Genomic DNA, 72,089 nt, shown 5'->3' on the forward strand with positions numbered 1-72,089 from the left:
CTCCCTAAGCAAACAGGACGAACCATGTCTACCTCATGAGTTGTTAAAGACTTAATGACATGATGCATGGCAGGTGCTTAGTCCACAGCTAATAATTACAGTCTATAAGTTCCTTGACACAGTGATATTATTCATTCAAGATGCTATGTTAGAGCAGGAACTTTGCAAGATAGTGGAACACTGTCTCTTCTAAGATTCTTACATGTGCAAATTCTCTTTTAAAGAAATATAAGGCCAATAAGCATATGAAAAGATACTCTATCTCACCAAACATCAGTAACAAATAAAAACCACAATGAGATACCACTTCACACTTCTAGGGTGGCCTTAAAAGGAAGGAAATTCTGACACATGCCTTGAAGACATTATGCTAAGAGAAATGATCCAGTCACAAAAAGACAAATATTGTGTAATTTCACTTATACAAAGTACCTTGAGTAGTCAAATTCATAGAGTAAGCAAAATAGTGGCTACCAGGGACTGGGAATGGTGTGGAATGGGGTGTTATTGTTCAATGGGTACAGGTTTCAGTTTGGGGTGATGAAAAAGATCTGGAGGGGGTGGTAGTGGTGGTTGCACAATTATGTAAATGTGCTTAATGCCACTGAATAGTACACTTCAAAATGGTTGAGATGGTAAGTTTTATATGTATTTCAACATAATAAAAAAAATTCTAAAGAAATGTAGAACATTGCCATAAAACACACTTAGGTTTCTTTGGGTGTGATTTTTCCGGGTGAAGGAGGCCCAGAGTCCTGGCTCCTGGAGCTGAGGGGAACAATCTGCCTGACTGCTGCAATATTTTGCACTGAAACCCTAGAAACAGACCTGGTCTGGCCCTTTAATGCTGGTCTCAGAGGGAGGCCTTTGCAGCAGGGGCCATGAACATGCACATCATGAAGTCAGGCAGACCCTTTCTGTGGAAATCAGCATTTATTTGAAGGTTTTAGTGCTCGATTTAGCCTCACCCAGAGGTGACCTTCTACACAGGGCTGAAAGAAAAATGATTTCTTTGATCATACATTGACCCCAAACTGACCTCCTATGCTTTTCAATTCATTTTAAATCATGCTGTTCCGGCCAAAGTGATTCTAACTCTTAACAAAGAATATTTCACATTTTATCAACAATTCTGGGCCAATTTCAGATCTGTTCACTTGAATAGCAAGAATAAAATCTGTGAATTCTTTCTGAGTCCTTCAGATCTTAGGCAGCAGGAAGGAAAAGTGAGGGAAATATTCATAAAAGGCATGAATCTTTGCAGACGGATGAGAAATGGAAACTCTTCCTTGCTTGGATGTGAACGGATGCCCATTTGGGCCATATTTAAGGCGGAGAAGGATGGAGTAACAACCAGGGCAGGAACCCAGGTTCTCTTTTCCTCAGGTCAGGATCAGCATCTTCCTAGGAAAGAGGACCTCACTGTCTCCTGCATCATTTATGATGCTTTTTGGCTGCAAGTAACAGCAAGCTCACTCAAGCTGGCTTAAACAATAAGGAAAATGCATCTTTCACTTGACAAGAGGTGGGGCAACTACAGGATTGGTAAACCAGCAGCTCAGTGTCATAAGCAAAGACCAGTGCTTCGTCCATCTCTCTACCTCCTCCATGGTCACGACATGGCTGCCACAGCTTTAGACATCACACACACACCAGGCAGAACCCAGGGCCCAGCCCCCAGCCAGCTGCCCTCTCATAACTCATTGTCTCATCAAGTTGAATTATACTACATATCAATGCCTAAATCAGGGGTCATCTAACTTTTTCTGTAAAGGGCCGGGCTGGTGAATACTTTTTGGCTTTGAGGACATATTTTAGGTTGCAACTACTCAACTCTGCCACTGGAATGTGGAAGCAGCCATAGGTAATTCATCAACAAATGAGAATGGCTATATTTCAATAAAACTTTAGAATAACAGGTGGCAGGCTGGCTGTCCATGCTCTGGATCAGCCATCCTCACAATTAACTGTAGGACACAACTGACTGTGGAACACGTCACAGGCTATTTATTAATTTATAATAACAATGCTTATAAATGGCTTATCCTAGTCTCTGCTGGCATCTAAAAGAGGCTATTCAAGAGGTTCTAATTCATAACATTGGACATAAGATCATCCCATAGGCAGACAGATGAACAGAGCACAGCAAAACTAGGCCACTAAAATAAAATGATAATGAAATGTCAAAATTCTTATGTCACTGGGTATCCATGAAGGTGTTGGCTACACTCCCCCTGGGGCAGCAGCTTGGGAACCAAGTGGATGTGGGTTTGAGACCAGGCTCACATAACACAGCAGGAGAAGGCTGAGGTTAGGGCAGTGGACTTTTTAAAGATGCCCTGTGTCCCTTCACAGGGAGATCCATATGTGGCACAGAGGTGCCCATGAAAGGTGCCCCCTCACATGTTGCCTCTTCAACCACATTCTTCTTGGTGGGCACCCTCCACTGGTAGCAGAATTGCTGCCTCACTGCCTTAGCCAGGGCCTTAACACTCACCAGATTGGGTGCTCTACCTGCAGCCAGCTGTGCCCAACTCACCTCTGGTCCTGCAGACATCTGCCTGGGCCTGGCAGGAAGAATACAGGAGAATGATTTGTTAGAGGCCAACCCCACAGGCCCAACTCTTGAGATGCTGGATGATGGTTTGCTGCAAATACCAGCCCCTCTTTATTAAGCCCTCAACATGCAAATACATCTGCAGGTTCATCATGTTGCCATGCACTCATACCATTCATTCCTGAGTGCCCCTATGTTCCAGGCACTGCCTTCCTCCATGCTTGGAGGGACAGGGAGGAGGGCGTGGTCAAGACTTAGAAGGAAGTGGGGTGGAAGACCTGAAATGGAAGCTTTGGCAGTCATCACCGCCCAGCTGCATTTAGAGCTCAGCCTGGGTGCTGGGAGCTGGGTCACTGAGGCTTTGCATCCAAAGGAATGAGAAACAGCCTGGCTGAGGATGTGCCCTGGGCAAACATTGCCCAAGAGCCTTGGGGATTTTCTTTCTTTTTTTTTCAAATATTACCATGAATTAGCAGCACTTATTCCTGGGCTACTAGGAATATAGCCAACTTTGAGGTTGTAAAGAAAGCCTTTTATCTGAGAAACTCTGTGGAAGTTTATTTCTTAGTGAATGGAGAAAACAACGAGGGTATGTGAGAGGAAATAGTAAAGACATTGGAGTATCTTCAGTAAAATAATTGCAAGGAAACATTTCAGGGTAGTTTAATTTCCTACTGCATTTTAATGACCAATATAGAAGATGTAAAAATGTCATATTTAGAGAAAGTCCAACATTTTGTTTTCCCTGTTATTCTAATAGATCAAATGGAACATGCAATATGATTTTTTTTTAAAAAAGTTTGCCAAACACTATAATCAGTCTTTCACATCACACTGTGTAGATACTGCTTGTCACTCACTCAAAGTAGATGTGAATAGCAGTTTAACAAGAAGAAAACTCTGCTCTTTTCCTTTAGAAAACAAACTTATCCTTAGGTATGTTCCCTGTTTACTTTGACCGGGTTTTAACTGAAAGTTACAATGTGTCAATTCTTGGGTATTGATGGAGATCCACAAGGGACCTTTCAGATTTTAGGAGGTGAGAGGCAATTTTTTAATCCATTAGCTTTGTCTGCCTCGGTTCAACACTCAGAGCCAACTCCAAGCCTGCTAAGTAAGGTCAGGAATGGGCTGGGTGAGAGAAAGAAAAAACCTCTGCCTCAGCTCAGCCTGTGCATCAAGGTGGGAGGGACGGTGGACCAGGGCTGACAGCTGAGATGACAGCCCCTCCTCGTGCAGGCTCATCTAACTTATTCCATGCATCCTCCTTGTCCTCTAAAATCAGTTGATGTGACTTCCACAGGGGCCTTTGTAATTGGACTTTTGTTTTCTGCTGCTAATAACATTGCAAATGCAGAAGCTGTCTTCTCAGCAAGGACTTCAGGCTTGTCAAACTCAACCACCTGAAAATCAGAAAAGAAAAGCTGAAATTGTCAGAAAATATGCACCCACCATACATCCCAGACCACTGAAGCCCCTGAGGAGATGAGGTCATCTTTCTGCACCTTCCCATTTTCCATGACTAGGACGAGGTTCCAATTGAGGACTGTTCTGAGGCCATGGGCAATGATCAACACCGTGCAGCCTTTGAAGGCAGCTTTGATGGTTCGCTGTACAAGGGTGTCAGTCTTAGAGTCCATAGAGGCAGTGGCTTCATCAAGGAGAATGATCTATTAGGAAGGAACATTGTGAAAGTCACAGTAAGCCAAAGCTATACCTAGAGGGAAATTCATAGTCTTAACTCTACTTATTAAAAAGAGAGAGAGAAGGGCTGAAAAGTAATGAGCTGGGTGTCCACCACAAGAAGTTAAGAAAAAAGAAAAATTAAAGTCATGTTACACCACCTTCATCTTCTTCAGAGGAACTGGCTGGAGGACCAAGGTTGTACATTCTTTACTCCATTTTTAAGTGTTTTATTCTAACTCTACAAACTGGTAGGAAGAAACACACCACAGGCTTCATCTACTGTGCTAACACGAGTCAGCATAAGGTGTAATAACAGTACTTATATTAGTTTCTTATTGCTACTATAACAAATTAGCACAAATTTAGAAGCATAAAGCAACACAAACATATTATTCTGAAAGTCAGAATTTCAAAAATCAAGGTATTGTCAGGGCTGCATTCCTTTTGCAGGCTCTAGGGAAGAAACTGTTTCCTTGCCTTTCCCAGCTTCTAGAGGCTGTCTGCTCTCCTTGGCTTGTGGCCCCTTCCTGGCATAATTCTAACCTCTACTTCCATTCTCCCATCTCTTTCTCCTTTTTTGACCCTCCTTCCTCACTTGTATAAAGACCTCTGTGATTACACTGGGGCCACCCAGGTAATACCTTCCTACCACTGGGGCCACCCAGGATAATCTTCCTATCACAACATCCTTGATTTGATCCCATTTGCAAAGCCCCCTTTTCCTAGGTAAGGTAACACATACACAGGTTCCAGGTGTCAGGACATGGGCATCTTTGGGGAGAGGGCAGGCATTATTCTGCCCACCACAATGCTGGTTTGTAAGTCAGAGGTCTTGAGGTCAAATCTCACTCTGTTTGACCTTGACTGTTACTTAACTTCTCCAGGGCTCCATTTCCTCATCTGTAAAATGGGGTTGCACCTTATTCTAAGCATGAAATGCAAAGACAATAATATATAAACTGCTTAGCAGTGAATGCATGTTGGCTCCCTGTCCTGCCATTAGCACATTTAGAGAACATGCACGATGGATTACACTTGACCATGGTTCAGACAATGGGATCTCTAAAACAACAATCCCTTCCTTGAAATTAGTAAGCAAAAACAGCTAAGTTGCTGAGAAAAACGAGTATAAATTTTATAATCTCATGTCTTAGCATTCTAAAGGCCTTGGTTAGAATCCTGGATGATGTCTATCAGGACTCGGAATTGTTCAGGGACAAAGGGGAAAAGTTGAGAAGCAGATTTCTCAAACTCAAGCCACTTACAAGGAGAGAGAGAGAACACCTAAGCAAGACCTCCCAGGAGGAGGCCCAGGGGAGGTAGGTGCTATTGCTATAAATGGCTGTTATTTTTCAATTTTTACCCCTCACAACTTTGTCTTAAGAAAAGGTAATAGGTTTTTAAATGGCTCAATTGCTCTCTCTTTACTGAAAGACAAGTGCGTGGTTCTACCTATGGACTGAGTGGCGCTGTGGGAAATATACAAAATTTGACCAATCCATTTTCCACACTGTTTCCTTACTTTTGAATTACGGAGAAGCACTCAGGCCACACAAAGCAGCTGACATTCCCCCACTGAGAAGTTTTCTCCATTTTCTGTGACTTCTGCCTGTAATTTTTCCAGGAGTTTCATTATCTGTAAAACACAGAAAATGCCACATTTATGCTGATGATCTATAAAATTGTCCTGCATTGTCTATATTGATTGCCCCCTTTTCATCTATTCATCAGCTGGCTTTATTTTACTGTGGGAAAGAAAGCACAAAATAACAATCATTTCAGCGTGGCAAACAGGCACCAGGGAAAGACCAGGGAGGAGGCGAACATTAATAATTTACAATCACAGTATGATTCATAGAACCCTGTAGACACCTCACCAAAAGAGTACAAATGATGCACATATGGCTCCAGGGAAACACAAACAAATATAAGTGACTTCCAGCCTCCCTACTTCCGTGGACAAAATAGAGATGGGTGAGAGATTTTTCTGGTCATCAAGGAAAGAAAGACAGGCTCAGATGTAATAAGTAAAATCATAATAAGTAAAAGTGGCTTTGGGAAAGGCTCACCTTGGCACCTTGTCCTGGGAAAATAAATCCCCCCAGGGCTGCCGAAGTGGCCATGCTTGCCTGCTGACCCCAGCTGCAGCTCTTCCAGGACAGGGCCCCATCCGCAGATGGTTTGGTGCACTCTCACCACTCACGCCAGCCGTTCACCATTCCCAGAGCATGTCGTACCCCCACTCCTTCCCTTGTCTTATCTGCTGTGATAAGCAAATAAGGTTTTAGACAGAACAGCAGGGTGCTCCATCTGCTCTAAAGTCAGATGGACCTGGATTCAAGTCTCTATTCTGCCGCTCATTAGCCTGCATACGTTACTTACCTGAGTCTTAATTTATGCATCTCTAAACATCAGGGTTGGAGTACCAGCCTCAGAGGATGAGAGTCAGGACTAAGGGAAATAATGCACATAGGGTTCTTGATTGGATCACTGCAGAGGCCAAATAAATATTATCCGTTGTTACTTGTAATAAGAGTAAGTAAGGATTAGAGTCTACTGACCTATGGGGTGCAACAAATAAAACTGGCCAGATGCTAGCCCATTGCTTGTCAAATTTAAACCTGGCCCAGGTATCTGGGGCACTGGTACTGGGAAAGGCACTCATCCTGGACAGTCCCAGAGACCTACTGTGTCTCTCATGAATGTTCTCTCCAGAACCTGCCAGAGTATCTCATCGGGGTGATTCTCAAAGGGATCCAAGTTGTGCCTGCAATGAAGGAAAGGAGAGGGAGCTGGATTTCTGAGGATGAGAGGATGGGAGAGCATATTTTCTGCATCATGTGGAGGAAAGCAGGAGGTGGTGTGTGGTGAGCCCAAGGCTCCAAGAGTAATATTTAGCTCAGAAAAAAGGCACATGCCATACAAGCCGAGAGACCAAGGACCCTTAACTCTGTGATGGAGGAGACCACCAAGGTAGGAGGGATACGCGAAGCCCTGCCTGAGACAGCACCAAGCTAGGCACTAAGAAAGGCACATCTGGCCCACACGGCGGCTCTGTGCAGCAGCAGACTGACCTTATGTAAATGCTTGGCAGGGGGAGAGGGAGAGCAAGCAATTCAATCTGCTGCTGCATTTACTCCACCTTCAGAAGCAAGAGGTACATCTGCAGCTCCCTGGGCCTTGCAGAGGGTGAGTTTCTCATTTGCAGGGTGGGAATCTAGTGGTTCAAGACTCAGAATGTATTTTTCATAGAGCTCTAAATACAGCCCCTTGCTTCATCTGGTGCTCAGTGAGAGACATGGACCTCTCATTAGAGGGGCAGCTGCTGCACAGGACTAAATGAGAAGCTGTGGTTTCCTCTTGGTGCCTTGACATCAAATCTTGAGCCCTGTAGAAGTTGCAGCCCTATTGCTCTTGTACTTGAACAGCTTCTGTTCACTCCTTAGTGGGACTGAATTGGTGCGTTTCCCTACAGATGGCTACGTATGTAGGATAATGATTTATTTCATCTTGCAAACTGGGCTGCTTTTGAGAGTGGCTACTGCTAAACTGAAGAGGATGCTGAGACATAGGCATAAATCAGGGCTCTCAAGGGCCAACTGGGGTATCTGCTCTCCCTACATACAAGCGTCTTGCTTATTAGGAATAAAGTTTACAAAACACAAGTAATGCTCAGGGCCCTAGTCCTGGGCTTCTCGTAACACTAGCAGTGCTTGTGAGCACCTGGAAATGATGCTTCCCTCAGGTAGAAGAGCCCCAGGCCAGCCATCCTGTGGTGCATCACAAAGTTCCTGGTTGGTCTGATTTCACTGTCCAAAAATTGGAATGCATAACAATCAAAAACAGCTACCTTACTGTACCTACAAACAGGACAGGATCCTGTGGAATCACAGTCAGCTTGGTTCTGAGCTCTTGCAAACCAATAGTGCAGATATCCGCCTCATCAATGCAGATCGTGCCACTGGCTGGCTCCACCAGATGAAACAAGGCCATTCCCAGTGATGACTTTCCTGGGAATGATAAAAGCAAGGACCTGGAATCAAGCATCAGCTTGCACTTCCATCATATCCAAGTACCTAATCAAGAGAGTTTTTTATGCAATGAGGATGGCTCTGTGCAGATAAGAGCACAGACAGCAATGGCTCACTTTGTGGGCACAACCAGCTGCCCTGGTGCGGCTAACCTGCCCACCCCTGTAGGGGTTGTTAGCACGCGACTCATCCTCTTGTTTCACCAGAATGATTCTCATTTAATTAATCCAAAAATTGATGTGTGTTTGCTTCCAACTCCACACACACACCCATTCAATCTGAAATCCTAATTTACAATAAAGTGATTTGCAGAGGAGGAGAGGCAGCCAGTCTGCCTCACATGCACGTTGCCTTCTGGTGTGGCTTAAGTACATACCCATGGAAGTGCAAAGAAAACTACCCGAAAGAATCACACTCAGAGTTTGTCCTCCCTAGAACCTGTTCTTCCCACAATCCCAACCATCTCCCCACTTGGGATGTTCAAGTTCAGCCCATCGAGAACAAGGGGAGTGTAGTCTCTATATCTCATCTGATAGTCTCTGAATGTTATCTCCCCATGGGTGGGCCAGTCGTGAGGACAAGTCCCCTCTTTGAGGAGGTGAGTGCATTCAGGGACACAGGTCTGAAAAGCAGAATAATCATTGACAGGTTAATGGCCATTTGCTTTTCCATTCATTTAATCCATTCATTCATTCATTCACACAATTCTAGGTACTGATGTTTATGGTGGCAAACTAGACCAATAAGGATCCCACACTCAAGACTCTTACATTCCAGTGGGAAGGCAGATAATAAACTTGAAAAGAATCAGAGTACTGTAGTAGAATGAAGAATGAATGTGTTAGGAGGGGCTGGAGAAGCTCAAGTGTCCAGGAAGGCACCGGTAAGGATGTGACACTTCAGCTGAGGCCTGGAATGCTGCAGATGCCAGCTACAAGAAGACTTGAGTCCAGAGCCTTCCAGGCAGAGTGGATGGCAAGTGCATAGGCCTTGAGATGGGAACAAGCTTGGGGACTTTGAGGAATAGAAAGAAGTCATATGGATGGAGCTTAGTAAATAGACAACTATCAGGGACAGCTCATACTGGGGTGCCTTGTGGGACTGGGCAATTGTCAGCAGTGTAACCATGAAGCTGTGTGGCAAACCCAGACCAAGCCTCAAAATTTGCATAATTCAATCAGATACAATTTCAATATCTGCAAGAGTCATCATGGTATTATAAGTAGGAAGATGACAAGAACACAGGATGTCAAGTTTAGTGGTCTTTAGACTTACATCGAAAAAACATTTAAGTTTCCTAAGAGCCCAAGATATGCAAAGTCTAATTAAGGAGTAGAGCAACTTTGCTGCATTACAAGACCAATTCCTCCTCTGAAGTTATGAAGTCACATTTAGCAATGAGAAATAGGGCTTCCACGTACCCCATTAGGGTGGCCAGCCACTCTGAATCTCCGGTTGACAGGCAACCACAATTAGCTCTGGAAAATTTAGAATTAATAATAAAAATATTTAAGAAGCAAAATTGTAACAGTAATATTTTTAGTTTAAGGAATATTGGTGTTTTAATTATTCATACTATTAATGACATCTGGGCTTATGATTCTAATTTAAAATGTATAATTGAATAATTTATTTAAACATGATTTTAAGTTAAAAGCTTGCTGCTTATGTACAGCATTGGGATTGTTAGGCAAACTTAAAGCTCTCTTTATTTATAAGTTTAATTTATTAGAGTTATTTAACCTCAGAAAAGTTTGTTTGTTAAATCAAATAAAGGTACTTAAAAAGGAAAAATGTATTAAGTTTTAAAATTCAGTTTAAAGTATTTAAGTTTGTAAATGGTGCCAAACACTATTCAAAGGCCCTTAAAACTGATTGCTTGACTTGGCTGGACTGTTTTTCAAAGAATACCAGGATCTTCAAGTTGAGCATAAAAGTTTTTAAAGAAGAGTTAGACCATTTTTTTTCTATTTACAATTTTAGTCAATCAAATATTAGTTTTTACTAACTAAAGTAAGCCACTGAATTCTCTTTTCTGAATACAAAAACTGTCCTTGAGAATTTTTTTTTAAAAAGGAATCTCTCTCAGTATCAAGGACTTTAGATGTATTGGAAATATGGGTTTTAAGAAGAGGGTTTGTGGTCTGATTTCAGTTTTTAAAGAGATCCCTTTCACATGTAAAAAGATCAAATGCTTGCATAAATCCTGCCAAATAACTTTTCCCTCCCCTGGTACACACTTATTTCTTACCAAAATATACTCTCAGAGCAACTCCACCGAAGGTGAATTTGGCCTGGGTCTAGTTCCTGTTTGCACACACACTTGGAGCAGTCCACTTAGCTATTGCAAAGGAACTAGCAGCAGTTAGAGCCCTTCCCTCCCTGAGGCCCTGTCATCCCACCTGCAGGAATTACCCCTCTGGCTCTCAGGACCTCACAAAAAGGAGGCCTGCATTGCCAGCAAGTGATGGAAGTAAAGATATTCCTGTTGGGGTGTTCTGCCTGTAAACATGTTCTTTGTATTTTGGAAACAAATGGTAATGACTTTTTCCCTGGCACTCCTCCCACAGCATCACTAGATAACTCGCCTCTTGGCTTGAGTGGTGGAGAGCTGCTGTGGGGCTAGAATCCTCCCAGGGCTGCAGAACTGCTATAGGTACTGTTTGCTTGCTACCACCTGGTAGGGTTCTGCAACACCCAGGCCCTCCCCACTTGACCCAACCTGCAGCCAAGACACAACTGAAGTCCAGTCACCATGGATCATCAGAGGTGGAAGAAAGCTATCAAGCCCCAGTGCTTGCTCCAGACATGAGAAAAATCTAGGCTCAGACTAGGAGATGTGGCTCACTAAGGCCACCCATCTTGGACCAGAATTCTCCAAAAGCCAACCCTGAGAGTTGAGCATAAGCAGTATATTGGGGCAGGTTGAATGGGGGACCCCCCTCCTCCAAGAGATATGTTCACATTCAAGTCCCTGGAGCTGTGAATGCTACCTCATTTGGAAAAAGGATCTTTGCAGGTATAATCCTGGGTCATCCTGGATTATCTGGTTGGGCCCTAAAGCCAAGGACAAGTGTCCTCATGAGAGACAGGAGAAGGCACAGAGGAGAGGAGAAGGAGATGTCAAGGCGGAGGCAGACTGGAGTCCTGCTGCTACAAGCCAGGGGACCAAGTATGGCCACCAGCCACAAGCTGGGAGAGACAAGGAGCAGATTCTCCCCCAGAGATTCAGAGGGCAAACGGCCCAGCTGACCCCTTGACTGGGACTTCTGACCTCCAGAGCTGTGAGAAAATGAATTTCTCCATTTTTTAAGCCACTAGCTTGTGGTATTTTGTTACAGCAGCCTTAGGAAACTAATCCAGGTGGCAGACACAAAAGGTGGGGGCTGAGAGAAGTGAGGCATGGAAGAGAAGGAGAGTCATGAGAGGTTCAACTGCAGGCATCTGAAGTTTGATCCCTCTGGGGGCTCAGGGACACTGCATGGTGGAGTACACAGTGGAGGTGTCCCAAGGAAAGTGGGCTACATCTCTTCTAATTTCCTTTAGTCACTGCTGGGGCCACTCTGGGAGAACTCCCTGCACCTGCTGCCTGCCGTGGGCTCGGCCTGTGCAGCTTCCCACAGCAGGGAGGCCAGCTGGCCTGCACTGGAAGTGTGGGGCACCAGCACCTGCCTCAGTCACAAAGTGGGCTAGTGGGTGAGGCAAAGCCAGGTCTTCTCCCACTAGGGGAGCGGTGATGTGGGCCAGGCACTGTTAGGGGGCTGGACTCCCAGGGGATGAATGTGACTGATAGACAAGATCCCTGCACTCATGGAACTTCTGTTCTAGTAGGCTGGCAGGACGAGACACAAGCAATTTCAGAGAATGATGAAAATGTAAATGAAACAGGATGATAAGAAAGAGTAGCTGGGTTTGAGGTGGGGCTTCCTCAGGAGATTAAGGAGCTATGTCTATGTAAGAAGGCCGCCAGGCAAACTCAGGGAAAGAAAGCTCTGCACAGCAGTGAGTGGCCTTATCAGGAAGGAGTCAGTGTGGCGGGAGCAGGTGAATGAGATGGAAAGTGGTGTGGGTCCAGACCCTCAGAGAGCTTCCCTCAGCAGGCCTCCCTTCGTGCCTCCCTGCCTAACACACACCACTGGAGTCCCATTTCTCTGATAGCAATGACTCTCAACCTGGATGATTATGCCCACAGGGGACATTCAGCAATGTCTAGAGGCATCTAGGGAGTCTCCTCCTCTACTGGCATCTCCTAGGAGGCCTCAAAGATCCTATGATGCCTAAGACAGACCCTCACAAAAAGGAATATCTGCCCCAAATGTCCAGAATGCTACAACCAAGAAACCCTTTCTTAGAATACAGGCAACACCTCTGCCCGTGGCTGACAAAGCCCTGCACAGTCTACCCCTGCCAACCCCTCAAACCTTATTTCCTACCAGTCTGCTCAAACCTCATGAACTTCTGAGTTCCTCAAATGCCTCAAGCTCCTGCCTACCCTGAGACTTTGACCCTTGGCCTGAAGCACTTTTCCTTCTGTCTTGCTTGCTTGACAACCAGCTTGGAACTCACCTCCCAGCAGAGGCCTCCTCTGGCTCCAGATGTAATGTTGTTTCATCCCTGACAGTCACATTACCCTGCTTCGTTATCTTCATAACACTTAATTTCTGAAGTTTTCTCATTTATTTACTTGCACACTTATTTACTCCATTCCACTCTATGTCCCTTTATATCCCACTAGGATATAAGCCCCATGAGCTCAGGAACCTGTCCAGCTTGATCACTGCTAAATCCACAGCACTAGCATAATTCCTGGTTCCCAGTAGGTGCTCAGTGGATATCCAGTGAATGAATGAACGCTGCCCTTTAGAAGAGAGTATTTTGTTAAATTCAATGTTATCAGCTTCTCAAGGGGCTGGGCAGCCCTCCACAGGTTTAGAATTCCCACGTCAGCACAGGGCTGGCCCCAGTACGTGCTCATTCACTGTGATGTTATGTGATGTTACTTTGCATTCACTTTCTGCTCTGTGGGACTTCACACCAATTTCTCATCCATTGAGGGAGCTTCTGCTGTTCTCATAGGAAGCTGTGTCATTCAGATTTTGCGTTCTCCAAAGGGAGCTAATGCTCATTAAAGCCACGAAGCCAGCTGGAGAAGAAGCATTTCCCCTAGATATCAGTGTGTGCAAATTCTCCATTCTTACAGGGATGTTTGAAAACAATCTCATGGAAAGCTGATGATATCTCCCAAAAGCATGACTTCAGTTGAGAAAAGCTGTTTCACTTGGACCAAGAAAAGGAATCCATTTGACATCATCTGCTTTATATTTTACGAGACAAAAACAAATAACATCTATCAACAAGGGAAACTGGCTACCCAAGGAAAATTCATTTTTCCCACTTTAGAGTCTTAAGAAGATATTTTAATTCATCCTCCTTCCAAAAATATCATCAAAATGATAACAGATTTTCAAAAAGGACTAGACCTTTCATTCCCAACCCAACAGGGGTTGGGAAGAGATATCATTGAATGGGAGAGTAACAAATTTCTAAAAGATGGAAAGAGAATGAAAGCTTATTGATAGAATGGAGGAAGAATTTGCTGCAGGGGCTATAGAGTCTAGCAGAAATCAGGGAGGCTCCGAGTGTGAGAAGGGCCTACAAAGAGACTGACTATCTGCTTATAGACAGCTACTCCTATCAGACCCATTTACTCCCCTCCCCTCTTTTTTCTCTCAATCAGAGGTACACACACTTACACACACTTCTCGAAAGACATCAAAGGAACTTGGGTAAAATGAAGCTCCGGGAATAGTACCTTAGACAAAACCCCTTAAAACTAGCACATAGGTGCCTGAAGGCCACCTCCCTGGCTGCTTTCCTGAAGTGAAGCCAGCCTGTGCAAAAGTCTGACCCATTAGGAGACATCTAGCAAGGCATAGACAAAGGCAGAGGAAACCCTGAGAACCCAACCCAGTCCCTCATCATTAAATACAAATGGATCAAGAGACATATGGACAAACCAATAGCATGAAAGAGCAAGAACCAGATAAACAAAAAGAAAAATTGACCCTGGAAAGAACAGATACCAGTCAAAGAAGATAAGAGAGTTTAAGGAAATGGGACTTCTAATTAATATCCTTAGAGAGATTTAAAATATATTCCATCCATGTAAAAATAATTCCTTTAAAAACTCAGAAACTAAGAAAGAATTTGTGGAAATTAATGGATATGTGAGTTTGATATGGATATGTGATTACCAAACTTAAAATTCAAAAGAATGGCTGAATGATAAAGCTAAGGAAAATTCCCCAAATGAAGATAAAAATATAAGAACATGGAAACTTTGAGATAGAGGAAAAGAAACATTGAAATTTGACACAAGAAATCCAATATTCAACCAATATAAGTTCTAGAAAGAGAAAACAGAGGCAAAGGAGAGGAAGAGGAGAAAAAAGAGAAACTTTTCACAGCTTAAGAGAAGTTTGACTTCAATAGAAAAGAAGCCACAGCCTTGAATAGAATAAATGAAAAAGGACCCATACTTGGCCACATTATCTCAGATTTTCAGTTTGCCAAGGTTAAGGAACTGACTGGAAAAGCTTTCAAAGAGAAAACCATGAGGCTTACATTAGAGAATGAGATTGATTCAGATGGATATCAGAGCCAGATGAACTGGGCTCAAATCCTGGCTCCTACGCATGAAGGTGTGTGAACCTGGGCAAAGTCTTTCTGGGCCTCAGTCTCCTTATATGTAAAGTGGGATAAGCAGTACTTACCTCATAGGGTTGTTGTAAGATAAATGAGTTAATTTATGTAAAGGACTTACAATAGTGCCTAAAGTGGCATGTATTTCATTATTATTGTCATTATTATTGTTTCCCTATTGCTGCTATTTCTCAAAGAAAAACTCCAAAGCAACCAAAAAAGAAGTCAGTAATTATTTGTCATGGACATCCTGGCTGCCTTTCCAGCATCCTTTTCCCTGCCCTGATGGTGAGCCAGCTGTGTGACTTGGGGATAGAAGGTGGTGTGGCTCCATCCTTTAGCCTAAGCCAGTCATCCTAATCCCATCCAGTTGAAATAAATTCTGGGATGCCTAAATTAATTCAGTAAGAGTGAAGCTCAGGACGTTTGTCCCTTGGCTAGGATCAAACCTCCCACTTTCTTCCTGCTACAGCCCCCAGGGGCTGCCAGTCACCATTGTTCAACAATGAAGAAAGTCATCACAGGAGGAGGCTAAAACCAGTGCCATGATGCAGCTGTGCCTGAAGTCCACACGCTACCAGATCTTTTAACGATGGGAGCCACTAATCTCTCTTTATTGTTTAAACCTATTTGAGGTAGGTTTTTCTGTTACATGCATCCTCCCTGATACACTGTATGCCAGAGCCTCCAGGCCAAGCCCAACCTTACACCAGGCATTACCTGGATGATGTAAGACACTGACAAGCCTTTGGATGAAGCACTGATTGAGGAGAAACTCATGGTCACCAACAAGGCCACAATGAAAGTGACGATGTTCATGAGGACATCCGTTCTTAGAGCAAACCACCTGAGAGCACAGTTAAAGTACAGGAGGTGGCTGCTGTTTTCATCATTTAGCATCTTAAACATAAAATTAAGACACCAAACAAAACAGGAGATCAGGTTGTGCTTTCAGACTTGGCGTTAGGACTACTAAGAGAAATACGGCAAACAGAATTTTTTTAAAATTTTTATTAAGGTACGATTGATACACACTGTTATGAAGTTTTTGCATGAAAAAACAATGTGGTTACTACATTTACCCATATTATTAAGTCCCCACCCATACCCCAATGCAGTCACTGTCTATCAGTGCAGGAAGATGCCACAGATTCACTATGAAGGCAAAGGGAGTTTTAAATCAAGGGCCAATGTGCTCTCACACAGAAATTGCTTACAGAGATGAGCAAATAGCCACATTCTTTAAAATCTACTGCCATAGACATCTTGGATTTGTGCATATTTTGAGAAATCCCATGTGTCAGTAGAGTATGATATTAAGTAGGATCTTTCCATCTCTCCCAGAACTAGCAACTGGAACCCACATCTAAGAACAAAAGGTGCTAAGTACCTCATGTTCTCCCTTCAAAAGACCCCTCTAATGGAGTCAGACACCCCTCTAAAGGCCTTGAGGAACTGACAGTTGGCCTCCTTGATCTAATAAAAAGGTCCAGCATGGTGGTTTATGGAGGAGGTTACCTTTAGGGAGAATGAATGTTTGTGATGGTAGAGAAGGAAAGGAGGTTGCTTGATTGGTACCTTCCCCAAATCAGAGAAAGAAGGTCTAGGGCAATTGCTTATAAATCTAGGGGTCTCTTCAAGAAGAGAAGGGTGATATCTTGTACCCTTGTTGGGAGTTCACTGTGCCAAAGAGGAGAAGGAACACAGGGCAGAGTGAGAAGGAGGACACCGCCAGAGGGTGAGGGCAGGACCCACCCTGGAGCTCCTCATTCCCCAGACACATAGAAGGCTGATCTGCCCGTTCCTGTGATCCTACAGTTGAGAGCGCAGAGGGAAGATGAAATTGTTGCTGCAGCCTTGATGCGACATTCCTTGGTGTAAGGCAGAGAGGCCCCACATCAGACATACTCAGAGTGAGGCTGCCAGGCAGAGCTCACTGGAAAACCCAGGCAGATCTTGCCCATCAACAGTGCCCCGGAGACCTGCTAGGGATTTGGCCCTGTTGGAGCCTCCACCCTGCCATGCCACATCTGCACAGGCTGCTGGATCAGCAGGAATAAGCAGCAGAGAGGAGAGAATGACCCAGACACAAGCAGTCACCTAAGGATGTGTCCTTCCTGCCTCCATTCCCCTGCACCAGCATCAGAGAACCAGACTCAGAGAAAAGGGAGGGGATGTTTAAAAGAACAGACCAGGTGCTCCCCAATGACACAACTCTCCACCACACTCCACACACATGCAATGCAACATTCCTCCTCAAGACTCTAAGGGGGTGGGAAGGGCTGTGACTTGAATACATTCAACATTGAAATTTTAACTGGACTAAACTAACAATTAACCATAAGAGGTATCAGATTCAATTACCAGCAAAAGTTCCTTTGACCTACTGGGAAAGAGGCTTCATCAGAACAACCGGTAAAAATTATTGGGGGAAAAAAACCTTTCAATATTGAAACACCTAAATTGAAATGTTTAGGTGTACAATCCTCCATTGGTACAGTCTCAATGTCCTCAGACATTGCTTCCCCATCCTGTTCTAAAATTCCTGATAGGAATTCTTCTGGATACACCTCTGACTAGCCATGCCGGACCCATGGCACCCTTCTCCTTTCTGCTTCCACTCGAACCCATTTTTCCTAGAGCTTAGTTAAAATTATATTCTAAACAGTGTGGTGTTTCTGTCATGTAGCTATAAAGCTATAAATTCAACTGACAGATTAAGTGATTTAGAAGTCATGTGCACGGTTGGTTAGATTTCACAGAAACCTAAGAAGAAGCATCAGAAGGCTAGGATCAAATTGGATTTTCAACCAATCTCAAAGCCTTTTTTGGTGTTGTGGCATTTTTGTCTGGTGGCAAAAGCAATGTATGTCAGAAACCCAAGCCCTCTGGAAAGTCCATGACAGGAAATCAAGTATTACAAGAGAGACACCATTATGTAGGACTCTGCTGTCCTACAGGATTCTCTCAGAAACCTTGGAGGAGAATCTGCAATAAGACAAAGCTTGAATCTGTTTTGTTTGTCATGAGTGAGTCGATGGGTGGCTCCATAGACAGGACATTTCCTCGTGACCAGGAAATCAGAAGGGTCAGTGTGTGATGCAGGACTCTTGACGGATGATGTTCTGGTCAAACTAACAGAACTAGTTGCTGACTGAACAAAAGACAAGCTGGGACACCAAGTCTTCACTGAGATACTGGGTGCCCAAGTGAAGGATGAGAAAGAGAAAGAATTGGGTGCAAACTCTGAAGTGTGTATTAGGTTTTTAAGGCAGAAAAAGATAAAGGAGAGAAAAAAAAAAAGGGCATCCATGTGGCAAAGACTGCTCAGACTCACCATACTCCATTTTCTTTTCCTACAGACACGATGGGACTACATTTCCCAGCCTCCCTTGCAGTCAGGTGAGCCCATGTGAGTGAAAACTGGACAATGAATGGACAGAAATGATGAGTATCTTCACTGGGGCTGACTCATAACATTTCCCCAGAGTCCTACACCCCAACTCTCTCCCCTTATCTTCCAGTTAGACAAAAACCCTGAAGCCCTCAGATGGAAAAGCTCCCAGATGGAAAGATTTTGAAGCAGATCCCCTACTCCTGCCCCATGGATCCTCATTAAATTGTTCATTCATCATGACTTAAGTCACATGTATTAGGTTCAGCTCCTAAAATCTGGAGTGTTTGTTACCACAGTGAGCCTATTGTGGTTGATACAACTTATATGGTATTTTACAAGTTTGAAGATGGAAGACTCCAGAGAAATTTCCTAATCTAGTTTCTACATTTTAAAAAGAAGGAAGTTGGTTTATTCACCAAGTGAAATATAATATGTCCTTTAAAATCTGTTTTTACAAGGAATATGTAATAACTTGAAAAATCCTATTTAAAAATGAAATAAGACAAAAATGATTATCAATACTTAAGGAAAATAAAAGGCCAGAGGAAATAAATGAATATATTAAAAAGATTTTGGTCAGGCGTCTGTTAGGTGATTTTTTTTCTTCTTTTCCATGCTTTTTCCTATTTTCTTGAACTGAACACACTTCACTTTGAGAGCAAAAAAATGAAACATGTCCATCCCCATACTGAGTTGCCACTGAATGGGCTCACACTGGCACCCAGACACTGGGAAGAAAGGCCTAGTGTTCTACAGTGCTCCTCCTCCATTCTACTGGCTCTTTATCTGCAGTGAGTACCCAGCAGCCCAGACGTCCCTTCTCAGAGCCAGAAAGCCACCTGTTCCTGTGACCTCCCATTGGGGTCAGTGTGAAGTGGGAAACCAGTGTCAGGACTCACTTGCTGATGCAGCCCTCCTTCCGGTCATAGGAGTGGCTGGTGCCCAGGCCCTGCACAGACAAGGTGATGTGGGAGAACCGGGGTGACCGGCTGACGTTCTCCACTTTCTTGAGCTCCTGGACTCCTCTATGGAAAATGCTGTGGGGAAAGCAAGAGGGGCCGCAAAGCCCACGAGTGTGTTTACCCTCAGCCATGCAGATCCGTCTGTCCCCTCAATACATTTAGGTCAGATGAGTGCAGTCCAACCAGGGAGAAGGGGTTAGCCAAGCATTCTCCTCTAGGAGTGCCCATCCCAGCTATGTGAGAAGCCAGGGTGCAGAAATGTGAGCCACCCCTTCCTGTGGTCTCAGTGCAGAGTGCTTCTCGCTGTGTGTGTTGCTGCAGGAGATCTGATTCCAGTCTTTGAAGACCAGATTTTTTCATACAGTTCAGCTGCTAATACCAGCCAACTACTTCTGGGTGCCCAGCCAAAGAAAAGGTGATCTGTTCTGGTTCTGAAGGAAATTCCAGTGTGTCAGCTGCCAATACATGGTCTTCTAAAAGCATTTCACACATAATTTTGAACCAACATCATCATAGCCTCAGGATCTGACTAGAACAAAACCCTCCATGGGTGCAGCTCCCTGGTGTTGAAGGTCCAGGAGCCTGGTGCTGGTGGGACTCCCATCCTCATGTGTATACATTGGCAGGCTGGCCCATGACCATGAATCTAATTTGCCCTGTTGACTCAGCTGCAACTCACCCAAGGGAAAGGAAGAGAAAGCCCTATTAGCTCAGAGCTCAAGTGAGTTAGTTGGAAACATTTGCAGGATTCAGTCACAGCCAACTCTGGTCTGGCCTATCTTTGTAGCTTGAAGTCGGGGTACAGAACAGTGACAAACGTTTTGCTAAGTAAATCAACGGCATAAACAGGAGAGTAGACAGAGCAATGGTAGGACAAACACACACAAAGATCACAAATATGGACACCAGCCCAAGGAGTCCACTTTAAGAGGTGGCATCCAGCATATGCTTATTTGTGTAAAGGATTTACAGGAGCTATTTTATTTGGTCATGACAATAAACCCTTGAGGCTGGACACAGTGGCCACGGGTCCTTCTCTGAGTCACCAGAGAGGCAGTGGAGACTGAGGTGAGAGCCCTGCCCCGTGAGTCCCAGGACCTGGAGCTAGCCGCTCCCACAGCCACCCCAGCCCCCACCCAGGGCCCAGGACTCCCATCAGCCTCTCCAGCCCTGATGCGTTCCTACACCACTGTTTCGCTGTCTGCTGGGGCTCCTCGGACTTTCTCCACAAACTTAAAACACCCAACACCAAAGCCACAGTCCTGATTACCCAAACTGCTTCTCCTCCTGTGTCATCCGAACTGCTCCTCATGTCACTCTCATCTTGGACTCATCTATGGCCTCTCCCACCCCAACCCCAACAACTATCTCAAAAATGGCTCCCAGCTCCACATCTCATTTCTGTCCCTGCTGCTGTGGCTTATGTCTCATCTCTCACTCAGACTCTCCCATCCTATCCTCCTGCCCTGATCTTTCCATAGCTCTGTCCACCCTCCACACTGTGCCAAAACAGTATTTCTAAAACTGGGTTCTGAGGGTTGGTATCCCCAGATAAAAATGAACATCCCTGTTTATAGGTGGAAGTGGGCCCAGGATTTGTGGACTGAATCCTTTTCAATGTGGAGGACCCTCTTTAAGAATGTCAGTGTCCAGCCCTGAGCTGGGCACATTTAGGAGCACAATAAACATTTTATTGAGTTTTTCTGAAACTCAATTTCTATAACACTGTATTGTGTTTCTAATTTACAAGACACTTAGAGTCCTATAGTCCCATTATCCTCACAAGAGCTCCCCTGGAACAGGTGAGGCATATGTTTTGACGAGGACCATTTCAGAGGCAAGAAACTGAGGCTTGCAGCGTTCTCTGACTTCCCCAAGGCTTTCCAGCCAAGCTGAGGCTCTGGTGCAGACTTCTCTGATTTCCAACCCTCTGGCCTCACACAATACCCAGTATGCTGCCTGCTGAGAACTCCAGCTTTCCCACCAACAGGGAGGAGCTGGGTTCCTGGAAGACTGGGGTTCATCTGCCTTCCTGCTTCCCCCCAGGGTGGGCACAAAGGTGGGCACAGAGCAGAGCCTCAGGAGGGCTCCCCAATGCAATGCAGCCTGAAGCCTTTCCCTAACCACATCAATGCTATTTCTCAAAAGCTCAAGAGTGACTGGGGCTGGACTCTCTTCTCCAGCAGCAGAAATGGCAGAGTCCATGGTTAAGAACATAGCAGCAGACAGACAGCAACCATGGTTACTAGTTTCCTGCCCTAGGACCAGTAACCTAACCTCCTAGTCATAGTCACCGCTCACTGTTGCTCTGAGGCTAAAATGCCAGATGTGCAAATTGCTTAGTGGAGCACCTGGCATTCATCACTACTAAAAATCAGCATGCTCCGCCATTCAGGGAAGATGGCAAGGATTCATTATCAGCTGGTACTACCCCGTCACTGTGCACAGTTAACCAAATGCATTAAGTTTGGTTTGCTCCTTTTTAAATAGTGCATTGATCTACCATAAAAGAATTAAGAAGCCTACAGCAAGGCCAGCCAGGACCAAAAGGATAGCAGGAAACCCAGCAGCCAGTATCACGAGAATAAACAACACCATAAAAAACTGCTGCAGAAAGCTCTCTGCATGAAACGGCAGCCTCACATCCAGCTCATCCATATCCTTGGAAAAACGATTCATTAGCCTGCCAGCAAGAGGCGTGTCAAAGAAGCTCATTGGGCTCTTTGGGATCTGTGGAAAAATCAGAGACTCAGTGTCGAGGTGCATGTTTGATAAACCCAGCCACTCTGCTGGGGCCAGGATTGTGTGTGCAGGGCCTGAAGGTTTGCCCGGGGCCCAGCACAAACTGCCAGGTGATCCTGGGAAAGTGCAGATGCTCCCCATTCTTACGGCCACTGGCCCTGAAAATGTGAGAGAGGTTTGGCCTCTGTGGGGAACCTCAGGGAAAGCCTTTGCCTGTTAGGCTTCCCTCCAAGTCTCGGGTGCCGACTGGGGTGCCTTTGGAGGAGGGAGGGATTTTGTGCCCTAGGGCAATAAAAAGCCAAGTTCCACCATGTCTGTCTGCCCCTAAAGTACAGGCCACAACTGTGTGCTCTGGCCAGGGCCCATGGTAACCCCTGGCTGCCGCCCACTGCAACAGTGGGATGAGGAGGAGGCCGGGAGCACTTGCTGAGGCCCTGGAGGTACTCAGGCCTCTTTGGAGCTGGAAATGCCTTCTTGGGCTGAACAGGTCTGCTCCAGTGTGATGTCCTCAGGGAAACCTTCCTAACCACCCACCTCACACCCCAGCCTAGCCTGAGGACCGTGACACACCCTCACAGTTTGGCAAAACCCCTGGAGCTTGCCTTCGCAGTTGGTAGTCAAGTATCAGAGACTCTTCCTAGACTCAGCTGTAAGCTCCATGAGCACTGTGTCTATCCCCGGAGCTCAGCACAGTGCCTGGTACACCAAAGGTGCTCAATAAACCTTGTTGACTGAATAACCAGATGCACGTGAAGCCCTGGAGGCTGTACCTTGTCAAACACTCCCTCGTGTAGTGAGAAGGATGCCATCGATGTGGTCTTGGTGAAGGTGAAGTCTTTGGTGACACCAAACACCAGCACAGACACCATGCTCCCTGCGTACACCCACCAGTACACATGCTGCTCGGTGTCTGCCAGCACTGTGCCAATCTCACACATGCTCTTGTTGCTCTGGGGCCCACACATCATCTTTGGAGAAAAATGAGAGAAGCATCAAGAACTGGTAAACTGTCAGGAGAAATGGGAATTTTCCAGAGAATCTTTACAGTGAGAAGAAACTAAAAAGAGGTATGTAATTGTTAAGAATGAGTTAGGCAGTAAAATCAAGTCGATTCCCTTTGGGGGTTTCTGAGCTTTGCATGGGTTCTCCCTGCTGGGCTTTCTGACCCCAAAGGGCACCCAGCTTCTGAGACTTGACATAGTCAGTGGGAAAAGCAAGCAGGCAGGCCTGGGGCAGGCAACCCAGAAGCTAACTGTGCCCCATGAGACCAGAGGTGTGGCTGGGCCAGAAGGTCATGGAAGCAAAGGAAACCTGGATTCCACGAGGCCAGCCGAACAACCCCTGTGGCCCCAGACAAAGCAGAGATTCAGGACCTACCTGAGGGGCTACCAGGCCTTCCGGGAGACTCAGGGGGCTTCTTTGTTCAGTGAGCCAGCCCCATGGCCCCCTCTGTCCCCTGGTCCTGGGCACTGGCCCACTGCCTGGAGTCCCTGATAGGGAGATGGGAGTCTGGTAAGCCAGGGGATTCGAGGGGGACTCAAAGAGACCACAGCATGATGCTCCATCCCCTGCTAGGAAGGAGACACATTTTTGCTAGCATTTCTAGGGAGAGGCAGTCTCCTCCTCCTGAGAAATTGGCAGTTTCATTTTTCTCTGAGCTGTGTGGGAAAAGTCAAGACTGCCTTTGGAGAGCAAACAAGCATCTTCCTCTAAATACCATCTTGCTGATTATAGCCATAGCAGAAATGTAAACAAATGAACCAATGGCTAATGGATGAACAGCCATTAAAGCAAACCATCTCCAGAGCTAATTGGTGAAAGGCCCGGCCCAAACGGAGGACGCATTGCTGTGCTTTACACTGTCCGGGGATCGGGGGTAAACACACAGGTCTGCCATTGTTGCTGCATGCTCAATCAACCAATGGCATAGGTCTACTGGGGAAGCACCATGCCTGAGGGAGGCTCCACCCTGACCTGAAACCTGGGGCTTTCCAAGGAAAGGGCTCTTCATGAGCCTGCAAGGATCTGGAGAACATTCCAGAGATGGCTCTCTTTCTGCACAGAACAGGACCCTCTGTTGGCTTCTCCCCTTGGGAAAACCCAACTCCAGGAAGACTGCAGCAGCCTCTCCCCTGCCTGTATCTTCCTCAATTCCGCCTTACTTCGGTTGTCATAGCAACAGAGCTGTACCAAAATGTGATCTTGGAGGATGGGCAGGCAACTCCACAGCATTTCCTGTGACTCCAGGAAAGCTTTGAAACCATTGTCCAAAAGCTGGGAGGGTTTCCAGCAAGGTCCAGCTAGAGCAGACATCCCGTTCCTTTCTAGGAGGGCCCTTGCCTAGACAGGCCCTTAGGAAGCAGACAGCCAGTGTCCAAGAAAGACACCAAATGGTCATCGTGCAGCACAACCAGGGACTGAGTCTGACTATTGCATGTCCTGTCTTGTAGGGGGACTTTGAGGAACAGAGCCAGATGGAACCCTCTGACACCAGGCACTGTCAACAGATACCAGTTTCTCTTCAGAGGCAGGAAGACAAGAATCCATGTTGGGCTTCCCCAACCTCTCCCATGACCTCCTCAGACGCACCTTACAACAGAGGCTGCAAAACTGGCCCTATCCTGTACCAGCATGACACCACAGACAGGCTGCCTTAGCTTGGTGCAATACTTTTAACCAGTGCTTCCTTTAAAACCTGAAGGTCACATAAAAATCTGGATGCCCTGATTGTCTTAAAAGTCCAAAGGGGATTGATTTTATGAGTTGAATTGTGTAAAGTAATGAACTGACCTCAACTTCATGGGACGTGACTGTGGGAGGTTCACTCTGTGGTGCTGTGTGGGGTGCATTCAGACTCTGTCAACCACTGACTCATTTCCTAGGGCGGAAAGGGAAACTCACCTGCAAGCCTTTGTCTAGCCAAAGACCCAGCCACCAGCTGCTGAATGCAGAACTGCCAATCATCAGGAAAAGAGGGACACTACAAATAGAGAGAGGAGGTAGCCTGCAAGAGGAGGGAAGAGGTCCGAGAGGGTTACAGAAGTGAGGGGGCTGCAGGGAGCTTATCTTTCTCAAGGCCCAATGCTGGTGAGAAATTCAAAGCCTACAGGAAAAGGGGCCCCACCCCTGAGAAACACCTTCCAGGCTGATGGGATAAGTCTGGTTATTGGGACTCTGAACTCCAGTGAGGGCATCTGTTCTACACGGCTGGAAAGTGGGTTCAAATTGGCAACATATTGGAAAAACCACTAATATGCACTCAAATACAAGTGACTCAGCATTCTTTAAAATCAAACAAACAAAAACCCAGCCTTGCTGGGGAGAGACAGGGAATGAAACTGTAAGGTGTTTTGTACACAGAGGTGGGACTCTTGCTTTGAAGGCAGGCAGTGAACTGACGGCTGTAGTACTCAGTGACAGAGAGCAAGGTTACAGAACAGCCATAGCAGGGCCATGCTGCTGCTCACTCAGTTTCAATAGAGTCTGGCAGCTTTAATGGAGATGAAAGGTGATTCCATTTAAAAGGCTGCATTATCAGACTTGAGATTTGGGGGGGTGGGGAATATTAGCATTGATAAATGGCCCTAAACATAAAGAGAGTAATTGTTAAAGATATCATAAAACATGTGCCCAGTAGTTGACAAAAGGGTTTTTCAATGCAAATTAAATCAAGAAACCTGTTGTTTTATACCAAACCTCCAGAAGCCTTGATGCACGCATGATACGTTTTCCAGGTCACGGTTCCTTCCTGGGGGGATTCAGTCTGAACGAGTGGTGCAGAGGAACTATGGAGACAAACACATGTCCTGCGGTCCCCATTGGCTGTTCTCACCCTTCCTTCCATTCACCCTACACTTGAAAATTTCTAACACTCTTGCTCATTTTATTTGATTCGATCCTCCCCACAGCCGTGTAAGGCTGGTGGCTTTCAATATTTCAAGAAATACTTATCAAACACCTACTATGTGCACAGTCCTGGGCAACAGGGGTTGTCTTGCTCTAGTTCTCCAGAAGCAGATCCCAAAAAGAGGATATGAATACATGCAGTTTATTCAGGAGCTGAAGAGAGGTTAAGGGAAGGAAAGGCAAAAATAAAAGGCATCTATTCATCACCTCCCGTGGACAACTGGAGCTTAAGCCGACGGAGAGAAATCTTGGAGCCAGTGTAGAACACATACCTCAGAGGTTTTTCACCTGACATGAAGGATCTGGGATATTTCTACACCAACTCCCATTGGCCAGTGTGTGAGGGCTTCTCCCTGGGGGTTAATTCCCTAGCACCTCTAGCTTGACCTGAGGCTGACAGCTACCAGAGAGAGCCCCCAGGCAAAGGACTGCAGAGGTGGCAGCTGGGTGTCCAGCTCCACGCACTGCAGGGCTAGGGGCACCCACATCACCTGCTGCAGGGTGAGCAAGATGGAAAAGGCATCTATTCATCACCCTCTGTGGACAACTGGAGCTTAAGCCGATGGAGAGAAATCTTGCTGCAGAAGCCCAGGGCATCTTCCTAGGACAGCCACGGAATGGACTCTTGATTCCCTTCACTTGGCTGTCCCATGTCCTCTCCATGTCCCAAAGGGAAGAAAAAATGACTCAAGTTCTCACGGAAACAACCCTCAGAGGCACAGGGCTGCTGATTAAAGCAGCCCCCACAGCCAGGACTGAATGTGCATCTCCACAGAGAAGCATGAAATGTCAGCTCCAAAGCAGAATCCTCACCCATACGTGGCTTTTATAAGCAGACATAAATATAGCTAGACAAGGGGCACCCCTGCACATGGGCTCTCTGTACCCTCCCCAACGGAGAAAGCTGTCACACGTCAAGGTGCCTCCATGCATAGAGCTGCTATTATACATCGGCCTGGGAACCTTTGCACTTCTTTGAAAATGTTCAGCCTGACTTTCCCTCATTGTGCCTCCCTCTGGGACTGCAAAAAGAGGGAGCCACCTCAGTGGGTCAGCAGAGCCTAATGAACAGCATCCTGGGGTACCAAAGGGACTGGTCAAATCTCCCTGGAGCCCTCCAGCCCATTCAGGAGTGTTGCTGAGGCTCTGTTCATGTTTGCTGAATTTTAGAAATTACCCTGATGCCCGGTGTGGCAGGTAGTACCGACTTTAGCTGGCCCCCTTCCTATAGCCACTGGAGCACTCACCTTGACGCTCTCACTTTCCTCTCCAGGGCAGTGGGGAATCGGGTAAGGGGGAAAAGAGGAGCAGGGCTTCCTCTCTCCACAGGACCCCTAATCCGGAGCAACCTGGAGTGTTCCTGGGAAAGCATGGAAGAGATGGCTAGGTACCTCACTTCAGCCTTGGCAGCCTTCAGAGCATTAAAAATACATTATCTTTCCAAAAATATTTCATGCATGCATTTTTCACAAGCACTTAATGGTGCCAAATATCATCAATTCGAAGACTCACTTTTTTTTTCTCACATTTTAACATCTCTGAAATCAGGATGTGCCTTCCATTCGGTAGTATGCCATATTGTTTAATTGGCAGAGATTTTTCTTTCTAAGTGGTACCTAAAATAATGGTGATATTAAAATCGATGGCATCTTAAATCTTATGAAATATACGAAGTCCTTTTTTCTTAACAACACATTACTAAGGAACAGAACTCTCTTGGAAAGCCACCTCACTATGGACACCTTGAAGAAAGAGACTATGGACTTAGATCCTTGTTCTCTTAGTGCCCAGAGTAAGTCAGGGTACAGAGCAGGTGCTCAACCAATGTTGAGCAGCTGGAGGGGTGGAAGGTAACAGTGGGGAGGAGAAGAGGCAGCTTGGCCCGCCTGCACTCTCGTCCCTCATGCCCTCAGCCCCAAGCCCCTCCCCCTTCCCTACTTCCACATGCATGCATACAGTGTCCCTGGAAAACTCCTACATGTCCTTGAAGGACCAGTCCAAAGGCTGCTGCCTCTATCATTGCTCCCACCACCTCATCTGTTAGTCCCACCCTAATCCCCCATTACTCTTACCACAGTTTTCTAGGATTACCCACTTGCCTGTGACTCCCACCAGACCATAAGATCCTGAGGACAGGAGCACATTTTCTTTCTGTCCTTAGATTAGCTTAGTGCCTGGCACATGGTGGGCTGCTTAGTCCACTTGTGGAAAGAATGAATGACCTTATCCCACCCTAATCTCTTCCCTGCTATATAATCCTTTCTCAATGCCCCTCATAAAGAGTGGGAAGCATCTCTAATATGTGCTTTTGCCCTTCATGTCTGTGAATTCCTTTAATCTTTCCAACTACTGCTAATAAAAATAAAAACTACTATTAAGGGTTACTATATGTCAGGCACCGTGCTAATCATTTTTTGTATAGTTTCTTACATAATCTTTGCAAGGTCCTATGAGGTTGACACTACTATTTTCACATTCTGTGGACTAAGAAACTAAAGTTCAGAGTGGCCAAGTACTTTGCTCAAAATCATAAAACTGTTTGTGGTTGAGGCAGAATTTGGACTCTGACTGTTGAACCTCAAGGCTTACACAACAGCCAACCATATAATTTGGAAATCCAAAAGGGCATACACTATGCACACTTCTTTATCCCAAATGGTAGATATTCAACAGATATTTAAGAGTGTATAACTGAAGGAATAAATGGTAAGTACCTTTATGTCTACAAATTCTGAGTCTGTTTCAGATTCTTTTCCTTCATCTTTCTCATCTCCTGGAACCAAGACTAGGGTGAGAAATAAAGAGAGATCTGTGTCCACTCATGAGCTATGAGTAATAAGAGAGGTATGGCTCAAACTTGGGGTGTACCAGCATCTTCATCTCCTTCAGCAGGGCTCTCCTTAAGGGCTTCCACCATTGCTGCATTGTAGATATGCTCAGGATTGTGGGGACAAAATGAAGTTCTTTCTGAAAGCTAAGAGACAGAACTTTTTCCAGGCCAAAAATCATGAGGGCCATCACCCAAGGTCTTGCACCCAGGTCTGGAAGAGTTACCTTGAATTGCAGCCCTCTGAGGTTGTGGATTCATTTTGCATAGTGCCCTCTCTCTTCCATTAACTCCTTGTGGGTTCCTTTTTCACAAATCTCTCCATCTTCTAACAAAATGACCTCATCGCAGGACTCCAAGAACTGCAGAAATATTAAAATGATCTGCAATGAACTTCCTCACTGGTAAGAGAGAGAGAAGAATGCCATGCACACTCCCATCCAGCAGCGTCTCAGGCTCATCCAGAATAGGGGCTCTCAACCTTGGCGCTGTTGATGTTGAGGGCCAGATAATTCTTTGCTGTGGCGGGGCTGTCCTGTGCATGGTAGGATGGTTAGCAGCCTCCCTGGCCTCTACCCACTAGGTGCCAGTAGCACCCCTTCCCCAGTTATAACAAGCAAAAATGTCCCCAGACATTGATTGCCAAATGCACTCAAGGGGCCAAAATGGTCCATGGTTTGGGAAGCACTGATCTAGCGCTCACAAGTCTCACGAGCACAAAGGGGATCTTTGGTTGTCACTGTAAAGCACACTGAAACTAGCTTTGATGCTGCTCCCTAAATGAACTGCCCTGCTAAGAAACCTGTTCATGGAGATTTGGATGTGAAATCAACAAAGTCAGTGCAGACAGGATTTGGTGGAGAGGGATTCTGACCTTACAAGCCCACCTCATCATCCTCATCTAGCCCAGGAGAAACAGAATGGTGCCCCTGGCCTGAGGAGTTTACACCAGCTTTTCCTGTACAATAAAAATATAGTTACATTTAACTGGGCAGTCCACATTTTGCCCAAAGCACTTGTTTTTCTAATTCGAATTCCCTTCATTTTCACATCACTCCTAAGATCAAAGAGTTCTGCTAAGAGGGGTTTTCCTTTCATTTGGAATGAAACAGAGCTCTCCCCATAGGATCAACCGATCTAAGGGCAGGAAGCCCCTCCTAAAGACAGGCAAGATGCTGTGAGATTTAAGATGGTTCTGCCCAAAGAAGTCTTTGCAATACAGGCCAGAGATCCTCCCTCTGAACTTCAGGGTCCACCTAAGGTCAAATCAACCTTTGATGCTCTTGATTTGAAGCCTGAGAGAAGGAGCTACATTTGGTCACTGTCCGCCCAATATGGGGTCTGAGGGTGGTGCCCAAAAGGCCAACTGTCAGCAGTTCAGCCAGCTTGGATGGCTCCCCTGGGCTAACTGCCCAGTTCTCTGTCCACTTTCCTGGACACCCCAAGCAGGAAGAACCTGGCTATTAAATGTCCAGTTGAGACATTTTCTGGGAGAGCCTTTTTCCTGAAAATAACCTCTCACCTTTGCACAGCATCTTCTAAATTTACAAAGCCTGATCTCACTTCTTATCTTTCGACCTTCCACAATGCAGTAAAGAAAGCAGGCAGCTTTATTATCAGCCCATCTTCCAGCTGGGGAAACCCTATGAGAGCCCCACAGCATTTTCTGCCTGCCTGGGTACATGCGTTCCAGCCCCAGGAGCTCCTGGTGAAGGCCCTCTGGCTAGTGATCCCAGCTCACGCCAGTGAGATTTGGCATTATTTGAGCGGCTTTGTTTTGCAAACACTCAAAATCTGACCCTGGGTTGGATTTCAGTGGTCAGCCACTGGCCTGATTTAATCTGTTTCCTCAGGTAATAGAATACCAATCTGCAGCCCAAGCACTCGGAAGCATCTGCAATGCCTGTGGCCTGAGAGTAAAAGCTGCAGAGAAACGTTCTGGAAAAGTCCAAGGGCTCCGGTTCAGGGGCTCTGAGACCTCTCCTCCACAAAAATGGACAGCTGGACTGAGATTCTAGTGCCATCTGGTGGCTGCCTGCATTTTTAAACATGTAAAAAGTAAGAAAATGACCTTGGTGAAAAGGTAATATTTTTGAGGAGAATAAGTCCTGGGGAAAAAATAGTTCCTGCATGAGGTAGAGCCTCTGGTTATCATGTGTTAAATACTGGACCAGGACTGAAGTTCTGATTCCCCCACAGTAGGGACTCCTGGAAGGACAGCTCTGACCCACATTGGTCAGGGGCCGGGAGTTCCTCTCCAGGTCCCCAGGGCCCATCAGGAGACAACCCTCCCTGCTGCAGGTGCACTACAGGAACTGGACCCCCGGGGTGCAGAGCTTTGGTGCCCTCATTTAGCACCCTGGCTGGGTGAGAGCCCATTACCATCACTTCATGGGGGTACAGAACAAATCCAACCTCTCCTCCACCCTGACCATTGACCAGCAGAGGAATGAGGGACTCTTGTCTGCAGCAGCCATCTGGATGCTTCCTGGAAGCAATCGAGCTCACTCAGAGGAAACCCAGACAGTCCCCACGTGTAAAACTTGGTGCTTGGAACTTATTCTGAGAACTCCAGCCCTTATAAAGGAGGCAAGGCTGGGAGCAGAGCCACAGTGATGGAAAAGCCTGGCTTTCCTGGGTCTGGAAGAAACTCCCTCTCTTCAGAGGATCCTAAAAATGCTGGCTAGAACATCCAGTAGCCATGGCAACCTCATTTGCTGCCTTTCCTCCCCCTGCTTGACTTACCCTTGCAAAGGCCGCCAGGCCTGCCTCTTACCACCCCCCCAACAACAGGCTCATGTTTAACGTTTTCCCCACAGATGGCAGGACAGTAAAGAAGACAGAACCTCTGCTCCCTCTGCTCCAACAAGCCTCAGTAGGTCAGTCCCGGGGGTTCTCTCCTCCAGAGGGAGACCTGCACGCACACGCACACACACACACACACACACACACACACACACACACACACACACACACACACACACACACACACACACACACACACACACCCTCTGGGGACTCACTACAGAGAGGAAGATGGAGACAGTATAGGATAGGGGAAAACCTGACTTGTCTCAGGGTAGAGGGCATCTTGGATTCCCACCAGGCATTTAGAACCCTTTATGTGTAGCCAGCACAGTGAGAACTGGTCCTGACTTGCCAAATTCCCAAGGCACCCTTTGTTACTTTCCTTGGCAAGACTCTGTTCCTAAGCCCGAGAGACTGGCTCCGAGCAGGGAGAAGCTTCGTGCCTTAGCCCCAAACCCCTGGTCTCCAGCCCTTCTCTCCTGGCCAGTGATTCCAGGGGAATCTGGGCCCCTCATGCAAGGGGTCACCCATTCCATCCACCCCAACCAGGTGCCCCTGGCCTCAGGCTGCCCAATTTTTGCTGGAGGAAAGGCTGGGGCCTGATTTGTTTCCACCTGGCTTACCGTCTCCCCATCACCAATGGCCCAGAGCTGGAGGAGATCCCCTCTGTCCACCCGACAGGTGGGGTTCAGTTTCTCTTGGAGAATCTACCCTCCAAGGAGGAAAGGTCTTGGCCCTACTGAGCCCAAAGGTAGGACCAGTAGAGGCCATCCATGCCGCAGGGCTGAGTGCGAGATGGGTGGCTTGGGAAAATCATGAGTGTCTCTTGCTCCCACCCAACCCTGTCAGGTGAGGACAGCCTCAGATGGGAGAAGTGGTTTTAGGCAAAAGAGGAGACTGTGTGAGCATCAGTGCCACACTTACCACATGACCTTGTGGATCCTGCCAGTCCCATTTAACTGCAGCTGGTGGGTCACCAAGATGACAGTCTTCCCCCTGAGGGTCTTCTTAATGCACTCCTCAAAGATGTGCTTCCCCACTTGGGCATCCACGGCAGACAGGGGGTCATCCAGCAGGTAGAGCTCATGGTTTGAGTAGATGGCCCGGGCCAGGCTGATCCTCTGCCTCTGTCCCCCAGAAAGGTTGAGGCCCTGCTCCCCAACCTGCAGACAGGGGTAATATGCTGCCCATCTCTGGACCCCATCCACCACCCTGCAGTCCTCGGGGAACAGGAGCACCCTGAAGCCTCCCGAGAGTCTTCTGTGGACAGCTTATCACCACATCCACATCCCCTCTCCCCTTAAAGTGACCCCTTACTGCGCCAGGTGCCTTGGGAAGTGGAAGACACCCCCCTGCAGGAAGCCTGGTGGGCAGCGGGGAATGTTAAGTAAGGGTTACCTGCCTCACAACAGCTTTGTTCCAGTGCACATGCACAACAAGGGGCTGTGTTTTGACCACTAACAACAAAGGAAATTGTTGAGCAGAAAGCTTTGGAAGAGTGGGCCAGAGAACAGGAGGGAGAAGTGGCTGGCAGCAGATGCACAACAGGCTCTCTGTTTGTTTACTTGCAGAACTACTCTCTACCTGACTAGGCAACTCTAAGCTCTGTGCAGATAGAGGCATGTCTGCCTTGTACATCACTCCATCCCTAAGGCCTGGCACCATGCCCAGTCCAGAGCAGGTGCTCAGTAAGTATTGTTGAAAGGATGAAAAGCCTATGTGACCTTGTGGATCCTACCAGTCCCATTTAACTGCAGCTGGTAGGTCACCAAGACGACAGTCTTCCCCCTGAGGGTCTTCTTAATGCACTCCTCAAAGATATGCTTCCCCACTTGGGCATCCATGGCAGACAGGGGGTCATCCAGCAGGTAGAGCTCATGGTTTGAGTAGATGGCCTGGGCCAGGCTGATCACTACTTCAGGTGATTCTAACTGATTCCAAAGTGAACCCTCTTCACATCCAGCCAGGTGCTGAGCTGAGCACTGGGAAAGGACCCATGAAGCGAGACAGGAAAAGTCCCCCATCAACTGGGACCTCACATGTTAGCAGGGAGCAGGACAGGGTGGCTGGTTATACATATAATAATGGCACAAACCAAGCACTTAAGGGGCAAATTACTTCAGACCAAGGCCCCTTGGAAAAGTCTTCCCCAAAGGGGGTAGATCTGGGGTTGGAATTCGGCGGGTGGTAACGAGCAGGAGCAGAGTTCTAGAAGCTGGAAGGCAAGTGTGCACTCAGGCCAGCAGGTAGGGCGGGCCAGGCCAGCAGAGGCGGGGGTCCCAGACAGCAGGCCAGGAAGGCCCTGCTGGCCATTTCCTTGACATGGGTACACGGAGGATCCTAGCAGAGAAAGGCAGTGTGTTCTGAACTGGTCTTCCTGCAGAATGCTTTAGCTTTCCGGTCTCCTCTGGGGCTCCTGGGCACAACGGGAAGGCTGAACAGAGGGTGCATTGGGATGGGGAGAAAGGAAAATGGCACAGTAACTCCTCTGGCTCACCTGAGTTGGCAGACTCAGCCTGGGACCCAATCAGCTTTTTGGAGACAAGCACCCCAGGGGCAATGTTTGGAGGTGACCCAACTCCTGGGCTGGGCAGAGCAAGGGAGGCAAGAAGGGGCCCTTGATACTGCAGACACAGCGCAGCACCCCAGGGCCTCTCTTTGGAGGACGGAGCTGATCCATGAGCTGAGGAAGCAGCTCTCACCAGAAACCTTCCCTGAGATGAGAGGCAGCTTGGGAGTGGCCCTGGAAGGGACCACACGGAACCCAGTATAAGTGGAGTTGGTATCACATCCACTGCAATGGTCCCTCAGGAACAGACCCAGATGGAGGATGCAGGAGGGCGGACCTGGGCTTTCCTGGCATTTCCTGGGACCTTTCTGTCCTCCAGAGTATCCAGAGGTGGACGGAGCTGGGGCCTGAAGAGCCTCTGCCCTTTGGACCTGGGCTGCTGCAATGGGGCTGAGATCCAGCTCTGCTCACCTCAGTCAGGTCTCTGAAAGGGAGGCTGCTCAGGTCCTCGGGGAGGGCACAGACTCGAACTGTGTGCTGATACCTATGGGTGCAAAAGTCAGAAGACAGCCTGGTGAGAGGGACCCCATGGCCACTGCTGCCTTGAGCTGCTCAGCAGGCACCACGGGTGTGACTGGGCCAAGGTTGAAGATGAGGCCGGTTGTCTTGCCTTTGGTACCTGAGGAAGCTTGCCCCTTGACCCTTGTTGCCCACTGTGCAATCACTCCTACCAGGTTGGAGAGAACAGCTTTCTTCCCTGAGGACACCTGAGGTGCTGAGGCACAGGGAATGCCGCATGCAGGGCAGACGGGCCAAACGGGAGTCGGATCCCAGCTCCTTGGACCTCCCAGTCTCTTGGCTTTGCCGCTCAGCCCCATGCCAGTGTCTGTGGAGACTGACAAGCAACCGAGGCCCTGACCCACTCTCAGCAGCCACACTGTGGGGCGAGCACTTCATCCTGCAAAGGACAGCAGAGCTGGGGGTCCCACTCCTTGGGGGACTTTGACACCAAGGGATCCAGGAAAATCAGTAAGATAGTGGGTAGGAACTCAGAGATGTCTGGGCCCCGAGCTGTGAAAGAACCCTGCCCCTTCTCTCTGAGTTTTCACTCACTCCCACTCAGACAGCCCCCACAGCAAAGAGGGCACCACAGTCCCCCACACAGCCACCTCAGGAACTGGCTCCTGCTCCGAGTGCCCTGGAGAGCCAGCTGGCAGCTCAAGCTCATGCCCCATCCAAGGTGCTGCCAGCCCACCACTGGGCCCTAGGTTTTGGTCCTGCTTGATGGGCTGCTGATTGGCGTGTTGGTATCACCACCATCATCGTCATCATTGGGATCCTTTCTTCTCAATGCCTGATGACAGGTGGGCCTCATAACTCAGACTTTGCAAGACACACCTTCCCAGTAAAGACATAAGCAAGAGAGTGAGCAGGCAGATTATGGGCAGCTGGCCTGAGGGGGCACACCAGCCCCCAGCAGCACTCGGCACCGTGGGACAGAATCTGTGCGCATCCTAAGCTTCGTGCCCACATGTCCACTTTAGGGTTAGAATACATGGTAGTTAAGACCAGGGGCTTTGGCATCAGAACAACTGGCTTTCAATCCAGCTGTGTAATGTTGAACAAGTAATAAACTGGGTTAATCATTCACTTGGTTGTGAGAAGGAAGCAGGAACACATATTTGCCATTAGCACAATGTCTGGCTCATTGCAAATTCCCCATCAGTGGTGTTATTAATATTCCTTTGCTAATCTTCAACTATGAGATTCAGACTTCTAAACACATCTTCAACCCCTTTCCACCCTCATCCCCCATCTTAAAATACCTCCCATCCTCCTGCTTCCTGTGGCTTCTGAGAGCCACAGTGTCCACCCTAGAAGCAAAACCCCTGCTAGAGATGCCACAGACGAAGGGTGCTCAATTCATTCTTTGAGGCCCATTTTAAGTGTCACATTCTCTTCCTTTTCTTGACCTCCATTAGCTCTGAACAACACAGTCTCCCAACTCTTGGTACACTGTCATTTCTTGCATCTCTTATATCCTCTTCCAGAATTGAATACCTTGAGAACAAGACACATCTGAGCACACTTGTGTCCCCCATGGTCCTGCATATTGCAGGTATGTGGTAACAATGTGCCCTCTGATGTCCTCATTGATAAAGACAGGAATGCCTCCTAGCCTGCTTCCATGGAAAGAGAAGCCATTCCAGTGGGGTGCTGGGATGAGGCACAGGCAGCGGCAGGTCAGATGCAGAACAGAGCAGTTTAGCTGTGCCCAGGACTCCCACACCAACCACAGCTTCCTGCCGCTTCTGAGCTTCCTGGAGACAGGCTGTCATGGCCAGGGAAACAGGGAAAAGAAGGGGAAACAGCAGGCTGCTTGCTGGGAACCCACATGCTGGCTGATATCAGCCAGCAGGGACAGAGTTTTGGGGTTCAAGCAGAAAGATGTTGAAAGCTGACAGACAGGTTTATAAAACCAACTCCATTTGTCTTTGTTTCATCTTGGTACTTGGGGGCTTCAGGGTGACCCAGCTGTCAGGCAGCAACAGCAGGAACAAATGTGAAATGGAGTTCAAGACTGAATCTACTCTGTCAGTTAATAGCTTTGACCTTCAGTATTTCAACTCTCATCTCTGGGCCTCAACACTTCAGCTGTAAGATGGAGATATGATGTCAGGATTTCTCTCAATGGGTGGTTATGGGACTCTAATGACAGAGTGTATGTGGTAGCACACCCATCTCAGCAAAGGACCAGAGGAAGCTATTATTTTCCAGAGCTTAAAGATCAAGGTCCAAAGTATATCTAAAATTATGACTTGGACTTTGTATTTATTCCATCAGATCATTTTGAGGACACTAAAATCAATACATCCTTATAGCTCTGATGTCAATTAATAATTCTGGGAGTGGTTAGTTACATACCTGCTGCTCACAGTTTCAAGAAAAATTTTGGTTACTTGGCCTAAAACACAATTGCCAGATTCATCTCTTTCCAGTCAGACAGCATACGAATGGTTACAGAGAGCTTCAGACCACATGCTACTCTGAGCTGGGTGTGAAGTGCCGATTCCATCCATTTCTTAGAGTGTGATCACAGGTCTGCAGAAGGTGCCTCTCCTGAACTCTTGGGTCAGGAAGAGAAAAACCAAACACCCATTTGGATCTGATGAATGTTTAATCAGAAGTCATTAAAGAAACCCACTTAGCAATCATTTCCAATGGCATCAGCATCTGTAGCAATATATCAAATACTAAATTAAAGTGCCTTGTGCTTTCAAAGTGAATATTACCTTTGGTGATCATATTTTTCTCCAAATAATGTTTTCTCGCACATTTCTGTGAAAGATCCATGCTTGCTGGGAAACACAGGCCACAGTTCCGTTGACTGCCACGGTCCCTCACTGTAACTGCAACTGGAGCAACAGTACCAGAATACCTTCAGAAGCCAAACCTCATGGACTTCTCCTTGTGAGCCCGCTGCACCGTTGCCACCCACTCATTCCATGAGCATTAATTATGAAGGTCTAAGAGGGTCAACATGATGTTTTGTCCACCCTCTGCAAAGCTGAAAGGTGCAGATCAAGGGTCTCAAAGTCAAACAGCTAGGGACCAGGCAGGAATGTTGTGGCAGAGGCAGTGGTGAGCCCTGATGCAGGTTGGAGGGCACAGGCTGCTGCGGGCACATATGGCACCTTTGTGAGACCAGAACAAAGGCTCCCTTTTCCTCCCAGGGCCCTGGCTGGATCCCACCCTGCTCATTCAGGACCCAGGTGCAGCACATAGCTTCCCCAGCTGCAAACAGGGGCCCAGGTATGCTCCATCTTCAGGAAGCAGCCTCACCTCAGCTGCACATTTGGGGCAAGTCCTAGTGCAAGGATGCAGGCCTGGGGCAGTCAGAGTTTCTAATTTTTCAAGAGGAGTAGAAAACTCAGTTTCATGTGGAACTTTCAGATGTTTAAAAAATTGAACAACTCTATTTAAAACCTTGCATTGGCTCTAGGCTCTGACCCCAAGGAGATAATTTCTTTTAAGACAACCCCACACAGTGGACACCTAACAGATAATGGTAGACACTGTTGGTGATGTCATGTTCAAAGCTGTCAGGGGAAGCAGGCCAAGGGGCTCAGAGCTGACGCTTGTGGGGCAGCAGCAGCATGTCAGGACTGGGAAGGAGGAAAGCTAAGTCATTCAAGGGACGTGACGCCATTTCACCTTGGGAATGGTCCAAGGGACAGAGAACATTAGACCTGAGGAGAAGACAGTGATAATTAGCAATAATGGTAATAGTAATAATAATAGCTAAAATTAACTTGATATGTACCAGGCACTGCATTAAGTACACATAAAATGCTGATCACAGGGCCTGGTACTGGGAATTATCCTGTAACCAGTTGCAGGTACATTATCTTGTTTACTCCTCACCAAAACGCTCCTTAGCCCCATTTTAAAGAAGAGGAAACAAAAGCTCATAGAAGGTAAGTTACTTTCCAAGGTTAAACAGTGGGCACAAGCCTGAGACAGGTAGTAAACACAGGTGGTCCAGAGCGCACTCGTTGGTTTATCCTCTTCCCCCAGTGACCATGGTGCAGGGCCATGATCTCACCACTGTCATGTGGAGAGTCTTTTTTCTTTGTGATGTTCCAAAGGACCAGATCACAGGGCAGAAGTTAAAAAGAGGCATTCCATATATATGAAAACTCTCCAGAGAGGATACTGGCTATGAAATAATGAGTTCCCCATCCCTGGATACAGCTGAGCGGAGGCTGGCTCATCTCCTCTAGGATGCCATGGAGAGGAGTCACATTATTGGGTGGAGAACTGGGCTGGGTCACCTGTAATGCACCTGCGGACTCTAGGGTTATCACAGAGGCAAGCAGGGAATCCCAGAGCGTGCGTGAACTCAGGCACTCACCTGATTCTGACCCCACCTTCAGGCAGGGAAAGAGTCATTACTATTTCTAGAAATGAGTTAACTGAGGCCAAAAGAAGTCACCCTGGTCTGGTGGGCTCTTCTGAGCCCAGTGCCCTCGCAAGGCACCTACTCTCCCTGCTGCAGGCAAAAGCAATCACAGAGACCCAACCTCTTCTTTAGCAACAGTGGAGTGAGGAGAAATAGGACTTCGTATTTTTTCCTGGAGAGGTTCTCATTCATTTGGGATGAGAAACCATGGCAATTTAGAGTTCTATGAATACTGTAAAAGGCTTGGCCATTTCCCTGGGGTCTCATGGCTAGAAGTAGCAGACAAGGGACAGGAACCCTAAGTTCCTCCCTCTTCTTACCACAAGGTTTGCAGCGAGGCTGGGGGCATGTGACTGCTCTGCTTTGTGCATGCATCCGGCCACTCCTTCACTGAGGGAGCCTGATGGAGCAGCTGCTCTGGGCAGATGTGGAAAAACACATCTAAAGTCATCATGAGTTGCAGGCTCCTGGGTCCTCCCTGCCAAGCCATTCTCATCAGGACAGCCCAAGTCATGGGAAATCCATGAGTTCACTGACCCATCTCCTCCTTTGATGAACATGGAGCTCTGGGCAAGGAAGCATCACCATTTAGCACACGCATCCTTGGGAGGTAAACCAGAGAGTATGTGAAAAGCTCAGCACTCCTGGCTGAGGGGCAGGGAGCTGCTGAGCACACTGACCTCCTGGAAATCATGGTGAACTATGTGCACAGCATCTGAGCCCAGCTGCTGGGTCCGCTGTACTCACAGGCCCCAAACACGGCAGACAGGGAACCATTTCATTGCCACGTCAGAGTTCCATCTTCACAGCTTACCTGTCCCAGGAGAGCAGCAATAGGGAGCTCTTTCCATTTCCAACATGCCCGCATAGTCCCAAGACCTTCCCCTACCAGAGAAACAGAAAAAGACACAGTCATTCTCCCAGTTCTTAAAAGGGTCTTGGGTCAAATTCTTGCCCCCAAGCTGTGCTGGCCAGGCAGGGGCCAGGGGGTTGCTGTCGTCCCTAGGAGGTGACAGCTATAGCCTCACGCCCCAACCCTTTTACACAGCTTGGGGGGATGTAGGAACCTAAATCTTAATTAACAGTTTTCCCTTGCACAGCAGAGTAGGCACTTCTAGAAATCATGTCTAAGTGCTGATGTGAAGCAACCTTGTGTTAATCTGGGACACACAGGCCCTGGACATGAGGGCTGTCCCATGCCTAGACTCCAAGAAAGCAAATCTAATGGAAGTTAAGGGTTGTACAACCCAGGAAACAAGGATATCCTTTGAAGTACAGAGAGCTGTGTTGTTTTCAGAAGTCATTTTCAAAGTATCCTTTCACCATACTGAAACTCAGTCTGAAATTATTGAGTAGTTATGATATTCCAACACATTGGGTTCATGGATAATTCCACAACTACAGATTTATTAATTCAACCACAGCTACAGATTTTTTAATTCAGCCACTGGCTGTTTTAGGCCCTGCTGTGTGCAGCACAGCTCTGAGCACCAGCACCAGCAACAGCGCAGCAGTGAACACTCCAAACAGCAGCCTGGGTCTGCCTTCATGGAACTCAATTTCAGCTGGGGGGATGGACAGGGAATAAGATAAATTAAATATGGGGGATGTCAGATACATGCTTTAGAAACCAATAAATCCAGAAAGGGAAAGGGAGCTGGAGTAGCCTTACTAGAAAGGTGAGTGTCTTAGCTATAAATGCCCCAGAAACAAGCCCTGAACCAAGGATTTGAGTGAAGCTAGTTTATCTGGAAAGAATACCAGCTGGCAAGAGTGGACACAGTACAGGAAAGAGGAGATGACCTTTAGGATATAATATTAGGTCAGGTCCCACAGGAGCAAATGAAGCTCAATCCTGCTGGGAGTCACTGGGAAACTGAGGGTGGTTTTACACCCCTAAAGGCTGAAGGAGCCAGGGATAAATACCCGTCAGCTGGTGTCTGAGAGATGATCTCTTGGCTATTGATACTCAGGCACATTGTGGGTGGAGGGGAGGGATCTCAAGCACAGATGCAGATCCTGCAGTTGGAAGATGGCCTGGGCACACAGATGGGTCACTGGCAGTATCTGCTGTAGGTGATGTGTGAGTAGGAACCAAGGAAGTAAGGGAGCGAGCCAGCAGCTATCTGGGGGAACCATGCAGGCAGAACGAGAGTCCATGTGGAGGCTCTGTGGTCGGTGCACCCTCACACTGTGTTCCAGCAGACTCTTCAGTGCTGTAGTGAGAACATCTGAGAACACTCTCATTAAGACCAGCTCTCTGGGCTCTCTTGGAGCAAAGATGCCCAGCAAAGGACCAAATACGGCTACTTCCCCACACAAGCTAGACCATTACCTGCGCCCATCACCTGCTTGCCACCACCACCATGTGAGGCTTGCTGCCTGTCATCACAAATTCCTTTGACAAGTCTTTACAGAACACCAGGCACCATGCTAGGCCCTGGGACAAAATAGTGATCAAGACAGATCTAGTCCCCCTCTTATGGAGCCCATAGTGTCATTGAATCCACAAGGAAGTGAAACTGACTCATTTTAATCCCACTAAAAAGTCTTCAAGGAGTTAGGGTATCATGGAGATTTGGGGAGAAAGAGACAACAGGCATGGATCCAGCTTCCTTAGGCATTCAGTTCACCTTTGAGTCCAGGCCACTACTTGGGGCCAGGTCTTTGCCTTCTACACTCATCCTTGTCTTCAGCAGAAAATCCATGAGGTCTGTACCGCCTCGGTTTCTGATTATTCATTTGTTCACTCATTGTCGGGAACCTGCTCTCTGCCAGGCTCTGTCAGCGTAAGGCCACACTTGTGAACAAGGTAGATACATACCCTGACCTCAAGTAGGCTACAGTATCTCATGAAATGGAATTTGAAAAAACAAAGGATATCCTGAATTCAGGACTTTGAAGGGCAGCACTTAAGCTGGACTTGACTGTCAGAGGAAAAAGGCAACCACACCTAACATCAGCTGGGGCTTACTGTGCACTTAGCGTTTTTGTGTAGTTTCTCTTTTAGTTCTCACACCCATCTCATGAAGTGGGTACTATTATTAAAATACCCATCAAGCAGTTAAAGAAACAGGCTTCAAGAGGTTAGGCTATATGCTCAAGGTCACAGTGCTGGTAAGTGTCTGGGGCTGGGATCCAGGTCCTCCAGGCTCTAGAGGCATACCCTTCACCCACGTGACACTGGGCTGCCCCTACTATGTCTTCAACTTGTTTCACAAAACATTGACCATGTCCAGGCATTACCAACATATCAAAAAGAAGGAAAGCAATAAGAGGGCTAAAAGGCAGCTCCTTTAGGACATTTCCCTGAGGCCTCTCTGGACCTCCTTGCTCCGAAGGCACAGTTGGAGCAAGCTGGTTGCTGCACGTCAGTCGGGCAGTGATGAGAAAGCAAAATGAGCTGCATCCGGCAGGACTTAGCTGAGAACTGAGCTCAGCTGCACTCAGCTGACTGAATATCATTTTCAATGAATATGAGGCAGATCTTCTTGTTAAGTATACAAAGCACCACTTTACACCAGCTATTGAGCTTAGCATCACATAATAAATAAGAACCACTTCTTCTATAGTGCTCGCACGGGGAAAGGGTGAGTCAACAAGATGGGAGATTAAAATACCAGGCACAGGATGAATGCTGAGACCTCTTTTAACAAAATGAGCCCTATGCCCTGGAGAGTACCGCCACCTGGGGAGCCCTGCCATGGGGGAGCACTGCTGCTGGCTCCCAGTGAAAGAAAACCTCATGCATGAGGAGGCCAAACATTCCCTAAATGCAAGGCCACATCTAAAGACTATTCCCCAGTACTGAGCAGCCAACAGGCTCTGGCTGCCTTCCTTTGCTGGGTTGCTTGTTGACCTCATTTGCTTTAACAAGCATGTGAGCTAAGAGCACAGACTCTGGGATCAGGTATCCCAGGTGTGCAGCCCTCTTCTGCACTTACCAGGTGTGTGATCTCAGGTGAGTTATTTAACCTCCTGAGAATCAGGCTTCTCAATCCTAAAGCAGGGGGATCTATAGTACCTGCTTCAGAGGGTTATTGGGGTAGTGGAATGCATTCATTATGTACCTGCTAGAGAGCAAGTGATCATAATTGTCAGTCATTACCAATCATAGTACTCGAATATGAAATTAAGAACAAACATGAAAATGTTCATGAAATAGTTTGAGCTTGGCCACCCCAAATGGATTGTCCAGTCAGCATTGCAATGCCCCCAACTACTACTATGCAGTTCCAGGATCAGTGCTAATATAACCACCACCTTATCTTAGCTTGAAGAGGATATCTACCCTGTCTGTGTATATAGATTTAAAATTGGGGGAAGAAAGCAGCCTGGTTAGGGACATCCCACCACCACCATCTCCAGCTCAAACTGGACTGTATTAGGCCTTGCAAAGGCCAGTGCTGTGCAAAAGAAGGAAAAAGAATGGAGGCCATATGTGGGGCAGTTGGGGTTCCTATGGCCAGGATCCTCACTGAATTTAAACCACCTGATGATGTAACTGGCGGGTTGCTAGGCTACCACTTCCACACCTTTAGGCAATAAGCTATTATTGCGTTATATGGAGAGCTCAGCCCAGAGCAGAGACGTTAGTGCTTGACCTACCACCAGGAGAACAAGCCAGGTAAACAAGCCAGGTAATAAACCCTTTCACCCCAGAGAACATTTTGCTGTCAATTTCTTTGGTCACATTGAATCCATAGCAAACTTGCCCGGGGCTGAAGCCCATTGGCAAGGCACCACACCTTTAGAACACATGCCCACCTTTCTCAGCACAAAGTTTATATTGTGCAGAACCAATCTGGGGCCGCCACTTTGCTACTCTGGGCCAGCAACTCCCTTGGCTGATGGACTTAAACCTCAGCCTCTGAGGTTTGCCTCTGGCACTTGCTTCTTGAAAAACTGCTTTTTCTGGTTCTGCACTTTCTGTAGGTCTGCACTTTTCCTGCTGGCTTCTTGCTCCCAAGTTAAGGTGGCATTTGCTAAAAGCAAGACAGTATCTGGGTCTTCTGGTTGGGTGATGTAAGATGGGGGGCTTTTTTCTGTGATAATTTTCTTAGATTAAAGAAACAAAATTAACTCGGTAGATGTCATCCATGTGTAATAATCATCCCAATATACCTTCTAATGACCCAAAATCATAATCTTGGAAATTCTACACTGGGCATCCAGGAAAGGTATTCTGAAGATAGTCACCCAAGAGAAGCTGCAGCAGAAATGGTGTACCAGCTCGTGCTATCTAGGATGGATGCTTCTTTACCCACAAGGTCTGTGTGGGTCACCCATGGTAGAGAATGCTGGTCCCAGCTACATTTCACCTTCATGCCTAAGACAGTCAGCACAGCAATTAGGGCCTCATTGCTTGGCACTAATTCTTATGAAACCAAGGTCACATGCTCAGTCTCCACTGTGTCTTCTCCCTAGGTCTCTACTGAGCTCAGTTCAATAAAACACTTACCAAGTGCCTGCTCTGTGCCAGACCCTGGGGTAAATAGCAGAAATTCAGTTATGTCAAGGCATGCCTGTCCTCGAAGAGGTTACCATCAGGGGGGAGAGGGGAACACAGGTCATTTCAGTGAAATGCAGCAGAGTCACAGCATTGAAACTGCCAGAGAAGGGACGCCTGGCTCCCCATCCTAGAGGTCTATGTAATGGGCACTGAACTGAGTCTGTACATGTGCTGTGAATGCTCACATGAGGGACGGCAAAGGGAATGAAAGCTCTCTAGCAGAGGACACAGAATGAGCAAAGGCAAGGAAGCATGTGGCAGCACGGTTTGTCATGTGTGGGAAGGCAGGAAACAAGTGATTCAGGGTCACCAAGACACAGAGCTAAGGTAGGAACGGGATAGGAAGTGAGACAGACGCATATCTGTGGACCTCCTTACTGACAGAGGGCTCAGTTTCAGGCCTGAAGAAGTCAGAGATTTAAGGATCTCAAGTGGTGAATATCAGTGGTCAGACCAATATTTTAACAGCTCTCCAAGTGGCTGAGTGCAGTATGGATTTGAAGAGAACACCACTGGAGAAGGAGGACTGTTCCTCAGTCTCTGTGACAGTTCAGATGGCAAGTGATGAGGCCTTGAATGAAGGTGATGGCAGCAGGGACAGAGCAGAGGTTGAGGAGTTAAGAAATGGCACGTTTCCTCTAGTCCAAGACACCTGATATCATCATACATACAATTAATGTGAGATGTTGATTCCTATGTTTTGTTCAAAAAGTGATAATTCAACAGTGCCACCTTCCAATTCAATCATACAAACAATGCCTCTTTTTAAGAAAGAGAATATAGTGGCCAGGAGGTGACTCAATAGGGTTCTTGATTGGCTGGATGTGTACAGTAGGGGGCAAACAAGATACAGGCAGCTTGGATTCTTAAGATGACTTCCAGATTGCTGGCTTGAGTGAAGAAAATCATCCCTCAATAAAATTACATCTCCATCAATCCACAGATGTCTGACCCTGCTGTTCTTTTGTCTGGAATGCCCTCCTCCATTTCCTCTCTTTGCCTGAACTTCAAAACCCTGTTTACCTGCCCTTCTTGGATGCTAGTTATATGCTTACTGGGATACCTGGGCCTGTCCTGGACTGGAGACTCTGCCTTTTACTTGCTTTTCCACAATGCCTTGAATGTAGGAAACACACAGTTAATCTTTAGTGAATGGCTGAATGGATAAAGTGACTAAGTGAGTGCATAAGTATGGAGTCCACCACCTCTTCATCACTCCCAAAACCACACCCATTGTAGGGCAAACTAGTAGAGGAGGGGATGGCTCAGCGCAAACCCATCCCCACCCCACTCCTGGAACAACTTAAGATTTGATTTGGATCAAGAGTGAAGGATCAGGAACAGTCTCCATCTCTGGGTACAGCAACTACTTCATATTCACTAGGGCAGACCACTGTAAACCGCCGCCTGTGCCTTCCTTAATGCACATTTAGCTGAATGGAGGGCCTTCTCCAATGTCCACCACACCAGGAACCAGCCCTCCAATGAGTTGACACTGCTTCCCATATCTAAGAATCTTCCCACCCAAAAATGAAATCTGTCTTCCCTGCTCACCCAGTGTTAGTTATACCTTCATTCTCCTTAGGGAGACACGGGCTTCAGTCACTGCTTTGATTGAAAAAGGCAAGATTTCAATTGAAAGCTTTATTACATTAAACATGGCGATCACACTAAATGCCTGAAGGAAAAAGGAGAGGTATGGGTGTTAGGGCGGAGCGTTGCCTTGGCTCTAGACCATCATATCCGCAGGGCTTATGTTTACTGAGTTGAGAGATGGTGGCACAGGTGGAATTCTCCCAGAAACACTTTTTTCACTTCATGGCTCAGAAATCATGGGTTGGCAAATTAGAGATAGCAACATCTTAATCTATTTTGCATTTGGAATTTCACCAAAATGGCAGAAGATTTATCCCCTTATCTCCGCCAATCCAGAAAGGACAAGACCCGAGGGAGGCCTCTAACTGAATGCATTTGGAAATCTCCATCCATATATAAAACATCCATAATACATGTGGAAGGCCACATCTTTACTTGGCCTAGACCATTCGCTGAAAACCCTATGCAGATTTTCCTGAATCGTCTCCTTCCCTCAGTTGCTTCAAAGCTAGAGCATCCTCTCCATACCACACACAGCCCAGAGAGACCATCCCTAGAAGGACCACCTAGCCATGCCAACTGCTGGACTGTGATTTCTGGCTCTCCTGCCCCCAGGCTCTGCCATCCATGTGCTGCCTCCCCACATACAGGGGAGAGGTTTGACAGCCTTTGTTCAACTGCCATCCTGAAGAGTTACCTCCCCTCTTCACTGGGTCTTCCTCACTGAGCCCTGCCTGGTGGGTGGTTAATATCACACAGGCTCAGTGAAAACAAGTCTCCTTGCTCTATCGTACCCCAGGGGTGCATGATCTCTCTCTCAGATATCATCTTCTCCTCTGCCTGACTTGTAATTAGCAGCCTCTCCCTAATCTCCCATTTAAAAATTATACAACTTCCATTGACAAACCTGAAGTGAAGCTGCCTGCTTTAAATGGGCCCCATGAACAGAGCCCTGGGCTTCACCTAATCCTAGTTCATTATGACAATGATGGGGGAAGCTCCTTTCATCACATCTGGTCCCAAACCCATCCCCAAAGAGGACTCAGCTTCCCAGGTCCCAAAGCACTGTCTTGGCTCAGAAAACCCAGGCCTTGGTTAATAGGGCACCTGGGCTGCCTGATGTGGCCAGGTGCCTCTGAGCTGATTTCCCATTGCCATGGCCCTGACAGAACAGGAGCATGCAAAGGATACTAAATCTAAAGAAATAATGAGTCTTGCATTCAGAGAATTTGTTCTTGGCCTAGATATTTTCTAAATCATCTTTTTAGAAAATATTAGCTATGTGCATTTGATTTGGCTTCAAATTAATTTGCTTAGTGTGTTGCTGGGGGAAAATTTTTTGTTGTCTGGAACCATAGAATAGAGTCACAATAATTGGGTTGCATTCCATTCAGGCTTCAGTACATCATTGCCATTCACTCTGGCTTTTGGTTCATGGCTGAGTTCAAGCCCCTAGAGTGTATGAGATTAAACTGTGTATGAAGAGCCTAAGAAATAAAAGCACCTCTCGAAGAAACACAGGGCAGCAAAGGATTGATAGCCCCACAGCGGATGCCCCAGCAAGAACATCTTGCCTTCTTAAGCTTCCCCACTTCCCCCCAAAACCTCTGGTTTTGGTGCAGTTCTGCCTCTGTGAGTTTGTCTGTACTTGGTTCTTTCATTTTCTCTCTTTTTTTTCTTGCCTTTATTGACTTGGCCTTCAGATCCTGGCTTTAATATCTTACCCATTTTTTTATTTACTTCAGCCAGGGGCCATTTCTCCTCTAGCTCAGAGTTTCTTTACCTTTGAATGCACAGGCCCCGTTGTAAAAACCTGAGCATTTCATATTCAGCCTAATTCTCCCTCTAAGGCTTTCAAACAAAATTTGTCTGGCCTGGGTGAACATCAGGCTAATAAGAATAGCAAACACTTAACCCAGCATTTACTACATACAAGGTGCTATTCCACATGCATTACATAAAATAACTCCTTCAGTCCTCACGACCGTAGGGCTCATATCACCCCACCAATACATAATAGGACCAAGAGAGTTTCAATGAATTGCCATAAATCATAATTACTAAGTAGTAATTTAAACGAGGGGGACTCCGACCCTAATACCACTGCCTCTCTCAAAATCTACATCTCCTGCCGCCCAGATAACTCACACAAACTCTCTTTCTTGTAGGACACAATACATATAAACAAAACATTCAAGTGCTCTTTTGGTTTCATTTTTTTCCTCCAAATATTGAATTGTGTTCCAATTAACTACTACCCTTGCACTGCCATAGACTATGAAAGAGTCACTGCTAGGCTCCCTGGGGCTCCCTGTCATTCAAACATGTTTTTAAAAGTCAGGGTGGAAGAGCCTGACCCACTGTAATTGGGTATTCTCCTGCCAATGCCAGGCAAAGGTGGGGAAGAGCTTCCCACTCTACACTTGCTGGGTTTGGGATGCAAGAGGCCAGCTCTACAGATGGTTCCTACCACCGGGGCCATGAGCTTGCATCTGAGAAGGATGAGGCAGGTCAATGTCAATACAGTGGCTATGGTGGATGCAACGAGGGCCAGGGCTGAGTTTCCACTTTGGACAAATCCAGCTTTTTCCAGTAATTTCCTTTCCCTCTTCCTTATATCTGTGAAAGAGAAAACAGTACTACATTAAGAAATTTATTATGCCTGTCTGATCATCCTGCAAATAAGTGTTAAGAATTCCTAGTGTGAAGTTTAAATGAGAGGAAGTTCCAGCATGCACTGGGAGCTCAGTGCATGTCTACTGCCATGCTGGGTGGTTTCTGAGGTCCCTTCTAATACTCATCCTCTGTGTCAGGAGTCATACACTCAGACGCCTACAGGGCCCAGGCAAATCATAAATGAAGGGAATGATCAGACAGTAAGACCAGAGGGAGGGTTTGGAGTGAGGCAAATGGGGACCATATGCCTCCATGTAAAGAGCAGCCACCTCTCAGTGCATAGCAACCTAGGGTCACTGTTTGCAACTGTTTCAAAGTCTGAGATCTGGAATTTTGTGAGACATCTCTCTACTCCTACTTTTGTTAGGAACTACTTGAAAGAAGTATTTAAATACTGTAGGGGCCAAACAAAACACATATGCCAGCCTGAAGACTGCCAGGTTGAGCCCCTGCCTTGTGTCTCAGGAGCAGCTACAAAAACTCAAAAGAGTATTTTTCTCTTTTCTACATCTGGAAGAGGCCCACAACTCTGCACCACTCACAAATTAAACTCAAGCTCCTACCCCTGGTGTTTAAAGTCCTCATCCCCAATTCCAGCCTCCTCTGCAAAACCCATTGACACTAGCAACCTGGCACCACAGCCATGCCCACTGAGTGCTCACCATGTGGCAGGCACTCTGCAGCACACTGCACAATCTCTCATTAGGACACTCTCACTACCATGTGAAAAGGGGAAGATTATTATTATGCCCTCTGCAAGGAGAGGAAGGTCTTAGCAGGTTAAATAACTTGTCTTTTAAGTGCTCAAGGCAGAACTGGAACCTGGTTCTACTGCATTCCAAGCTCTGCTGTCCTCATGCCCTTCACCTTGAGAACACCCAGCCACCTCCTTTTCTCCAAGCACTCCCTTGAATCTCCACCTCTATGCCTTTGCTCCTACCTGGGGGGCTTCCCCAGTTCTGTCTGTGTCCAAATCTTTGCTGTTTTTCAAGGCCTATCTAAAATGCCACCTCTGCCATGAGGCTCTTCCTGACCTCTCCAGCCTGGTGTGCTCAACCCCATGGAGCTTCTCTGTTTCTTTTGTGGCATTTTTCTCATTTTACATTATAATTAATTCATATGTTGACTCATTCAACAAATTTTAACCTGATGTCTACTATCTGCCAGGTGCTGTGCTGGGTGTTAGGGAATATAAAAGGAAATTGTCTCAGCTCTCTTTCAGTTGGGGAGATAGACAATAAAGAAATAAACAATTAAATAATATAATTATGAATTGTACTGGGTGATATGAAAGTAATAAATAGATTGAAATGACTAAGAGGAACTGGCGGGAGTCAACCTGTTCAGGACCATGGTCAATGCCTCTCTGAGGCAGTGACATTGACACAAAGTCATCATGAACATCTAGCAGAAGAGCATTGTAGTCAGAGGGAACAACTGAAAAGATCCTGAGGTATGAATGAGTGTGGATGTTGTTCTAAAAACAGATAGAGGGTTGCAGGGCTCAAGCAGAATTACCAAGGGTCATGGTATGATGTGATGAGGTCAGAGACATCAGCAGAGGCCAGATCATGCTGGATCTAATCAGATATATAAAGGAATTTGGATTTCATTCAAAAGTCCTAAATTTGAATAATCAAAGTGTGATAAGAAGCCACTAAAGATTTTTCATCAGGGGAGGGACAGGATCTGATGGATATATATATATATATATTTTTTTTTTCTGATGGATATTTTTAAAAGGTCACTCTGGCTGTTGAGTGCATAACAGATTTTAGGCAAAGCAGGAAAGCAGGGGTTGCATTTACAGGTTCTTGCCATAGTCCAGAAGGGGCAGAATATTGCTGGGACTAGGGTGGTGGTGGAATACAGAGAAGCAGACAGATTCCAGATATATTCTAGAAGTGAAGTGCACAAACTTACAGCTATTTTTTATCTTAGTTAGCACATATGGATAAAATGAGAGTTCCTGTGATCAGGATTCTCACCTGGCCCTGGTTGACTAGCTCACTGCACACCTGTGGGCAATTTGACTCTATATAAAGAGCTCCGCCCAGTGCTCTGGGCATGACATGGTGGCAGGGCTGCAAGGCTGAAGGAGAGCAGAGGCCCAGAGGGTGGCTGTGTGGGAAGGCTGTGGGACAGAGGGTCCCAGAGGATGGCTGTGCGGGCAGAGAGGCCTGGAGGACGGCTGTGCAAGTATAGAGGCCCAAGGATGGTTGTGCGGGCAGAGGGCCCCAGAGGCAGAGACCTGCTTGATGCATACAGACTCGCTCTGAGTGAATGGGATTTTAGTGACTGACCTGCCACCTGGAAATAAAGTTGGGTATAACCCTTTCACCCCAAGAATGTTTTGCTGTCAATTTCTTTGGTTATACTGAATCCATAGTGGACTTTCCTGGGGCTGAAACCCATTACAGCACATTACTAAGTTAGCATTTGGTAAATAGTTCTTGAATTAAACTAACTTATGTTAAATTGAGTTGAGCTAAATTGAATTAAGTCAAATGGAATAAAATTTAATCAAATCAAATAAATCATGCTGAGTGAGTTCAGTGTGTGAGGAGATATTTCTGGGTCTTCAGGGAGGGCCCCGTAGGCCTGACAATGCCCCAGCCTGGGGCCCCTCTGGCAGGCTCAGAAGTACATTTTTTGAAGCCACTCCCTAAAACATGGATATACTGCTTCAGGCCCAATTACATGCTGATCTAAAAGTGTAATTGTAAATCCAGAGAGTCAATTGTAACAGTAGTTCAGATCATTAACCGGCCAACCACCTGAGTCTATGTCAGCAATTATGTAAATGTTCCTGCAATTGGATTTGCATTTATATTTGATTGAAATGGTTTTAATATCAGCTTTAAAAAAACTATATATATATGCATTCTTGTATTTGCAAGCCATATTGAGTCAGTGGGTTACCCAATCACGTTGAGGCTGCTACAAGTGAGGATATATATGTATAACTGTGAGTGAGTACATATGTATGTATAAACATCTTCTAAGACAAGGAAATAGCTTGAGACAGCTCTTCTGCTCTGATGTTTTAGTAGATAATTTTTGCAAAAGGTAACTGGTCAGTACCAGTTTCCATATGCCCCAGTAAAGGCTAAACGTTATGTCATTCACCTGCTGAGCTCTTGGGATCACTAGAACAGATGCCTAAATCTATTGTGAAATCTCCATAATCCCTTGAAACACCTGCAGCTCAGGGGTGGGGGGTCTCCTCAGCCCCCTTCTGGAATACCTGGCCCCGGGAACTTAAAACCCCTTAGAAGAGCACATTCTAAAGAGAAAGTGGTTCTTTAAGCAGCTGCTCATCCTACCTCTAATGGTGTCGGTAAAAGATTTCTCCCAGGCATACATTTTAATCAGTTTGATGCAGGTCAGAAACTAATTTATTGTCTGAACTCGCTTGTCTGTTGCCGAAATTGCTGATCTTTGGAAAGCTGAATTGAGCTTAGCCATAAACATCTGAAATCAAGGTACAAACACTGTGTTCAGAGAGAACTGCTGAGTTGCAGCTGTCTTAAAAGTCCAGAGATCAGAGTATAAGTGCCAAGAAAAGTTCTAAGGGAAGTTGGCCTGAGATTCTCAGCTGAGTCCTTCTCTTGAGTTGTGGCAGCTAATGTGATCTGGGAGGCCCCGCCTAGGGATATGGAAGGTGATATAAATACATGAATTGCAGGATACAAAGAAAGCTTTGAGGGCTTTGACAAACTGGAAGCATTTTGCCCTCTCCCTGGGCATTTAGATTCAAGTTTTTAAAAAAACTATGCTGTGCCAGCAGTAAAGGCACATCTGTGAGCACAAAGGGGAGTCATAGGCTTCAGGCCCATGGCCTGGGTGCCCAGCGTTCTATCCAGTTCAGTCAGAGTGTGCGTGCAAAATGCAAGTGTGAAGCAGTTATAACTGCAAAGACCTGCCATTACCTGGGTGGGGATGAATATGACATACATGGATATCCCAATGAGAGCTGTGGGCCCCAGAATGAAAAAGGCATACACCACACAAACAGCCATTAGGACCAGGATGGTGGCTTGGCAAGGGACAAAACAAGGCAGCTTCAAACAAGGAATAACTATCACTGGATAGTATATTGAGCACCTGGAAAGAAAGCACATGGATTCAGTCTTTGGAAGGGACACTCAAAATGCTTCCTCAGCTGAAGGCTTTCAGAGTGGCTGAGAGGTCTAAAGAGAGAAGAGAAAAACTCTCTAAAAGTGGATGGGGAGTCGTCAGGGAACCAACACGATGAGTTTGGTCTTTTAGAACCAAGAATTCCAAAGAAGAAAGGTGTGAAGAGTAATGTTACCATCTAGAGCATGCTGCAGAGACTGCTTGCTATCCATCCTATTTCTCCTTCTTCCTTATTAGCACAACTCTGCTTTACCCAGACCAGCAGCGAGCCCTGCAAGACTGTACTTCCCGGCCTACTTCATGGAAGGAGTGTGGCTATGTGACTATATTAAGGGCAATGTGATAAAAGCCAAAATGTCAAATGCGACTTTGTGGATGAATTCTTACAGAAACCAAACTCAACTTAGAAAACATACTCCTATTGTTCTTCTCTCTTACCAGCTATCTTGAAACATGGCTGGAATGGGCATCCATCCTGAACCAGTATGGGAGCCATGTACTAGGACAGTGATGAATAAAGACAGAAAGATCTGAAAGTCCCCATACCAGCCCTGGATTGTCTTTTTCCAGACTCCTCTTACAAAAAGTGAAATAAATCCATCTTGTTTAATTCACTGTTACTTTGGGTTTTTTGTTATATGCAGGTGAGTCTAATCATAATTGATAGAGGATGCTTTGAACATACTGAAGGAGCAACTTTAAGAAAGAAGCAAGTCTTTTCTCTTACCTCATACCACCCAGAGTTCCCTTGACTAAGGAAATTTTCTTGTATAAATGGTCAGGATTTTATTACTAAGGATTAAGCAAATGTCAACTCTGAAGTCCAACAGCTGTGGTCTTCATTATGACTTTGGCACCCCAAATACCACACTGATGGCAGTCAATCAATTTTATTAAATGCCTATAGGGTGCCCCATGCTGCCTCAGTGTCCTCCTTGGGAATTAGATGAGGTCACCTCTAAGCTCTCTTCCTACTGGAACAGGGCACTCTTTCCAAATTCTCCAGCTCGAATGCAGTCCTCTTTTCCCTGTATTCCTTTGGTGTTTTAAGTCTCCACCTCATCATTTAGCAGGGAGATGGGACATGATAGGCAGGACACTGACAAACAAAAGGGAAGCAGATGTCCCATCCAGGAAACATATCTCACACATATTCAGAAAATTCACGATTTAATTTCTAAAATTAGACTCCTTCTGGGCCAGCTTACCTCACCAACAGAGATATGTGTCAGCATCTTGAAATACACCAGATTTTCGAAAACCAGGGTAGAGATTGCCACCTTCAACCGGATCACTGTGCGATAATTTATGACCCAGGCAAGGACCCAAAAGAGGACTTTGGTAAACTCAGTTGCAAAAAGGGCCATGCACAGGCCAATGCCAACCCAGACATTCCTGGAGATGCTCTCAGTCTGCTGCAGGATTTCATGAATGAGAACTGTCTATAAAACAGCATGGTGGAGAAAGGAGAGGACCACTGGGGGTTAAGGTTGGTATAGGAGGCCTCAGATAATGTCAGCAAGCTGACTTTATGAGGCAAACTTTTTAATTAATTTTAGTGACTGCTGCTGTGCTTGACAAGGATTAGCTTTATGAAAATTTGCCCCCAAGGAGCTCAAAGATAATGACAATGTATAAACCCACCAGCTCGTAGAGAAAGTAACTAATGACATTCTTGGCCAGTATGGGGATGTAGGAGATAAGGCAGAAGAAAGGCCGCCCCCACTCACCAGCCCTATGGCTGCCATGATAATACACAGGATGTTGGCCACAATATCCATCAAAACACGCGTCTTCTGGAATGTCCAGACCACTTGGCCCAGAGAGGCCTTCTCAGGACCCACCCTTTCTACCTCTTCATCCCAGAGGATTGGCAATCTGTGATGAAAGAACAGGAAGAAGGAAAGGGACTTACACTTACACTTGCTGTTTGAAACAACTTCAATGGACAAACCGAGCAATGGTGTTTAGCATAACCCTCATCCATGGCACAGGTGGCTTCAGACAAGCAACATCGATTCTCTTTTCTCCTTTTCCAGGACAGGTGGGATATGGGAGGGGCAGGGGCAAAGTCTTGACACAGGCATATTTGGGTACTTTCTAGGCCTCCATTTCCTGCTTCTACTGCCCATATCTGGCACAATACCAGTTTTGATTAAAAAAGACAGAGGCAACAAAGAAATCAAGAGAGATATCTTGTCCCAAGCAGGGAGGAGTTTGTCCATTTCAAAGATCTGAAAGAAGGCCAGTGTGACAGAAGCACGGTGAGAGAGGAAGGGCTGACATGGCACAGGGAGACAGGCAGGGCCAAAAGTGGTAGAGCCTCTAGTTCTCAGGAAGGAGTTAACATCTCATTTGAGTGCCAAGGAAGTCATTCCAGGTTTTTAAGCTTTAGTGACAAAATCACTTTACATATCTGAAAGAACCTTCTGGTTGCTGTGAAAGTAAAGGATTATGAGGGGGCAAACGCAAAAGCAGAGGGAGCACAGTAGGAGACTGTAGGCAAGAGAAGTGACAGTGGCTTGACACTGGATTTAAGGAAAGTGGGTTTGAGAAAAGATGGACAGAGAGACAGCAGGACTTGCTGATAAATTAGATGTGAAGTAAAGGGAAGAGGCATCAAAGATCCCAGTGTTCTGGCTTGACCAACTGTATGAATGGCATTTATGGACATGGGGCAAAGAGGAAGAAGAGGAGAACACCATCAGGGAGTGGCTGTGGATCAAGATTGCAACTGTGGATACAAACGCCTGTAAGTCATACAAGTGCAGCTGTCCAGATGGAGGCTGGGCAGAGGGATTCAGAGTCTGGAAGGGAGGCATAGACTGGAGACAGCATGCTATTGAGGTTGTCAGGACGTGTTTGGTGTTTAAGCCTTTGCGGTGAATAAGATCACCTAGCAACAGACAAAGCATGGAAGAGAAGAGGATCTAAGTTGATTTGGGGCAGATGCAGACAGGGATGTAGTGGCTAGAGAAGTAGAAGGAAAATCTAGTACTCCATGGGCACCAGCCAGTCCAGTCCCCTTCTCTCTGTGCTCAACTTTCTCCAACTATAGATTCTGGAAACTGCCACTGAATGAGATTTCTGCAGGGCACAGATGAGGGGTACTATAATTGTAGAAGCAATTGCGAGACCATGATTAAAACTCCTAGACATTTGAGCACATACTCTAGGCCAAGCCTTGCACTTTACTACACATAGCCAGAGATAAGACCTCCAGAAGAATCAAACTCAGAGAGAAGGCTTGGAGAACTTCCCCATTGCTTAAAACACTATGATTCATCAGAACCTCAAAGTTCAATGCAGCTGGTAGAAAGAATTAAGTTGATAACTTTGTGCTGACACTAGCAAATCTTTATAAACTCTTAAATGAAATCAGCAAAATTATTAACCATTATATATTTCACTTTATTTAAAGAAAAAAACATGACCTGTGAATGGGGAGGAAGAAGAGACATTGATCCACAGAAGGTGGTAGCACAGAGTGTGTTTAACCAGAGTAGAAAAAATCCTGCACAGATCCACACCGCCATTTAACAGCACTGTCTCTGGGGTGTAGAGCCAGAGTCCAGTGGGGCTTCTTTCACTATTTAAACTTCTGTTGTTTTCACATTTTTATAATGAATATGAATTCATTAGGTTGAACCAATGAAAGTTACATTTTTTGCAATTTGCAATTGTCAAATATTGGCAGTTTCCTTTGATTTAACCTAGGTATATTGTATAATATGGATGTCCAATAATGATTTTTAATTAAAACAGAACACAGTGCTTGGAGCTGCATGCAGCAGTCCAGGTCGGGGCCAACCAGCACAGAGCAAAGTGAAATTCTGGCCATCATTGTTCTGACATAGCGTTTCTACCAAACAGCCAACAGTGTGGCCAGAATGGTCCTAAGCCTCAGGCCAATAGCTCTCAAGCAGTCCTTTCTCCCCACCAACTCTCCCCAGTACCCCCCCTCTCCAGATATTGAGCCAAGAATTTCAGTCAGCCCAGCCCATGTCAGGGAGAAGCCACTGCGAAGGGCCACTGGGACCCACAGATGTCCATTTCCACATGGGGACATGCAACCACACACAGGGTCTCACAGGCCCTTTCCCAGGGAGGGCCCCCCTCCCACAGTGACCCAGGCAGACCCCGGTATCTTTTGGCGTTGACGTCAGATGAGTCATATGGTGGCAATGGGGGCAGGGTGTCCACAGTCAGCATGTGCTTGTAGGCTCTAACCATCACAGGTGTGAGCCAGGAAAAGGTGGTGAAGGAGAGCAGCCCCACGTCATCCACTGGGTTGGAGGCCAACCTAAAACAAATGAGATGCTTGGTGTTCCAGGACATTGGCGGTCATTGCCCAGAGTCCCTGCCTTAAGTTCTTAACTACAGTAATAACCACGGCCATGCACAGAACCCATGACTCACACCCATTAGTCCTTCCAACAGTGGTGGGCTGGGACCAGCTCATTTTAGCTTATAAAGCCAATTGTAAAATTTTGGGGCATTTTGCAAGTTAGCTATTAAAACACAGCCAATATTAAATTACATAAACTTAAAGACAAATGTAATAAGTACTGGAAACTTATCACTTCCTAATTATCTTACTAGGTTTTACCAGTACTTACACTCTTTAGATTATACAAGGCTATCGTGTCTATATAGTGGAAATGCCATATAATAGGGTGCAACTTTGCATTCAGTGACATCACCATAAAAATTGGGAAAAATTCAAACCAGGAAACTGTTTATAGTGAGCCAATTGTTAAACATTTACCAATGTTTGAGCTCATGACCAGCCCATAGGAAAGAGGGCACCTGCTCCACTTATTACGAGGAAATGGAGACTTGGCAGCTGGGCCAGAGGAGTCGGGCACAGGTGTTCTGCTCTCGGGAGGATGGGAAAGGCACAAGCAGCGCAGGCTGCAGCAGGGGCGAGGCCGCCCAAGCAGGCAGGAGCTGCAGGCAAACTTGGGGTTTATTGTAAGCACTGAATGGGTTAACACTATAAAGGGCTACACAACTACCAGCCAGCAGGTAAAGAAAGGATGGGGGGAGGTGAAGGCAGGGGAGAGGAGAAAGGGAAAACGAGGAAGAAGAAATGGAGAGGAGCAGGAGGAAAAGGAGGAGGGGGCAGGAGAAGGAGGGAGAAGGTGACAGGAAGGGGTGGGGGGGAGAGCAGGAGGAGGAGAAGAAGAGGAAAGAGAAAGAGTGAGCAGAGGAAGAAAAGAAGAGAAGGAAAAAAGGAAGAGGAAATGAGGAAGGAGGAAAAGATCATGTTTTTTGCCCTTGAAAAATTACCCATCTAAAACAGAATAAAATTAGAGACGGAGTGTGATCTGCCAATTACTGAGTGCCTGTTATGTTCCAGGCCCTGTACAGGCTTTCTGTCTGTGGAGATGCAGTCAAGACGCCCTGCGTTGCAGACTCTTGTCATAGCCCCTGATCTCAGCTGTGGAGAACACGTCATGCAAGCTCGCGCTCACGCTCACCCTGACAGTGTCCCGCCTCAATCGCGTGCTGTTCCTCTTTCCACCACCTGCCTTAGTGCCTTGTCAGGAGCATAAGTGCAGCCCAGAATTGCCAGGGCATGGGGGTTAATACCCCCAGGGGGAATCCTCAACTACTGCAGTGGTGGAGCCCATGTTTAAATGCCACCCCTTCCTTTGAGTAGAAAAAAGTACACTTTCTCAGAAAGACCTAGTGAAGTCTAGTCCCCATTCCTACAGCAGTTATACTGATGGCACACCCCTTGTTGCCTCTCCCTGCCTCACTTTCCCTAAACCTTCCTTCCTTCTTCCCAGGACCAACCCCTAAATGAGCTGTCTGTAGCCAAGTTCTTGACTCAGGGTCTACTTTAGGGAGAACCCAAGCAAAGATAACATTAACAAGGTACTCTCTGCCTGTCAAATAATAAAATTTCCTGAAAGGTGGTTCTTATGATAAAGGTATGCATTACCACATATGATCCTCACAACTCAGTGAGATGGATAGTAGGATAATATTGTGACCCCATTTCATAAACAAGAAACATCAAGGCACAGAAAGTTCAGAGTACTTGCCCAAAGTCTTATAATTGGAATCGGTGGAGCAGTGGTTCAAACCCAGTGTGTGATGACTCCAAGGTCTCATCATTCTCTTAAGTGCTACCCCACATTACCTCTCCACAAAGCAATAATAAACTGAGCCACAACCGTGGGTAGATAGCACTTTTCTGACGGGACTATTACAGTAGCTCATTCCCTTACCTTTCAACCTTCACCTCTCGCCTTAGAGGGCTCAAAGATATATCATTGGTTCAGAGATTCTAGGAAAGAAAAGTGCTGTGTCACTTCCATGTGGCCTTCTGCAGCTCAGCAAACAGGACACAGGGCCCTTTCCATGTAGAAAAGGCAGCACTCTTTATAATAATATTGTTAATATAACAGTGATAATATGATGTAATGTAATGTTACAGTTAAACATGTGTTTGGCCATCAGACCACTTGTGTCCCTATCTTGTAGTTCAAAACTGAACCAACTGTTTCTCCCCATCTGTATCCCAGTTCCTTGGGATGTGACTTTATATTCTAGACCTCCTTCCATCAGAAGGTCTAGTATTTTTCTCCAAACCTTGAATCTGCGCAGAGGTCTGGTCTTTTCTCCAAACCTTGAATCTGGGCTGACTTCTGACTTGCTTTGGCCAATAGAATGCAGTGAAAGAAATGGTGTGCCAGTTCTGAGCCAGGTCCCAAGAAGCCTTTCATGCTGCAACTTATCCTCTTGGCAGTGTACTGTATTACTGTGTGATCAAGCCCAGGCTAGCCTGCTGGAGATCAATAGCCTATGTGGCCACTTGCCCCCATTGCCCCAGTCAACAGCCAGCCAACCCTCAGAAACACAGTCTCCTTGCTGACCAGCACATGCATAAGTAAGCCTGTTCAGGACCAGATAAATCACCAGTTGAGCTTAGTCCAAGTTGCTGATCCACCCACAAAATTGTAAGCAAACTAAATGGTAGTTGTTTTAGGCTGCTAAGTGTTAGCACTATTTGTTACAAAGCAAAAGCTAACTGATGAACTTTGGGCAAGTTACTCAACCTCTCTGTGCCTCACTTTCTCACCCATCAGGTGACAATAATAAAAATACCTCCATGGTGGTTGTGAAGACTGAATGAGCAGATGTTTTTAAGGTACTTGGAAAGGTCCTAGCACTTTGAAACATTAGCTATTGTCTCTTCCTTTCTCTCAGAGAGGACATTAGGAATCAAGAAGTGGTTGACAAGTAGATGGATGGATGGATGGATAGATGGATGGATGGATGGATGGATGGATAGAAGGAAAGACAAAAGGACAAGGATATAGAGCAACAACATAGGGAGTATGGGCAGTGCCCACTCTCTTAATGGACTGGAAGCTATTCCTGGATGTTGTGCCCTGATTCTCCCTCCAATCTTCCTCCCTACTTACTTTACATAGGGTCTCACTAGAATCATGGTCTTCAGGCTGGGGTCATATCTGTCTGCAAAGGATCTCCTCTGGCCTCACTGGTCCAGATCTGGGTAGGGGCTTTCACCCACCATCCTGATGGCAGTCCAGAGCCCTGGGCTCTTGGCCTAGAATACATTCACTCTGCAGCAGAGAAATGAGGAAGGTTCACTGATGGATAAGGACAATCTGAAATGAGATCAGGCAGCCCCTACTGCATCCAGAGCAGCTCCCTTATTCCAATCCCTTAGACCTGGTTTCATCAACTAGCTTCCACATTTAAGGGAGAAAGTGGTCAAAAGCCCCACTAGACCTCTCAACTCTATTCGGAGGCTTCCTCATTAGGAAGAACATTAGATTCTCTTTCTTACCCATTTTCAGTTGACAGAAAAGCCTACTGTAGATTTTCTGTTGGGATCCAGCCTATGGCAAAGCCTGAGTCCCAGCCTGGCAAAAGACCTCCAAGAAGGTGAGTTTGCTGTCTTAGTATGATTCAGGTAATTTGTCACACACATTCCTTTTTCTTCCCAATTCTCTCAGATATCCAGGAGCCTGTAAATCTACATTCCCCTGTCCCCATACTCAAGGGTGATAGAACTTCAAGGAGGCCACTCCTCAGGACCATGCATATCTGGACAGACTCCTATTCCTCCTACCTCTGTGACCATTGGCCCCAAAGAAAACCACAGTCTAGGCAAAGAGGACACCTTTTGGAGTACCTGTCCAGTCCACAAACCAACCATCCCATTCGCCAACCACCAGTGAATAGAGAACAATTCCTAAAGGTTTTCCTGGTCATAGTTCCAGTCCTTTCCTGAGACCCAGCTCTGTTCTTGCTCCAGGGTTCCACTCCATGCTGCTCCCCATGTGTTATGGATAAATTCTCCTTTTTTACGTAAACAATCTTGAGTTAGTTTCTGTCACTTGGAACCAGAGGCCTCATACTGTATATACATGGGGGTCCCAGTCTCATGAATTCTCTCAGGAAGTTTTCATGGGTAGAAACATCAAATAAACCAATTCTACTCAAGGTTATAATGGCTTATGAATCTATGGCATGTCTGATGGCATGTCAGAATTGGAAGTACCCTTAGATGCAATCTTTAACAAGCTCTTCACTGTATAGAAGAGGCCTGAGGAGGGGAAGGGACTTACTTAAGAGTATATGTAGTGTTGACATGAGCATTGTAGCTAACTAAAAAAACTCCTTGTTAATGCTTTCCCTGTCCCCAACAGCAATTAGGACTACATCCACAAGTAAAAATACCTTTCTGAAAGCTGTGGGGTCCAGAATCATATCCCAAGGGACCCAGGAGGAGTCCCGCCCGCTCTCTACCAGGTAATAGGCACACAGACCTCAGTCCCACCTATGGACCCTACAGTGGCCCATGAACTGGCTCTAGCCCTTCTTGGCCATGGTCCAGGAGCCCCTGGAAAACACTGTTTTAGACCCACAAATAAGAGAACCTTTGAAGAAATTCATATTTTCAGTGGACAAGTTCTGGTACACCACTGGAGCAAAAACTACAGTTTGGATGCATTGAAGATGGTAGGAGAAACAGTTTGACTTTACCCACATCACCCTTTCCCAAGACCGCACAACTTTGGGCTTAGAGAAATCTCAGCCCATAATTTTTTCCACAGGGGAAAGTGAAAGTATGTGAGTGATCATCCAGCTTCCCTAGCTGTGCAGGATGCTGAAAAAGAAGACCATTTCTCTCTTACCACATCCACAGTACTAAACTGCAACTAAATGACAGGGGAAGGAAGATGCTGGAAGAGAGGCCAGTAGGACTCTCAAAGGGGATTAAAGGAATGTGGATCCTACTAACTGCATTACATTAATAAGCCTGCCCATGAGCTACTGGGGATGCCTCACCCATAGATGCCCCAAACTGGCCCACAGGCACCTCCAAACTCCACATGCCTCATTCACACACACATCTATCATGTGGCCAACTCCCTGTGCACTTTTCTGATGGCAGAGTAAGAGGGAATTTTGACAGACAGCTAGTGAGAATGCACAGAAAGCAAGGCCAAATCTACGGGCCAGAATGAGACCAAGAACTTGAGCTTTAGTACCACCTTTGGGAAAACAACAGGGAGGCTGTCAGCACCTAGCCTTGTGTGTTGCAAGACTGGGAGAAAGCATACAAGCTTAAGAAATCTGTCACAAGACATAATAAGAAACACAGTGAAGGTATATCCATAGGAAGTCTGAGAAAGCCTCAGAATCCCTGGAAAAACTTAACAAAAGAGATTTCTTTCCCAACAGCACTTTGTAAAGACTGGAGAAAGTTACTGCTATTTCAAATGTGAAGACAGTAACACAAAACTTCAAGGAACATGAAAAATCAATAAAACAGCACTAACAAAGGACAACAATAATCTCCTCTCCTAGTAACTGATCCCAAATATATAAGGATATGCAATTAATCCAATTAAGAATTCAAAATAACTGTTTTAAGGAAACTCAGTGTGCTACAAGAAAACACAGAAAAACAATTTAACTAAATCAAGAAAACAATATATCAACAACATGAAAAGTTTAACAAAAAGATAGGAAACATTAAAAAGAACCAAACAGAAATTCTGAAGCTGATGAATACAATAAAGGAAATTAAAAATACAATAAAGAGTATCACCAGGAGAGAGAATCTGTAATTTAGAAGACAAGAACTTTGACATTATCTAGTCAGAGGAGAACAAAGAAAAAAGAAGGAAGAAAGTCTATATGATCTATGGAAAATGATCAGAAGAAACAGTCTGAAAATTACTCGAGTTCCAGAAGGATGGAAGAAGGGAGCAAAAATCTTATTTAAGAAATAATGGCCGAGAACTTCCCAAATCTGGGTAGAGATTTTATGTCCACGTTCATGAAGTTTATATGTCACCAAACAAATTCAACTTAAAAGGAATCATCTCCAAGTCACATAAAAAGAATTGTCAAAAGTCAAAGAAAGAATCTTTAAAACACCAAAAGAAAAGAAGCTTGTAACTTAAAAGAGAGCCCCAATAAGGCTGAGTGGATTTTTCAGCAAAAACTTTGCAGGCCAGGAGACAGTGGGATGATGTATTCAAAGTGCCAAAAGAAACAAACTGCCAATCAAGAATGCTATATCTGGCAAAGTTATCCTTCAGGAGTGAAAGAGAGATAAAGACTTTTCCAGACACACAAAAAAAATGCTAAGGAAGTTCATGACCACTAGATCTGCCTTAGAAGAAATACTGAAAGTGTTCTTCAAGCTGAAATTAAAGGACCCTGATTAGTAACATGAAAACATATGAAAATGTACAACACATTATAAAGGTAAATATATAGTCAAATTTAGAATCCTCTAATACCATAATATGGTAGTGTGCTACACTAAATTTTAGTATAAAGATTAAAGAGCAAGAGTATTAAAAATGATTATACCTATAATAATTTGCTAATGAATACACAATAGAAAAAGAAGCAAACTGGACATCAAAAATTTAAACAGGTAGAGTTTTTGTATGCAAATTTATTATCATCATAAAATAGGCTGTTTCTGTTTTGTGACCACAAAACAAAAACCTACAGTAGATTCATTAAAGATACAGAGAAGGGAATCAAAACATACCACCACAGGAAATCATCAATTCACTAAGGAAGGCAGAAAGATAGGAAGAAAGAAACAAGGGAACTATAAAATAACCAGAAAACAATAAGACAGAATTAGTAACTCCTTGCCTATAAATAACTACTCTAAATGTAAACAGATTAAATTCTCCATGCTGGTTTTTTAAAGAGACCCAATTCTATGTTGCCCACATGAGACTTACTTCAGCTTTAAGGATACACAAAGGCTCAAAATGAAGGGATGGATAAAAATATTCCACGTAAGTAGAAACCAAAAGAAAGCAGTGATAGCTACAGAATACCAGAAAAAAAAAGAGTTTAAGCCAAAAACTCTTAACAACTAATAAAGAAGGTTATTACATGATGAATGATAAAGGGGTTGATTCATCAAGAAGATATAACATATATGTATTTGCTATATTATATATTGGATGGATATATTTATTGGATATATATATATATATTTACAATATTGGATGGGTACCTATGTATATATCTATCTCCATCCAGTATAAAATCACTCAAATGTATTAATCAAATACTAACAGATCTGCAGGAAGTAACACACAACAGTATAATAATAATCAAGGACTTCAATACCCAACTTCCAACATTAGGTCATCCAGACAGAAAACCAATAAGGAAACATTACACTTGAACTATACTTTAAACCAAAGGGACCTAATAGACATATATAGAACATTTCATCCAACGGTAGTAGAATACACATTCTTCTCCAGGGCACACGGAACATTCTCCAGGATAGATCATGATAGGTCACAAAACAAGTCTTAGGAAATTAAAGAGGATTAAAATTATACCAACTATCTTTTCTGAACACAATATTATGAAACTAGAAATCAATAACAGGAGGAAAGCTGGAAAGTTCACAAATATGTTGAAGTTAAACAACATACTTCTGAACAACCAATGTGTCAAATAAAAAAAATCAAAAGGGAAATTTAAAAAATCTTAGGATGAATGCAAATGGAAATGTAATATACCAAAGATTATGGAATACAGTAAAAGTAGTTCTAAGGGGAAGTTTAGTGATTAATGTCTACATTCTCCACCTGGCTTATTTCACTGAGCATAATATCCTCTAGCTCCATCCATGTTGTTGCAAATGGTAGGATTTGTTTTCTTCTTATGGCTGAATAATATTCCATTGTGTATATGTACCACATCTTCTTTATCCATTCATCTACTGATAGACACTTAGGTTGCTTCCATTTCTTGGCTCTTGTAAATAGTGCTGTGATAAACATAGGGGTGCATATGTCTTTTTGAAACTGTGAAACTGCTTTCTTAGGGTAAATTCCTAGGAGTGGAATTCCTGGGTCAAATGGTATTTCTATTTTGAGCTTTTTGAGGAAACTCCATACTGCTTTCCACAGTGGTTGAACTAATTTACATTCCCACCAGCAGCGTAGGAGGGTTACCCTTTCTCCACAACCTCGCCAACATTTGTTGTTGTTTGTCTTTTGGATGGTGGCAATACTTACTGATGTGAGGTGATATCTCATTGTGGTTTAATTTGCATTTCTCTGGTGACTAGTGTGGAGCATCTTTTCATGTGCCTGTTGGCCATCTGGATTTCTTCTTTAGAGAACTCTCTGTTCAGCTCCTCTGCCCATTTTTTAATTGGATTATTTGCTTTTTGTTTGTTGAGGTGAGTGAGCTCTTTATATATTTTGGATGTCAACCCCTTATCAGATCTGTCATTTATGAATATATTCTCCCATACTGTAGGATGCCTTTTTGTTCTATTGATGGTATCCTTTGCTGTACAGAAGCTTTTCAGCTTGATATAGTCCACTTGTTCATTTTTGCTTTTCTTTCCTTTGCCTGGGGAGATATGTTCATGAAGAAGTCACTCATGTTTATGTCCAAGAGATTTTTGCCTATGTTTTTTTCTGAGTTTTATGGTTTCATGACTTACATTCAGGTCTTTGATCCATTTTGAATTTACTTTTGTGTATGGGGTTAGACAATGGTCCAGTTTCAATCTCTTACATGTAGCTGTACAGTTCTGCCAACACCAACTGTTGAAGAGGCTGTCATTTCCCCATTGTATGACCATGGCTCCTTTATCATATATTAATTGACCATATATCTTTGGGTTAATGTCCATCTGGAGTCTCTATTCTGTTCCACTGGTTTGTGGATCTGTTCTTGTGCCAGTACCAAATTGTCTTGATTACTGTGGCTTTGTAGTAGAGCTTGAAGTTGGGGAGCAAGATCCCCTCCCACTTTATTCTTCCTTCTCAGAATTGCTTTGGCTATTTGAGATCTATGGTGGTTCCATATGAATTTTAGAACTATTTGTTCCAGTTCATTGAAGAATATTATTGGTAATTTGATAGGGATTGTATTGAATCTGTAGATTGCTTTGGGCATGATGGCCATTTTGATGATATTCATTCTTCCTAGCCAAGAGCATCGGATGAGATTCCATTTGTTAGTGTCCTTTTTAATTTTTCTTAAGAGTGTCTTGTAGTTTTCAGGGTATAGGTCTTTGATTTCCTTGGTTAGGTTTATTCCTAGGTATTTTATTCTTTAAGATGCAGTTGTGAATGGAATTGTTTTCCTGATTTCTCTTTCTGTTAGTTCATTGTTAGTGTATAGGAAAGCAACAGATTTCTGTGTATTAATTTTGTATCCTGCAACTTTGCTGAATTCAGATATTAGTTCTAGTAGTTTTGAAGTGGAGTCTTTAGGGTGTTTTATATACAATATCACGTCATCTGCAAATAGTGACAGTTTGACTTCTTCTTTACCAATTTGGATTCCTTGTATTTCTTTGTTTTGTCTAATTGCCATGGCTAGGACCTCCAGTACTATGTTGAATAACAGCGGGGAGAGGGCTCATCCCTGTCTTGCTACCAATCTTAGAGGAAAAGCTTTCAGCTTCTCACTGTTCAGTATGATGTTGGCTGTGGGTTTATCATATATGGCCTTTATTATGTTGAGGTACTTGCCCTCTATACCCATTTTGTTGAGAGTTTTTATCATGAATGGATCTTGAATTTTGTCGAATGCTTTTTCAGCATCTATGGAGATGATCATGTGGTTTTTGTCTTTCTTTTTGTTTATGTGGCAGATGATGTTGATGGATTTTCGAATGCTGTACCATCCTTGCATCCCTGAGATGAATCCCACTTGGTCATGGTGTATGATCCTCTTAAGATATTTTTGAATTCGGTTTGATAATATTCTGTTGAGTATTTTTGCATCTACGTTCATCAGGAATATTGGTCTGTAATTTTCTTTTTTGCTGGGTCTTTGCCTGGTTTTGGTATTAGGGTGATACTGGCTTCAGAGAATGAGTTTGGGAGTATTCCCTCCTCTTCTATTTTTTGGAAATCTTTAAGGAGAATGGGTATTATGTCTTCTCTGTATGTCTGATAAAATTCCAAGGTAAATCCATCTGGCCCGGGGGTTTTGTCTTGGGGAGTTTTTTGATTACTGATTCAATTTCGTTGCTGGTAATTGGTCTGTTTAGATTTTCTGTTTCTTTCTGGGTCAGTCTTGGAAGGTTGTATTTTTCTAGGAAGCTGTCCAGTTCTCCTAGGTTTTCCAGCTTGTTAGCATATAGGTTTTCATAGTATTCTCTACTAATTCTTTGTATTTCTGTGGGGTCCATCGTGATTTTTCCTTTCTCATTTCTGATTCTGGTTCTGATCTCTTAATAAGTCTGGCTAGAGGCTTATCTATTTTGTTTATTTTCTCAGAGAAGCAGCTCTTGGTTTCATTGATTTTTTTCTATTGTTTTATTCTTCTCAATTTTATTTATTTCTTCTCTGATCTTTATTATGTCCCTCCTTCTGCTGAAAAGGAGAATTATTGAAATTGGAAAAAGAAGAACAAATGAGGCTCATTTGTTCTTCTTTTTCCAATTTCAATAATTGTGACTTTAGACTATTCATTTGGGATTGTTCTTCCTTCTTTACATAGGCCTGGATTCCTGTATACTTTCCTCTTAGAACTGCTTTCACTGCGTCCCAAGGAAGTTGAGGCTTTGTGCTGTTGTTGTCATTTGTCTCCATATATTGCTTGATCTCTATTATAATTTGGTCATTCATCCATTGATTATTTAGGAGCATACCATTAAGCCTCCATGTGTTTGTGAGCCTTTTTGCTTTCGCTGTACAATTTATTTCTAGTTTTATCCCTTTTTGATCTCAGAAGTTGGTTGGTAGAATTTCAATCGTTTTGAATTTACTGAGGCTCTTTTTGTGGCCAAGTATGTGGTTTATTCTGGAGAATGTTCCATGTGCACTTGAGAAGAATGTGTATCCTGCTGCTTTCGGGTGTAGAGTTCTGTAGATGTCTGTTAGGTCCATATGTTCTAGTGTGTTGTTCATTGCCTCTGTGTCCTTACTTATTTTCTGTCTGGTTGATCTGTCCTTTGGAGTGAGTGGTATGTTGAAGTCTCCTAGAATGAATGCATTGCATTCTATTTCCTCCTTTAATTCTGTTAATATTTGTTTCACATATGTTGGTGTTCCTGTATTGGGTGCATATATATTTATAATGGTTATATCCTCTTGTTAGACTGACCCCTTTATCATTATGTAATCTCCTTCTTTATCTCATGTGACTTTCTTTTTTTTGAAGTCTATTTTGTCTGATACTAGTACTGTAACACCTGCTTTTTTCTCCCTGTTGTTTGCATGAAATATCTTTTTCCATCCCTTGACTTTTAGTCTGTCTATGTCTTTGGGTTTGAGGTGAGTCTCTTGTAAGCAGCATATAGATGGGTCTTGCTTTTTAATCCATTTTATTACTCTGTGTCTTTTGATTGGTGCATTCAGTCCATTTAGATTTAGGGTGATTATTGAAAGATACAAAGTTATTGCCATTGCAGGCTTTAGATTTGTGGTTACCAATGATTCAAGGTTCGCTTCTTTACTATCTTACTGTCTAACTTAACTTGCTTATTGAGCTATTATAAACACAGTCTGATGATTCTTTATTTCTCTCCCTTCTTGTATGTCAGAAGGGAGAAGAATGTCTTCTCCATTCTTTTTATGTCAGGTGTTTTATTCTGTGCTCTTTTGTGTTTCCTTTGACTGCTTTTGTGGGTAGTTGATTTTATTTTTTGCCTTTAGTTAGTATTTGGTTGGCCTGCTTTCTTTGCTGTGATTTTATTTTCTCTGGTGACATCTATTTAGCCTTACGAATGCTTCCATCTAGAGCAGTCCCTCTTAAATACCCTGTAGAGGTGGTTTGTGGGAGGCAAATTCCCTCAACTTTTGCCTGTCTGGGAATTGTTTAATCCTTCTTTCATATTTAAATGATAATCATGCTGGATACAGTATTATTGGTTCAAGGACCTTCCTTTTCATTGCACTAAATATATCATGCCATTCTCTTCTGGCCTGTAAGGTTTCTATTGAGAAGTCTGATGATAGCCTGATGGGTTTTCCTTTGTAGGTGACCTTTTTTCTCTCTCTGGCTGCCTTTAATACTCTGCCCTTGTCCTTGATCTTTGCCATTTTAATTATTATGTGTCTTGGTGTTGTCCTCCTTGGGTCCCTTCTGTTGGGAGTTCTATGGGCTTCTGTGGTCTGAGAGACTATTTCCTCCCCCAGTTTGGGGATGTTTTCAGAAATTATTTCTTCAAATACACTTTCTATTCCTTTTTCTCTCTCTTCTTCTTCTGGTACCCCTATAATGCAGATATTGCTTTGTTTAGATTGGTCACACAGTTCTCTTAATATTCTTTCATTACTGGTGATCCTTTTATCTCTCTCTGCCTCAGCTTCTCTGTGTTCCTGTTCTCTGATTTCTATTCCATTAATGGCCTCTTGCACCTCATCCAGTGTGCTCTTAAGTCCTTCCAGAGATTGTTTTATTTCTGTATTCTCCCTCCCTATTAGCTCTTGCATTTTTCTCTGCAGCTACATCAGCATGGTTATGACCTTTATTTTGAATTCTTTTTCAGGAAGATTGGTTAAATCTATCTCCCCAGGCTCCTTCTAAGGGGTTGTCTGGGTTATTTTTGTCTGTATCAAATTCTTCTACCTTTTCAGGGTGATAGAGGTAGTCATTGGCAGTTGGCATGATGTCAGCTGGGAGAACAAAGTCCCTTCTTGCTTGCTGGTCACCTTCCTCTTCTACGAGAATGGCTACCCCTAGTGGCTTATGCTGTGCAGCTGCACGCTGACAGAGCCTCTGAGTCTGGCCCAGGTGGCTGTGGAGGAGGCTCTTGGTGGTTGCTCTGGGTGCGGCCACTCTCAGGCTACTCCTCTGCTATGGTGAGGCCATGCCAAAGGGAAAATGGATGGGGGCCTCAGAGCTGTGCTGCCTCCCAGAGGGTTAGGGCACCCAGAGTTCCCTGGTGTTCCCAGCTGCTGAGCTGTGTGCGCCAGGATGCTTTTGTCAAGCTGTGAGGCTTCTGTCCTTTTAAGACTTTCAAAAAGCACTTGTTTTTCTTTTGTCCCAGGGGTGCTGGCTGTGGGGACCCACTTGCATATTTTACTGTTCTGTTTCCCTAATATCCAGCACACCATGCACTGTGTGTCTGCGCTCCCGGTGCAGATGGCTAGGGCTAGGTATTTAGTAGTCCTGAGCTCCCTCTCCCTCCCCACTCTGATTCCTTTCCTCCCTCCATGGAGCTGGGGTGTGTGGGGCACTCAGGTCCCGCCAGGCCGTGGCTTGTATCTTACCCCCTTCATGAGGTACTGAGTTCTCACAGATGTAGATGTAGCCTGGCTGTTGTACTGTATCTTCTGGTCTCTCTTTTAGGAATAGTTGTATTTGTTGTATTTTCAAAAATATATATGGTTTTGGGAGGAGATTTCTGCTACCCTTCTCACACTGCCATCTTGGCTCCTCCCTGGAGGCTGGTACATGTTTTATAGGAAGTAATTTGCTCAAAGTTTCTTCAGTCACTAGGCTAATGAATACTAATGACATGAATACCAGGCACTGAGCTCTACATTCCTAACTTATTGAGAAAATTAGAAGTTACTAAACAGGGACTCCCTAAATTTCTTGCCAAAACTTCACCATACTCCACAATCTACCCTCCATTTGCACCACCTAACTCTGTGTTCTAGCCATGCTGCATAACTTAATGCTCCCTGAAGAAGTTAACCAATTACTCCTGCCTCTAGGTCTTTGTATTCACCACTGCTACAACCCGAAACGATCTAATATCCCTTGCTTTACCTGATCAACTCCTGTTCAGCCTTTGAGGCTCAGTTCAGACATGTCCTCCTCGGTAAAACTTCCTACTTATTTATCCATTTCCCCAAACAGACTGTGGGCTCCACATCTGTCATGTTCATAGCTGTATTTCCAACACCTAGTATAGTTCCTGGTACATAGTTGATGTTTAATATAAAATTTGTTGAATGAAGGAATAAATGAATGTATAATGATGGTGATGAGACAACTCTGAGACACAACTCCTCTCCCCAGAAAAAGAGAAATCAGCACACAATAACACACATAAAAATGTAAACTAAGCATAGTATTATCCCTAGAAAAAAACACTACAAGAAAATAAGACTTAAAACTAAGAAGTCGGGGGCGGAGCCAGGATGGCGGCGTGAGTAGAGCAGTGGAAATCTCCTCCCAAAAACACATAGAGCTATGAAAATATAACAAAGAAAAATCTTCCTAAAATGGAGACCACAGGACACAGGACAACATCCAGACCACATCCACACCTGCAAGGAACCAGCGCCTTGCGAAGGGGGTAAGATACAAGCCCCGGCCCGGCGGGACCCGAGCGCCCCTCCCCCCGGCTCCCGGCGGGTGGAGAGAAACCGGAGCGGTTTTTTTTTTTTTTCTTGGCGAGCGCTTTTTGGAAGCCTTAGAGGGACGGGCCCCCATTGCTGGGGAGGCAGGGTGGCGGGACCGGTGAGCAGGTGCCTGGGAACGGCGCCGGAGGACAAAGAATATCCCGCGTTTCTCCCTGTGGGACCGGCGGGCGGGTGCCTGAGACCAGTGCCTGAGGACGGAGGAGGTCGCGCGTTTTTCCTTTTTTTTTTTCTCTCTC

At 45.4% G+C, this 72,089-nt stretch overlaps 1 protein-coding gene across 1 annotated transcript; it reads right to left on the reverse strand.

The window, feature by feature from the left end:
• Nucleotides 1–3,237: 3,237 nt before the first annotated feature.
• ABCC12 (ATP binding cassette subfamily C member 12) lies at nucleotides 3,238–60,566 on the reverse strand. The gene is given in 34 exon segments (XM_073225624.1): nucleotides 3,238–3,960; nucleotides 4,063–4,227; nucleotides 5,766–5,879; nucleotides 6,932–7,010; nucleotides 8,094–8,256; nucleotides 8,710–8,896; nucleotides 10,526–10,615; nucleotides 15,697–15,883; nucleotides 19,273–19,410; nucleotides 21,839–22,065; nucleotides 22,848–23,045; nucleotides 24,979–25,049; nucleotides 25,052–25,081; nucleotides 25,774–25,860; nucleotides 28,694–28,768; nucleotides 28,852–28,926; nucleotides 29,037–29,172; nucleotide 32,460; nucleotides 32,579–32,781; nucleotides 34,599–34,671; nucleotides 37,421–37,450; nucleotides 37,452–37,543; nucleotides 39,905–39,921; nucleotides 39,924–39,975; nucleotides 43,858–44,148; nucleotides 46,173–46,280; nucleotides 48,669–48,817; nucleotides 52,201–52,348; nucleotides 52,807–52,914; nucleotides 52,916–52,981; nucleotides 54,223–54,456; nucleotides 54,745–54,892; nucleotides 57,144–57,317; nucleotides 60,454–60,566. Coding segments are annotated over 34 exon segments (4,182 nt in total). The 3' UTR covers nucleotides 3,238–3,807.
• Nucleotides 60,567–72,089: the final 11,523 nt, after the last annotated feature.

The sequence above is a fragment of the Manis javanica genome, chromosome 17 (assembly GCF_040802235.1).
Source record: "Manis javanica isolate MJ-LG chromosome 17, MJ_LKY, whole genome shotgun sequence".
Taxonomy (NCBI): domain Eukaryota; kingdom Metazoa; phylum Chordata; class Mammalia; order Pholidota; family Manidae; genus Manis; species Manis javanica.